The following is a 72,089-nucleotide window of genomic DNA, read 5'->3' as shown; positions in this document are numbered from 1 at the left end:
GAAATTTCTCCTTCATATCTTCTTCCTTCTCCCAAGAAGCTTCTTTAGGGGTATGGTTCTTCCAATGAATCTTTACCAAAGGGATGGTGCGATTCCGCAATTGCTTGTCCTTCTTATCCAAAATTTCAGCTGGCTCTTCATCATAGGTCAGATCAGCACTAAGTCCTTCAGGTGCTTGTTTTAGTACGTGTTCCGGATTCTCAATGTATTTCCAAAGCATCAAAACATGAAACACATTGTGCACAGCAGCAATAGACGGAGGTAATGCCAATCGATAAGCAACAGGTCCAACCTTTTCCAAAATCTCGAAAGGTCCAATGTACCGAGGGCTAAGCTTTCCTTTAACATTGAATCTCATCACACCCTTCATAGGTGAAACCTTCAAGAAAACTTTCTCCCCAACTTGAAATTCCAAATCGATTCTTCTCTTATCAGCATAAGATTTCTGTCTTGACTGGGTAGACTTAATCCTTTCTCTTATCATATCGACCATTTCGCTAGTAGCTTCAATCATCTCCGGACCTAAGACTTTCCTTTCACCAGTCTCAGTCCAATACAAGGGTGTCCTACAAGTGTTACCATACAAAGCCTTAAACGGAGCCATGCCTATCGTTGCTTGATAACTGTTGTTATAGGCAAACTCAACCAAAGCTAAGTGTTCATCCCAATTACCACCCATATCCACTACACAAGATCTAAGCATATCTTCCAAAGTTTGAATCGTCCGCTCAGATTGTCCATCAGACTGTGGATGTTGAGTTGTACTCAAGTTCAATTGGGTTCCCAAGGCTTTCTACAAACTGTTCCAAAACCTTGAGGTGAACCTAGGATCACGATCAGACACAATACTTACAGGCACACCATGCAAACGAACCACATTATCCACATATAGCCGAGCAAGCTTATCCAAAGTATGAGTGATCTTCATAGGAATGAAATGGGCTGATTTGGTCAACCTATCAACAATTACCCATATAGTGTCATTACCTTTACCTGTCCGAGGTAAGCTAGTTATGAAGTCCATAGAGATATCTTCCCACTTCCAACTAGGAATAGGAAGTGGCTGAAGTAATCCAGATGGAGGTTGATGAACGGCCTTCACGCGCTGGCAAGTCTCACACTTGGAAACAAAATCATCAACATCGGCCTTCAAACCAATCCACCAAAAATGTTCTCTTAAGTCTTTATACATCTTGGTGCTTCCAGGGTGTATCGTAAAGATCGATTGGTGTGCTTCCTTCAAAATCTCTTTCTTGATTCCTTCATCTGCAGGCACACAAAGTCTTCCTCTAAACAATAAGGCACCGTCCATAGATATACCAAAGTCAGGATCCGAATCAGGATTCAAAGAAATCTTCTCAATCTTCTCTTTAGAATCCAGATCAGAACCTTGCAGAGCAACAATTCTGTCTCTAAGGGTGGATCTCGCCGTCATCGCAGACAAAACAACTTCTAAACCTTCAGAGACAACTTCCAAACCAAAATCCAAAATCGAGGACAACAAAGGTTGACTCAAAGCATTCAAGTCCAATACTTTCTTCTGACTTTTCCTGCTAGGAGCGTCAGCAACCACATTCGCCTTACCAGGGTGATACTGAATGTCACAGTCATAATCCGAGACCAATTCCAACCATCTTCTTTGTCTCATATTTAACTCCTTTTGGGTAAAGAAGTACTTCAAACTTTTATGATCCGTGAAAATAGCGATCTTCTCACCATTGAGGTAATGTCTCCAAATCTTCAAAGCAAAGACAAATGCGGCAAGCTCTAAATCATGAGTGGGGTAATTCCGCTCATAATCCTTCAATTGCCAGAGGCATAGGCTACGACCTTACCATGTTGCATCAGAACGCAACCCAAACCAATCTTCGACGCATCAATGTAGACTGTTAAACCATCGGAACTATCAGGTATAGTTAAAACCGGAGCACTTGTCAATCTAACCTTCAATTCTTGGAAATTCTTCTCACATGCGTCAGACCAAACAAACTTCTCTTCCTTTCTAGTTAGCTTAGTCATAAGAGCAGCCAACCTAGAAAAATTCTCAATAAACCTTTTGTAATATCCTGCCAGACCAAGAAAACTTCTTATTTTCATTACAGTCTTCGGTCTTTCCCAATCAGCAATTGCTTGTACCTTTTCGGGATCAACATGAATACCTTCAGTAGAAACCACATGGCCAAGGTGTCACATCCACCCAGCCGGTATCCTATCTGGCATACCCGGGATGTGATCCACAACCCGAAGATCCAGATCGAGCGGCCATGCCTCCCACATACACAATAACATAATCATGAACAATATAATCAATGTATAAAACAAGCAATAAATAGATCAATTGAATAAGAGAAGATAGTAAATCAGAGTGCGGAAATATTAAATGTCAACTTCATATAGAGATAGTCTCAAAGAGAAGAAGTGATCAAAAGTCACTCCTCCGGAAGTAGCGGAAATGTAGTTAATAAAATTAAGTTACAATTTGTGCCGAGAACAAATCCATAATAGTTAGGGTGAAGATATCCAAATGATTACAGTTATCTAGGGAAATGGGGCCTACATATATGTTTCTTCTATCCTATTGATTTCTTCTTCAAAAGTGTGGATAAAGTAAACCCAACGTGGCCGCTCCCTCACTAATGTGGGGCTAACCCTGGTACGCACTATAATCCTCCTCGGTATAGCAATCCTGACTCTCCGCGTAGCCATCACCCGAAGTGTAGTATGCGGGATCATAGCTCGGGTCATAGGACGTGCCATCAAGGTCTTCTGTACCTGCAATATAATCTAACAAATTGCACAAAAGGAATGAGTTCAAAAGAACTCAGCAAGGCAAGTCGTTTCATAATACACAGTTCATTCAACACAAGTCAAAATATGATGCAATATGATATGAGACAATGATGAAATATGATTCTAATCTTAAGTATGCTAGTCTCTAAGGTAGACATGCTTTAAGCCATAGCACCATACTTCTTTGGGTCGTCAGTCACTCCCCCTCAATCATAAGATATCTTGGGTCTGCCGTGGTAATTGGATAAGGTCCTCATCAAGCCATGGTTGGGGATTTAGTCACCACTCTCTCACATCACCATTGGTATAAGTATTGGCGCATGTCGCGGCAAAGCCTAGCCCAATGCAAGTCATCAACTCGGTCTTATCATGTCAGATCCGGATACTTTCTCTATAGCACCGACCAACTCGGTTCCGTATCCTTCACACTAGAGTCAGCGTATCCTATGGCACCGACCAACTCGGACTAGGGACTCATCAACCCTATTGGTCATCCACAAATGGTAAACGGGAAGCTCTCACATCCTCTCACGGGTTGGTTACCGGTCTTGAGCGCCCGTGAGCCCAGGTCTATCCATTTGCAACCCTACCAACAAATGGCCCCTTTCGGGTATCCGCAGTATAGTTTAAGTCCTCTCACGGAGTGGATACCGGTCTTGAGCGCCCTTTAACCATACCTACCACGGGTCGTTCGGTCTCAATACCCTTCTGATTCGGGTCTGATATGACAAGGGAAAATATCCTAACCATACACCTAGACAATCATATATATGTCATCCAACAACCCGGGAAAGCGTCGATGGACACCTTCGGGGAATATCCCATACTACTCCCTCCGATGTCCAAGGACAGAAATGTCGGAAGGACACTTCCCAATCCCAAGTCGTACGTAGTCAATCACAAACTCAATCTCATCATATTATACTAACTCAATGATTTCTCATATAAACAAATACATATTATAACATGATTGATCATATGTAAAATCATAAAGTAAAACTGAACATGATATTCTAAATGATATATACATTCTATCACTGATAAGAAAACACATAACAGTCATGTATAGTAAAGAAATACTCATATGAACATAACCATTAAGTTCCCATAATGTAAGCATGTTGATATAATTAACATACTTGAGTTAACGACTGTCCTTACCTTAATCAAGTTGTAAATAGATTCAATGATTACCAAGTATGGTCCCAAAATCAGTGTTGATACCCTAGATAATCATACAAGTAATGTCAGAGAAGAAAGCAATTGAATCGGGGTTCAAACGGATCAATTCGGCTGAGTACAGGGCCTTAACAGCTCTTGGTTGACTGGCTTGGTCGATTGTGTTGGTCTGCTGATCATGACCACCAATCGGTATCTCGTCACTTCCGTGACCACTAGATTCACCACGCCCACTTCTTAACGTAACCATACTGCAAAAACCAAAATGTCAAAAACACCGAATTTCGAAGTTTCGACACAATCCACAAGTCCAAATGATTAAGAATCTTAAATCATGCTTAAATACATCCATTTAGTCATCAAACAATCAATCATAGGACAAAAATCACATTTTTCTAAAATCCAACAGCACTTGGAGCTACTGGGTCCTTTGGTCGAGTGCTTGGTCGAGTGCCCAGTCGACGAATGAGTGGACCAAGGCTCACAGCACGCGAAAATCAGGGTTTTAAGTGCCAAAATCCCATTCCAAACACACTTCAAACCTTGCAAACTTGAGAGGGGACTCTAGAGAAGAAGTACTAAGGCATTCCTAAGTGTTTTCCAAGTAGTTTGGTGCTTCAACAACAACACTACAACACTCAACAACTTCACACACGGTAAATCTTCATTCCCAAACTCAAGTTCATCTTCTCAAACTTGCATATCATCCAAAAATCATGTGTTGCTTGTGTCTATTGCTAGAAATCATGCTTAGGAACACTTAGAAACATGTTCCCTAGGTTTTTAGCACAATTCCATGCTTAAACAACAAGTTCTATAACAATCTTGCATTTCTCACATCGCTTTCGTACCGAAATCGTTATCTTTAGAAAAACTTTGATTTCTCTCAAATCGCTTGGAGTTTTCGCACGAAATCAAATGCTACACACTCAAAATGATATTGTGAACGTGAACATGTACTTTGATCACACCAATTCCAAAATTTCCAAAAATCCAATTTGACCTAGAATGCAAAATCCCCAAATTCCTTCTTGCTGAATTTTCAACTTTAGACCAAGATTCCGATCGATCTTCTTCAAGTAAACTTCATAGCTATGCAATTCCAAGTATTGCATACATGCTAGTATGCTCAATTTACATTTTCCCCAAATTTCCAATTTTGATGAAAATTACGAAAATGTCCTTCTAGCAGAATTTTCGAAACAATACTAACATGCAATGTCTTTTTATCTTTTCCAACAGACATCACACCATGCAGAGAGGTGGACGAGGCAGAGGCACGATAGTTGGAGCTAGGTGAGGCAGAGGTAGAGTTCCAACTCAGCCTAGAGCAGAGGTCAACCGACTCGATCTCTTCGACACACCACAGGCAGAGTTCCTATACGAGGCATACTTCGAGTACTGCCGCATGGAGTACGGGCGACTTCTTCACTTGCGAGAGCTTTGGGTCTTCCAGATCCGACAGCGATTCGACACTCGGTCATGGACTCATCTCTTCACAGCAGACTTGCCCGTCTATCCTGAGCTAGTGAGGCTGTTCTTCAGTAACCTCACGTCCATCGAGGAGGCCAGAGGACAGGGTCGTCCTTTCAGACTCATACTCGAGAGCAGGGTCAGAGAGACACAGATCCGCTTCTCCACTAGGGATCTGGCGCACATTCTCCATGTACCACACTATCCACGACAGTGCTTATGGATACCTATCGGGGTAGAGATAGACCAATTCTTGATGCCATACGAGCTTCATGAGATATGCACCACTCTCTGGGATGACACAGAGTGCTACCTTCCGAGACACAGTGGATAGATGACAGATTCAGCTAGGATCATCGGTCGCATCGTCGGCCGAAACATCATACCTAAGGCCGGACATCACAACAGGGTTTCTGTGATGGAGGCCGTAGTCATCTACTGCATATACACAGGCTTTTAGATAGACCTGTCCTACATCATCCAGCAGGTCATGATAGATCTAGTGGCACGTCCTGGTATGAAGAACCTTTACTTCGGGAGATTACTGACATTGATCTTCCGACACTTCGGGGTTAGTTTGGAGGATACAGAGGAGCTTACTGGTTCACTAGGATATGCCATTGGGACTAGGACAATCAGGCAGATGAGGCTCACTCAGACTGTGAGATCCCCGGGTCCAGATGGTGAGGAGGATACAGATGAGGATGAGGATGAGGTGGAGGCTCCAGCAGATGAGGGTGATGCTAGTCCAGATTCTGATGATCAGGCAAAGGATACAGAGATGCATGAGGCTGATCCTGAGTATCCTAAGATTCCCAGATCACCACACTTCGAGACAGGAGGCCCTTCTCATTCAGTCCCAGAGACTTATGATTTAGGTGCTCAGATGAGATTGATGACTTCCATGCTAGAGAGGATGGAGGTCAGACAGGAGCAGATGTATGAGAGGATGGAGTCACGGCAAGATAGGATAGAGTCACAGATTACTCAGATGACCGAGGATTTCAGATCATACAGAGATCAGAGGAGATCACCTAGATAGATTGTACTTAGGATTTCCCATTATGCTTTTCAGATGTAAACTTTTCTTAAAGTTAATGAAGTTCTTTTGTTTCGCTTTATTATTGTGTATTATGAACTTTTCTTTTATTGCTTATATGACATTTGTTCAAATATAATTATTGTACATTATTCAGAAGTATTCAGTTATGCTTCATTAAACAAGTTTCTAATCCAAGTGTTCTATTATTCACTTCTAAGAGTAGATGAGTCACTTCTGGATCTATGACCCAGGAATGTTCTGTAACTGTTTTTTGTGGTTAGGATTTCCTTGAACTTTGGGCTCTGATACCACTCTATCACATCCCCCCAGCCGGTACCCTAACTGGCATACCCGGGAGTGTGATCCACAGCCCCGAAGATCAAGTATCGAGGAAATCATCCTCCCACATATACAATAACATAATCATAAACAAGAAATAATCAAGGTTTAAATATTATAAACAAGAGATTAAAGACAAGAAATAAATAATCAATATAATCAGAGTGCGGAAAAATGATACCAGATATCCGAAGATATCAAAAGAAGTAGAGCGAGGCGGAAACTCACTCCACAGATACATCGGAACGTAGCATAAGTCTAAAGGAATAACAACTTAAACAAAAGAAATAAGAAAGACAACTAAACTAAGAGTCTTCTATCCTATAAATAACATCTTCAAAATAATGGACTTCGTTAGTCCAACAGAGATGCTCCAACTCCACGTTGCCTCTAATCGTAGTATGCAACTTGATCACTTGAGGGATCATTAGAGTAATTTTGATTGTCGCCAACACCTTGCGTGTAGTACACTTCATCGGCTTGCGCTTCATCGTACTGTCCGTCATAGTAATCAGTACCTGTAGAATAGTCTAACAAAAGATTGTACAAAAAGGAATAAGTTTCGAAAGAAACTCAGTAAGGCAAGTTAACTCACAACAGCATAGATAACATATATCAAAACATAACAAGATGCAATGCAGTATGAAACAAATAATGAATGTATGCATCTAAACTCTGTGTATGCTGGTCTCTATTGGCAACCATGCTTTAAGTCATAGCACCATACTTCTTTGGGTAGGTCACGCGTACGGCTCTTGTTGATAGTGGGTCCAGACAATCCATGGCTGAGGGTTAAGTCACCTCTCTCTCACATCACCATTTGGTCTAAGTACTGGCGCATGTCAGGGTAAAGCCTAGCCCAATGCAAGTCATCTACTCAGTTACATCAACTCAGGTCCGGATACCTCCATTCTTCGCCCCGGGCGATCCTTTCCACTAGAGTCCTAATAGTCTCGGACTACGGACTCATCAACCCTACTGGTTATCCACATATGATAAACGGGAAGCTCTCACGTCCCCTCACGGATCATTTCACCGGTCTTGAGCACCCATGAGCCCAAGTCTAGCCATATGCAACCCTCCAATAAATGGCCCCCACAATATGATTCCCGTCCTCTCACGGGTTGGTTACCGGTCTTGAGCGCCCGTGAATCACACTGCTACCACGGGTCGTTCAGTCTCAATACCCTTCCTATTTGGTTTTGATATAACGGGGACATCCTAGCCAAACACTGCTAGACAACCCTAAGTATGACAACCAATGATTCGGAAAAGCGTCAATGGTCATCTTCGGAGAACATCCCATACTATTCCCTCCGGTGTCCAAGGACAAAAGCGTCAAAAGGACACTTCCCAATCCCAAACCAATACTTAATCAAACACATTCTCATATCAGTCATGACATACACAACCAACAATTCATCGTACAAAAGAGAATGTAAAAGCATAATCCGATCAAGCAGTAATAAACATCACATATAAGCTTGAATAATGAAAAAGTGTACATAAACAAGTGCTACTGTACTTACAGTAGTACATCAGAAGTATAAAGTACAAGAACAGTAAGCAAACTCATAGTTTCAAAAAGTAGAAACCAGAGAGTATGCGATCTATATCATTATGAAATAATTGTTGTCACATCCTCCCAGCCGGTACCCTAACTGGCATACCCGAGAGTGTGATCCACAGCCCCGAAGATCAAGTATCGAGGAAATCATCCTCCCACATATTCAATAACATAATCATAAACAGGAAATAATCAAGGTTTAATATTATAAACAAGATTCAAAACAAGAAATGAATAAACAATATAATCAGAGTGCGGAAAATGATACCAAATATCTGTAGATATCAAAAGAAGTAAAGTGAGGCGGAAACTCACTCCACAAAATACAACAGAACGCAGTATGTAAGTCTAAAAGAAATAACAACTAAATCAAAGGAACTAATAAAGATAACTAAACATCAGAGTTTTCTATTCTATAGATGACGTTTTCAAAATAGTGGACTTCATCAATCCATTTGAGACGTTCCACATATACGTTGTCTTTAATCGTAGTACGTAGCTTGATCAACTGAGGGATCATCAGAGTAATCTTGATTGTTGCCAACACCTTGCGTGAAGTACGCTTCATCGGCTTGCGCTTCATCGTACTGTTCGCCATAGTAATCAATACCTGTAGAATAGTCTAACAAAAACAATACACAAAAGGAATGAGTTTCGAAGAAACTCAGTAAGGTAATTAATCCATAACAACATAAATAACATGGATGCAAACCATAATAACATGCAATGCAATATGAAACAAGTAATGTATGTATGCATCTAAACTCTATGTATGCTGGTCTCTATTGGCAGACATGCTTTAAGTCATAGCACCGTACTTCTTTAGGTAGGTCATGCATACGGCTCTTGTTGGTAGTGGGTTCGGCATCCCTCAGGACAAACCATGGCAGGGGTTTAAGTCAACACTCTCTCTCACAACCATTTGGTCTAAGTACCGGCACATGTCAGGGTAAAGCCTAGCCCAATGCAAGTCATCTACTCAGTTACATCAACTCAGGTCCAAATACGTCCATTCTTCGCCTCGGGCGATCCTTTCTGGTATCCTTTCCACTAGAGTCCTAATAGTCCCGGACTACGGACTCATCAACCCTATTGGTTATCCACATATGGTAAACGGGAAGCTCTCATGTCCTCTCACGGATATAACTAATCGGTCTTAAGCGCCCATGAGCCCAAGTCTAACCATATGCAACCCTCCAATACATGGCCCCCACAATGTGATTCTCGTCCTCTCACGGGTTGGTTACATGTCTTGAGCGCCCGTGAATCCCCATTGCTGCCACGGGTCGTTCGGTCTCAATACCCTTCCGAATTGGGTCTGATATAACGGGGACATCCTAGCCAAACATTGCTAGACAGCCCTAGGTATGACAATCAATAACTTGGGAAAGCGTCGATGGACAACCCCGGAAACATCCCATACTATTTCCTATAAAGTCCAAGGACAGAAGTGTCAAAAGGACACCTCTCAATCCCAAATCATACCTATTCAAATACAATCTCAGATTAGTCATGACATATACAGTCAACAGTTCATCGTATACCAAAGAGAATATAAAGTCATGATCTAATCATTAAGATAATAACCAATTCATATAAATATGAATAATGAAAAGATAACCTAAACAAGTGCTACTATTCTCACAGTAGTATATCAGAAGTAAAAGTATACAAACAGTAGTTAATCTCATAGTTTCATAAAGATAAAAACTAGAGAGTATGTGATCTATGTAGTTAAGGAGATAACTGTCCTTACCTTCTAACTTGTAAAGGAACTTAGAGAATCAAGTAAGACCTTGACTAAACCTGAGAAAAGAGTCTTAAACAAGTGTATACAATAAGTTAGGAAAGATACATAGAAGGAAAGATCACAATTCAATCAAAACAGACCAAGAAAGGGATTGCTGCACCCATTGGTCGACTGATTGGTCTACTGCCCCAGTCGACCAATGAGTCGACCAACAGAGACAGTAGCCTTAAAAAATCAGAATTTTTAGAATATGAATCCGAATTTGGTGGTTCAAAAGGGTACAAAATAAGGGGGAAACTCTAATGGAAGCATCTAAGTCTATAGAGGACATCAAACCATTAGTCAATTCAAGTTTCTAGGTTACAACTTAGGAACCAGAAAGTTAACCTAATTAGGTTAAACATAGATCATGAAGGGAAAATATAGTATGATCAAGGGTAAGGAATTAAAGATTGATAGGCTACAATTCTAGTAAAGAAAATAAAGTGAGTGTCTTCTAACATGATCAAAATAGGGGTTCTTGATTTTACTCAAGAAACTAGGGTTTCACCCTTTTTGGCTCCCATGAAAAGGTTGAGAGCACCGGATGAAGGGAGGTAAATTGTTAGGTCAAATACAACAAGAAGAATTAAAAAATATTGAATTTAGATCAACCTCCACATTACCCATGAGGTTTCCCTCACATGGGGGCTTACCAAAAGGTTCTCCTGATGACCACACAAGGTTAGGGTTTCAAGGGTTAGGGTTTCCAGGGTTCAACTGGCAAGGGTTGAGATCATGATGATGATCATAGATCTCAAGGAACATGATGAGATCATGGAATAGATGGTTGCAAGAATGCAGCATCATCTTCTTGATCTCAATCAAGAACAGATTAAAGGAAAGAAAATTAGAGATAGAGAGGAAAGAGATCATAAACATACCTTTGATGCAGGAGGATGAAGATTACTTGAGTTCTTGCGAGATATCAACCAAGGATGCAAGGGAATCGATTAGAATAGGGTTCTAACTCGTTTCAGAGGCTTAGGAGGCAGATGAGGCGGAGTATTCCCGAGACTAAACTTAAATAGAGTAGCCACGACCTAAATTTCAAAAACAGAATCAATTGGTCGATTGATTGGTCGCCTGGTCCAGTCGACCAATCAGAACAACAACTTCAAAATAGGGAATCGAAGGCTCAGATCAAGTCCAAACATCAAGGGGTTTTGCACACACCTAAAGTGACATACCTAGTAGGTAGAAATGCCTTCGAACCAATACAGAGAGCACTCCAAGTCCATCAACTAATCCAATCTTCATCAGGGTGTAGTTTCCATAGAAGGGACACTGACATCCACACTCAAGGATTCCACTCCAGCCATCAAGTCTTCTACTGAAATGGCCCAAAACTGACTTCTTGCCTTACTTCGGGTTATTGGACCTACAAACAACAGGGTTTCCGGGTCAGGGTTAGGGCTGGGTTTCACAATTGTCCTTACCTTGATTATCGCCGAAGATAATCCAAAGATCAAAGAGAGCAACTCCAAACTTAGCAAATAAACTCCTAACAATCATATATACAACATTAGGAAAGATGCCTAAAAGATCAGAGAGCAAACTAATCAAATCGGGCGAAAAACGAAGCTACTGACTCCTTTGGTCGAGTGCTTGGTCGAGTGCCTAGTCGACCAAGCAGTCGACCAAGCAAGTCAGTACAGAATTGTACAGACTGCTTTGGCCATAACTTCCTCGTTTGAAGTCGGATTGATCCGAAATTCGAAGGGGAACTTCCTAGGATATATTAGAATCATATGGGAAGGTAAAAACATCAAATCATGGTAAAAATATGGGTTCTTGATTTAACCCAAGAAATTAGGGTTTCAACCTTTATGGCTCCCCAGGAAAGGTTATGATCACAGGATGAAAGGGAATGATTGCAATCAAGAACATAATAAGAAAATCATAGAAAATCTAGTTTAGGTTAATAGAAACATTACCCATGAGGTTTCCCTCGCATGGGAGGTCACCAAAGTTTTCCAGAAATCAAGCAAGGGTTAGGGTTTCAAGAAAATATTCAGCTAGGGTTGAGATCATGACGATGATCATAGATCTCAAAGAATAGGATGAGATCATGGAATAGATGGTTGCAAGGATGCAACATTTTCTTCCTGATCTCAATCAAGAACAAGATCGAAGAAAAGAAATTCGCAATGTTGAAGCGATTACTAACCTTGAATTGTCAGAACAGCGATGAGAGGCTTCAGATCTGCAGAGGAGTCTTTGAAATTACCAGAGAGAGTTTCGAAGAGGTCTTCTCACGTTCAAAAAGTGTTTAGGAGGCTAGGCAGCCGTAACAAAGAAACACGAAGTAGGGTTTAAATAAAAGTGAAAAACCCTAAAATTACAAATTCACGAATTTCACACTCCTTTGGTCGAGTGCTTGGTCGAGTGGTCCACTCGACCAAGGAGTCGACCAAGGCAGACAATAAGGCCAAGATAGGGAATTGAAGGATCAAATGGGCTCTAAACCTTATGGGCTTTTGCACATACATCAAGTGACATGTCTAGTGTGAGGAAATACCTTTAAACCAAGTCAGATAATACTCCAAGTCCTTCAACTAATCTCATCTTCAGACAGCTGCAGCTTCCTTTCCAAATCTGCACAGACATCCAAGTATGGAACCCCATCATCAACATCCATGGGTTCAGAGTCAAACACCATGTCTTCTTCTGAGATGGCCCATAGTTGGCTTCTTCTTTTACTCTGGGTCTTCGGACCTAAAAACAATCGGGTTACCGGGTCAAGGTCAGGGTCAGGTTAGGGCTGGGTTTCACACTTTGAGACATGTTTCCCACGTTCTCTGAGGATTTTAGAAACAAAGGAGGCTAAGAAACACGTACTTCTATTATATAGAGCACCAACAGACCTAATAGAGGATCTTTGGCAGATTCTATCCCTGTTGGTCAATTGGCCCAATCGACCACCCAGTCGACCAAGCAAGACAGCAAGGCCAAAACAGGGAAATGAAGGTCTAAATCAAATCCAAATCCAATGAGCTTCTCCAACACAACATGTGATTATCAAGTATAGAAGAATGCCTTCAAATCATGTCCAACTACACATTAAGTCCATCAACTAGTCTCATCTTCATCAAGGTGTAGTTTCATTTCCAAGTCTGTCAAAGCTTCCAAGTATGGAACACCATCATCAACTTCCACGGGTTTTGGGTCAAACACCATGTCTTCCACTGAGATGGCCAATAGTTGGCTTCTTCCTTTACTTCGGGTCTTCGGACTTACAAACAACAGGGTTTTCGGGTCAAGGTTAGGGCTGGATTTCACACCTTAGTTGTTTGTTCCCCTTTTATTTTGGGAACCGGTTGTAATCTTTCTTTTTGATCTACTTTTCTGCTGCTACTGTGGTGTGATTTTCCATCTCACTCTACATTTTGATTTATTCTATTGTTATCATTTTTTTCGAGCTCTGATTGTATTCTTGAACCTTATCTTGATCTTTTGATTAATAAAGTTAACATTTGATTTAATCCTGTTCTTGATTATATTATTGTGAATGTGGGATGATGATTTCCTCGAGTATTAGATTTTCGGGACTATGGATCACACACTCGGGTATGCCAGATATGGTACAGGCTTGGTAGATGTGACACTATGTTCGGATCTTTCCTTTTTAGGTAGGAGCCCTTTCTATATTTGAATCTTGACCTCCAGTGGGATAAAACTTTCTTAAGATGTTGGATTTGTGCATGGCAAAATCTTCAGAGTTTCCTTACTCGTACTCCCTTACCTCCATCTATAGTCTAGCAGGGGCCCCACCATTGACCTGACATTATTTGATCCAAATGGTTCACCTAGTTTGCCCGGTCAGCCTGGTGGCTATTGTTGGACCTATGAATCCTAAATAAGTTATGGTATAGAAACAAAATGTTATAAAAAGAAAAAAAAATAAAAAGTATCAAAACTGAAAAACTAAAATCAATTTTATTGGGTTTAATCCTAAACGGGTAATAGTATTAAAAAAAAAAATCATAGTAAAAGAATTCAAAAAAGTTGAAAAATAATAGAATTCATTTCATTGGGTTCCGTCATGGCATACATATTTAAAACTAATAAAAAAAGAAAAAAAAAACAAATAGAAAACTAAAATCCATTTTGCTGGATTTTGTTGAATGAGTCATGGTATAAGAGTTATTTATTAAATTTTTTTTTTTGAAGAGGCAAATATATTTTACAAATGCTACTTTCTTATTTTAAAAAAATAAAAAAGAGAAAAAAATTGAAATGCTTCATCACATGACTCCATAATTTTATTGGATGGTCCATTTTCTTGTCAGAAATGGATAAGTGAAAATTCATATCACCTTGGAATTGTATGCTTTTCATTTTTGACAAGGAAATGAACCAGCAATTTTCTTATAGATGTGCGACATATTTCTGTAAGTCACATCCAAGGGTTGATGTGGAATTTTTTTCAGTATAAAGACGCTTTTATATTTAGGAAAATTGGGGATGGAGATATTATATATGCCGCTGGTAAGGGTTGAACCAACGACATGTGAAATTTTTTCAGGTCCATCATCCATTTCCCTTTGAATGAAGGATACATGTCCATCAATTTTATCCAAAAATTGAGGTAATATTTAGAAAATAATTTTATTTTATTTTAATTTAATCTGAACCTTTGGATGAGACCTCCATTAGTCAATTTACGTTTGGAACCCTTGGATTCCTTTCGTTTATTGGTTTGGGGCTGTGAGAGAATCGGGAAAAGACGAGGGGCCGTGCGGAATTTTATGCTTTGTGTTTGCTGCATAGGTGCTCTCGAATTAGAAGACCGAACCGCGACATTTCTTGGGATGCCTGATGTTTGTAATGCCTTACCGGTTTATATTTGGCTTTCCTTCCCCCACAAGAAGGTTTCGATGATTAACTTATGAGAACCCAAATGGTTATTATGTAGGTCTTCATGTAAATAGTTGATTTAGGAGCTAACAGTTTCTGCTACTTCGAGAATCCTGCCATCCGACGAAGAAATTTACAGAAATCTAGTTATTCAATGGTATATCTACTGGAAATTGGGATTTCGCAGCAAAACCTTGGAAGTGACCCTCCTCTTCTCCCCTTTCATTAGTTTGCTTCCTTACAGTTGTGCCATGGAGTAGGAAAACATTCTCTGCTTCTTGGTAACATCCGAAAAAACCACATTTCAAAGCCCCTACTTACCAGAAAAGGAGGAGGCAAAAATGGGGCTTGGTATCTCCGTATTGATTGGAATGAAGGCAACTTGTATGTTGTTGGTATTTGCTTATCTCAGAGCTATTGGCTTCTTCTTGTTGTCAATTCCTTTCTTGTATGCTTCGTTAGTAGCTATGTTGGTCTCTGTTGCATCTCATCCAGCTATCAATCTTCCCATGCTCTTGGGGAAGAGAACTGATGGAAGCTTCCCCATTTGGTCGATCATTTTGTTTGGTCCATATTTGTATTTTGCTCGATTCTTCTCGCTTGCAAGGAGAACTTGGAGTAAGGAGCCTCCTTATAATGAAATTTGCGATGGTATATACGTTGGAGGGTGGCCTTCTTCATTAGATAAGTTGCCACCTGGTGATCCTGCCATTATTGATTGCACTGCTGAATTCCCGAGAAATGCATCATTCGCAAAGAACTCGTATCTTTGTATCCCGACTTGGGATACGAGGTCTCCTCAACCCACTGAAATTGAATCTGCGGTTCGTTGGGCTTGTAGAAAGAGAGATCAGAAAAGGCCAATCTTCATTCACTGTGCTTATGGTATAGCTCTTTCTCTTAATCGATGTGGATTCCACTTGATTAATGTGTTTATTTTGCAAAAATTAATCTTGTTCACAGTTTACATTTTAAGTGCAGTAACTAGGTTCTTTTACTGTTAGTGAAGTTCTAGTGATGTTTAATATCTAATGGATATCTTCATTGCAAGGTATATGTAATTCTATAACTTTGAAAGGTGGATATTTTAAAATTAAATCACAAACAGATCACATTTAATTTGTCCTACTAGGTCTCTTCTCTTGTGTTATATTAAAGCTAGTATAACAAACAGTTGATTGCCAAATTTTCAACCTTTTCCCGTGAACCTGGATCCATCTGATTTTCCCCAAAGGTTGGCAAGCCATGCACCCTTCTCTGCTTGAAGTATGTCTTATCAATTGCAATGTACTGAAATTTTTTAATTTGTTATACATTTTTTGTTTCTACATCCTTTATTACATTTGTCCATTGTTTGAAGTAAATGTCGTTTGATTTCGTTAGTTCCTTCTGGTGCATGGTTTATATAGGGGAGTAGAAGGGATTGTCAAAGAATTATGGGACTGACTTGTCCAGATTTTATGCAACATTGTTTTGTGTTGATGGGCATCAATGAAGGTGCTAATTACCTTATACAAGGTTTTGCTACACAGAAAAACTTTAGCTGCATCTGTGTCAGAATAGCTTGAATGCTTCAGGCAATAAGCATTAGATAAATTTCCAAAGGTATTGTCCCTTCCTTAATGTTCCACCTTTTGTTTTATTGGGCTGATCAACCCCCAATACTGAAATTTTCAGATGTTTTCGATATTTCAAGAGGTTTTCTGCTGAACAATCATGTTTTTTTTTTTGGCGCCCCTGTTCTTTTGCCTGGGTAAAGGAGGAGGATTTATCTGGTTCAAATGCTTAACCAAATAATTTGTAAACTGCTGATAATTTTCAAGTTGTAATTATTAAAAGGCGGCTGAAAAAATAGTCATGCCTTATAGAGAATGCAATTGTAACCTCAAAGGGGGGAGGGGGGAGTGAATAGGTTACCTCTAGTTGATTAGTCTAATTTTAACAATTATTACAAATTTAAAACAGTTAAGACAATTGAAACAACCACAAAGAAATTTTATTGTGGTTCAACTTACCTAAATCTATGTCCACTCATCTCTTGGCCTCAAGAGAGATTCCACTAGTGTTTCTCTTTCAATACAATGGTTAGAGAACAAATCCTATATGATCTTTGTTCACCGGGCAAGGTTCCCTTACAATCATTCTTACTAGGGCAAGAGTAACCATTGCAATCCTAATCAACCTAGAACTAGAATTTAAACAAAAGAAAATGCAAGCTACAAGTTACCTATCAAAGAGTGTGACACTTTATCCCTTGAATGAATTGTGATGCAAGATGGAATGTAGTGCACAACTATAATGCCTGCACACTTAGGGATTGCTTGAGCTTCCAATTAGCCTTGAATCACTTCAGCCTCAATCAACCTTGATGGATTTAGAAAAATTCTTCTAGGTGAGCACAAAGAGTGAGAGCCTTGAATATATTGTGAAATGAGAATTTTTAGATTTTTGATCACTTAAAGAGGTACATAATGCAGGCAAAAAGTAAACTTTTAACTTACAAAATAAGGGGTTATATATAGGAGAAGTAATGGGAATGACACGTGATAAGAAATGAATAGTCTGAATGGACCATATTGGGTAAGTCGTCAGGCCCGACCCGATTCAACCAGGATGGGACCAGGCTTAAAGCAGAGGAGGTGCAATGTGCGCAGCAAGAAAACCAACTCAAGACAGAAAAGGCAAGAATCCCAGTCGTGATGAACATGAGAGACATGGAAGGAAGGGAATCTACATAAAGGAGGAAACCAGGATCCTTCGGGATTCCCGAATCATATACAAATTCGAACCTTAAGATCGAACAAACCACAAGGAAGCACCTCGAACATATCCAATGGCTCATATCCTAAGGTAAAACCTATATTACCCTGCACCTAAGTAGGGCCAAGGTAACTAAGTCATACTGAATTTCGTGTGATTTCTTGTTTATGCTCTGCAACTCAGCAGGCTTTTGAGTGGTACTTATACTGACTTGATCATCGGAGGTAGCTTCTTGACCACTGTGGTCGGCCTGTGTCTAACTCTCTTTTGCAAGCCTTTGCTGATCAGGCATATTCAAGACGCATCAACATGTGTTCCAACTTCTAACGGGTTAATAACAACCATATTTTCCTTAAACGGCTTGCCTTTTCACAATCTAACCATTAGAAAAATTGTCGTCTGTACTCGAAAGGCATTGCCATTTGGGAATTGGTGCCGTTCCATTTGGTCTCTGGAGTTTTAGAGTTTGTTAGAGAATAGACAATATATATAGCACAACTGGCCATTTGCAAGGAAACGGCTTGCGTTTAGTTCAACAATCATGGGATTTGTCGTATTTTGGGATTTTGGTCTTTCTCACCATCCCTAAGTCCATTTTAAGCCTTTCTAACATGTTCTAGGTCTATCTAGGGTTAATTTAGACATAATGTATGAGTGTGTGCTAAATTAGAAGTGTGATGTATATTCTAAGTGCACTTCTCTTTAGTCTTCGAGTCTTCATAAGATTTTCAAGTGGACTTCAAGTCTTTCACATACACACTTGTACACTCTTGGGTTTGGTTTTTGACTTATGTCTTGACCCTGTCCATATTTTGATCACCTTGCCTTGTTCTAATTCACTTGACTTGACTTGAACTAATTAGACATTTCTTAAACAAGACATTAGTACCTTGTAGTTGTTATCATCAAAATTAAGTGAAGGCTGATGTGGCAATCCCCAATCAACTCTATGTTGATCAACCTACAACAACATCATCATCATAATCATCATCAAGCCTTGTCCCAACTAAATGGGGTCGGCTATGTGGATTCTTCCCTTCCAATCAACTCTATTTGAGGCCATGCTAGATACAAGGCTTAAGATATGCATATCCTTTCTCATCTTTTCTCTTAAAGTTACCTTAGGTCTGCCCTTAGCTCTTCCAATTCCTTCAATCTAGATTATATCACTTCTCCGTACAGGGGCACTTACAGGTCTCCGTTGGATGTGGCTGTGCCACCTCAAACGATTTTCTCATAGCTTATCACTTATCGGAGCAATTCCCAAACCAACTCTAATATGATCATTCCTTATCTTATCCTTCCTAGTTTTGCCGCTCATCATCCATCTTGGCATCCTCATTTACGCTACATTAAGTTTATCTATATGATTTATTTTTAACAATCCAGCACTTAACACCATACATTATAGCAAGTCGAATGACGGTCCTATAGAATTCTCCTTTAAGCTTTGAAGGAATACGTTGATCACACAAGAACCCGAATGCACCTCTCCACTTCTTTGGGAAACATCATCCTTTATGTCACCTTTTTTTATTTATGATTGAATGAAGGTACCTAAAATAATTGCTCTGAGGAATCTACTTATCATCAAGTTTCACCACCTCATCATCCACCCAATCATGACCAAAGTTACAAGCTAGATAGTCTTCTTTCTGCTTAGTGTAAAACCTTTTGATTCCAACACATACATAAAACGAGTGTAGCTGAATTTCGACATAAGTATGGAGGAGTGAAGGATGGGAATGGATAAATCAGATACAGATTCTTTGCATGACTTGAACTTGTAGGTAGTGACAACAGGTTACCAGAAGTGGAAAAGTTGGATGAGCTGTTTTGGTAGTCTGAAATGAGAAAGCAGTATTTGCAACTGGTAGGGAGAGCTATGGTACAGGATAAAATTGATGAGGTCTGTTGACAAGCGTGGTTAATTTCTAAGAGATATACCCAGACACTTGGTGTTGATTGTTTTGGAACCTTTTCTCTAGTTGCCAGATTTAAGTTTTTCGGTTTCATTGTTTCTTTAGCTACAAATTTTGATTTGCCCTTGTACTAGTTGGACATGAATAATCTTTTCTTTATGGTGATCTTCAGAAAAGTGTACATGGAGTAACTTCCTGAGTACAGGGGTGTCAAGGGAAGTGTGCAAGCTTCACAAAGCAATGTATGGGCTTAAACAATCTCCACGAACATGGTTTGGTTTTTCATAATCTGCCTTTGTTTGAGATCAGGATTCTAAAGTGATAATGTTGGTCATCTATGTAGATGATATTATCATATCTGGCAATAATTCTATTGGTATAGTTGAAGTTAAAACCGATATTCACCAGCACTTCCAAATGAAGGAATTGGGTTTACTTTGGTATTGATGTGGTCTGAAGCAAAAAGGGTATCAATTGTCTCAAAGGATGTATGTCCTTCATTTATTGACAGATATAGCATCCCTTGCACCCAAACCTATAGATACTCCTATAGATCCACATCAGATTTTTGGCCCTACTAATAGTGAGGAATTCGATGATCCCTATTAGTACATATATGACTTGTAGGCAAGCTTATATATATATATATAGGTGTAGGAGCCGGTTTATGCATTCTCCTGAGAAGATCCATTGAAAAGTTGTATGTAGCATCTTGATATACCTTAAGGGAGCACCAGGAAAGGGGCTTGTCTGTTGTCCTCACCACCACATTGACTCGCTGATTTTTCTGATATTGATTGGGCAGGGGCAGGGGCAGATGATGATACTGGTGATGTGACCTAATTGTAGGATCTTGAGATATGTGGTTACCTCCCTAAAATTTAGGGTTACTCCAGGATTCAATCTATTGTGAAACAACAAGTAAAGAATTGATCTTTGGGAACTAAAGATTTTGACTAACCTATATGGGATGGGTTTGATGGTGAAATTTTGGGTGGTTAAGGTTTTGGATAAGTTTGGGTTAACAAAAATCTAGATGCGTTGAAAGAAGCTGAGAAGGAAATAAAGTTAGGGTTTTAACAAAGAAATATGGGATGTGTTAGGGTTTTAACAAACCCAAATTGGTGATGTAATAGATATGGGACAAAAATGGAAATGGGAACCTAGCGGTTGGGTATGGGAGGGTTTAGGATGGATGGAGGAAATTAGGCTCAGCAATAATATAGGTGGGATAAATTCCTTGAGTTGGTAAAGTTTGGTTATAGGTGTCAGAATAGGCTTAAATTTGGAAGGAATGTAAGTAATAATATAGGAAGGTGATTCCCCAAGTTTGGTTTTTTTTTTTTTTGGGGGGGGGGGGTGTTTGGATGGCTAAATTGAAAGATATTAAGTTTCTTGCTTTTAGAGTCTGGGGAAGTACAAAAATTCCACAAGATACTTATATCTTGAAATCAGTTGGTCAGAATGGAGTCAAATTAGGATCTAAGGTCACTAGGGTTAGGGGGACGAGGGTCCTAAAGTTTAGAACAGATCTAGTGGTTAGATTGGTATATATTTGACCTTAAAATTTGGGTATTTAGAAAAGTCCGAATATTCATGAAAATTCAAGAAAATAAAAAGAATGGTTTGATGGTTGAGGGAAGAGGAGGGGAAGCTAGGAATGGGGAGGGGAGGGGCTGTACTTACTGGATTAGGGTTTGGATGCTGCTCTAATGTTGAATTGCTGCTGGAAGATGATAGAACCTTGCTGAAGACTGCAGCTTGATTTCCCTCAAGACTGATTTTGTTTATTCAATCCAACTTAAGTTTACAGTGAGATGGATGGACTATATATAGCCTTACAATTGGAGGGAAAAGACTTGGACTCAAAGAAGGAAACCTAACTTGACTCAACTAGGAAATCCTTTATAAACTAGAATCCCCTTTACAATTCAATTAAATAACAACCACAAATAATAAAAAACAAGTTGCAAAATAAAAGCTAATTATCCAAAAGGAATCTTATTATAAAATAGATTCCAATTGGGAATTCCACTTTGGCTAGGACTTGTTTATAACTCACAAAATACTATTCCAAATAAATAATTAAAGATATATCCATGACCCTTGGATCGAGGAGGTTCCAATCGGACCCCTTTTGAGGCCAAAGGGGTTGGGAAAATGACCAAAAGTACCCTTTGGCATTTGGCCAGCTTTGGATTGGGCTTTTTTGGGTTTAGGGTTTAGGCCTTATTATAGGGCGCTCATCCCTGCACATCAACTGGCAATTGTACATCCGTGGGTGGCAACCTCATCACTTAGTGAAGCAAAAAGTTGACTCGCATGGCCAAGTGCCGAAGTTGAATATAGAGCTATGGCTTAAACCACTATTGAGTTGTTGTGAATCCAGTACTTTTTTCTTAAGTTGGGGTTGCCAATATGGTTCAAATTTCGGTCGAAACCATTGAAACTTCGGTTTTGTGCCTAATTGAGATGAAACCAGGGGGCAAAATTCGACTGAGATTAGTTGAAACCTTGTTTAAAATTCACAAATCTCGGTCGAGTTTTATGAAACTTCGTAGAGCTTGTAGTGCTGCCAATTGAAATTTTGGGGATTTCCATATTTTTGCCTCTTTTAACCTCTTTTTCACTAAGAAAATCATTACTCCTTTACCTTCATCTTATTTTCTGCTTGGCTTTATGGTTATAGTTCTTATGGAGTATATGATGGAGTTGTTGGACATGGGGGGTCATCTATTGATGCTAGTAGTAAACTATACCATTTGTGGTTTTGTTTGCATGTGGGTATGGGGATTGATCAAGTGTATCATTTGTGGATTTCATCCTTGCATCTTCATCACACCTAGTTGGGCCAATTCAACCATCATCCTCTTACAACCCATTCCCTAATGATACATTCCCTGGGTTGGGATATCTAGCTTATGCCAATGATGATACAGATAGATTCAAAGTATTGGACTCCTTGATAAATATTCCAAGACAATGTGGGAGTCTTTTGTACAGAATTTAGAGCAGTGGATCAGATCTTACTTGTACCAAGTGTCTTGTGGGATGGACCTCCAAGATGTTAGCAAACGTTTTCTTTCTCTTCTTCTTCTTCTTCTTTTTTTTTTTTTTGTGGCATTTATTGTATTTGTATGAAACATTTAAAGTACTTATGTAATTTGTTAAATTTTTTGAGTCTTTGTATTTTGTCGGAATCCCTCAAGTATACTACCACTTGAATGGTACTCTTTATTGATTTCTATTTAGCTAATTACCTATACCATTGTGTTCTAGGTTGTATGCAAAATCCAAATAAAAAAGCATAAAAACAGGGCCAAAACCATCCATCGAGTTTTCTTGGGAAAATTCCTTGGTTTTGACTGAGATGGTCAAAATATCAACCTCATATTGGTTTTGAGACTTGTCGAAACCTGCCTTGAAACTGAGATTTTCAATCCTTGGATGCCAGGTGACTTAACTTATGAAGATGTTTTGTGATAATTAAGCTACAATCTATATTGCCAGTAATCCTGTCTTCCATGGGCTACACTGAGGTTACATCAAGCAATGAATTCCCAATTATAGTTGGGCTACATCAAGTAATGAATTCCCAATTATAATTGGGCTACATCAAAGATCAACTTTAAAAGCCCATATCTATTTGCACTTATACTAGATGAATTAACCAAAGACATTAAGACAAGGTTCCTTGGTGTATATTTTTTGCTGATGATATAATGAATTCCCAATTGCAGTTGGGCTACATCAATGATTGATTTTAAGCCCATATCTATTTGCACTTATAATGGATGAATTAACCAAAGGCATTCAAGACGAGCTTCCTTGGTGTATGCTTTTTGCTGATGATATTGTGTTGATAGATGAGACTCAAGTAGGGGTTAATAGCAAGTTAGAATCGTGGAGAGCAACTTTGGAATCAAGAGGCTTTAAACTAAGTATAATGAAGACATAATATCTAGTATGTAACTTTATTCATGATCGGACAAACAATGAGGTGGTGAAACTTAATGATAAAGAGATTCCTCAAAGTGATTGTTTTAGGTGTCTTGGTTCAATCATAAATAAAAGAGGTGATATAAATGATGATGTTTCCCAAAGAATCAAAATAGGGTGGATGAAGTGGAAAGGTGCGTCCGTGATCTTGTGAGATCGACATATTCCATTATTCCATTAAAGCTTAAAGAAAAATTCTATAGGACCGTCGTTCGACTAGCTACGATGTATGGTGCAGAGTGTTGGGTTGTTTAAAAGAATCGTATGGACAAACCCAGTGTAGCAAAAATGGGGATATTAAGATGGATGAATGGCAAAACTAGAAAGGATAGGATAAAGAATGATCATATTAGAGTTGGTCTGGGAGTTGCTCCCATAAGTGATAAGCTATGAGAAAGTCATTTAAGGTGGCACGACCACATTCAACGGAGGCCTATAAATGCCCTTGTACGGAGAAGGGATATAATTCAAATTGAAGGAACTAGAAGAGCTAGGGGCATACCTAAGATAACCTTAGGAGAAGTGGTGAGAAAGGATATGCATAGCTTAGGCCTAGTACCTAGCATGGTCTCAAACATGATTGATTGGAGGGCAAGAATCCAAGTAGCCGACCCCATTTAGTTGGGACAAGGCTTATTGTTGCTGTTGCCTGTTTTCCATGAGCACACTGAGCACATTAAAGTTAATTGCCACCTTGTTTGAGATGCCGTTTTGAAAAGGAAGATTGTCACTTCCTTTGTTTCTACTACTAAGCAATTAGGAGACATCTTTACCATTTCACTCTTTGGACCTGCACTCAAGAATGGGTGTTGCAAGCTAGGCATGGGCGATTTATATGCTCCAGCTTGAGGGTGAGTGTTGATGATTATGGCTTAGCATGGCCAAGATATTGTGAATGCATAGTCTTGGCCATGTGCAATTCTGAACTTGCTCAGTATAGTTTACTTTCTATTTTCCTTGTTGCTTTGTTGAAAAGTTATCTCCTTGGCGGTTCGTGGCAAAACTAGAGGGGTCTGAACCAATACAGGGGTATTTTGGTCACTATTCACCTCTGGTTCAAGTCCTATTTAGTTGGAATAAGTCCAGCTATGTTTGTGGAGTCCTTTTCTACTTTCCTTTGGTTAGTTAGAGTCCTAGCTTTTGAGTATTTTAAGAGTTTTATTTTGATTGGGAAATTGTTTGCTTGAGTCCTTAGTTATCTTAATAGCATGTACTTTTTAAGAGAAAGTTTAATTAAGCATGTGTGTTTAGTAGATTCCAAATCTAGGGTTGAGGTCTTCAAGTAATTAGATTCCACTTAGAGTGTTTTGGTCAAGAGGTGGGATTCTTGTCAATTAAGGATCCCCACCCCAAGTTAAAGTCTCTTGTTATAAATAATTAGATAGTCTACGTAATTTTCAGTTTTGGATGAATAAAATTTGAGTTGAAGAAAGACTTGAGAGAAGTCATGGGTTTCCCAAGCTGGAGAGGCCTGTGGCTGGAATTGTGCAGTGTTACTGCAATTTTAGAAGTCCTTCTTCAAGTTTCAGCAGCAACATCATTCCAGCCTCCCTCCAAGTAAGTACAGCCCCTCCCCTCCATTGCAACCCATCCCAGCCCCTCCCCCTCTCTTGCCTAGGCCTAGAGTCCCATCCCAACCCTATCGCAAATACTCCCTTCCCCTTCAACTTCAGCCAGCCCCTACCCCTCCCCCAGCAACCGTAGCCCCTCCCCCTTTCCCTTCTTCCTGCAATAGTAGCAGCCGCTCATCCCCTGTTAACCCTCAATTCCCCACCCCTTTAGCCCCTCCCCTTAGGATTACATTACTCCCTAGGAGCAAGTCTTACTGTTATTTCCTTCAATTCAGCCCTGCTTCCCTAACTTTCAGAATACCCTGCACTTCATCTTCTTCTTTTAGGAATTCTGCAGAATTTGTACTTTCCATAGTACTTGGTTCAAAATTTCAAACCTGAATTACCTTTCTACAGCAGAGTTTTAGAGCTTCAAGGGTACCCTAATTGCTGTGTTTCCTGGCAACCCAAAAATCTAGGGAAATTCCCAAAGTATCCCTAACCCTAGATTTGGGTTTACCTCATGGTGATTTAAACAAACTGCACCAAACAAGGCCATAGCCCAGCTATATCAGAGCTATTCAAACAGTGTTCTGTCAATTCACTCTAAGTCTACTTGTCCTTTGTATTGTATTCGTCTCTTTTTCCTTTTCCTTCTCCACCCCTCCCCCACCCTTTTGCTTTGGAAGAGAAAATAAATAATGGATACCTTTGTATTGTAGTGTTTCACTTTAGAAAGCTGATCTCAACCCTATATTGGGGTCTCTGCTTTTCTTGTAGAACTTTCTTCCATTTAAGTTTCGTAATTTAAATCCGATTAATTTTTCATACTTCCAAAGGAACAGCACAAAATGCTAACTGTGTTGAATATATATGCTGTATATTGTGTACGAAATTACTTGGTTGCATATATATTTAACTAGCTTAAACTGCCTCGCATCACCTTGTTGCGCTGACAACTATGGTATGTAACAAGCACTTCGATGCTTGTTGAGTTAACTCTTTTATGGATTGTTGATTCTGGTGTGATAGAACACATAACAAGGGAACGTTCGAGCTTCGTGGAATATCACTGTATTTCAAAAGGAAGCATAAGAATAACAATGGGGAATAGCTCGAGTGTTGAGGTCCATGGCGTAGGCACATGCAAATTAGTTTTACGGGGTGGCCAGACGCTGTTACTCCATGATGTGTTGTATGCTCCAGAATCCAGATATTCGATGGAGTCTTGTTTCTTTATTTTGCTTATTAGGCATGGTTTTAGAGTTGTATTTGAGAATAATTTTATGGTTTTGTATCTAGGAGATATGGTTTGTTGTAGTGGTTTTTTCCATAACGGTTTTATTGTATTGGATACAATTAACAATTTATTTAATTCTAGTAGTGCTTTTGTGTGCCAAAATACTATGTATTGATTATGTTGTGTGGTATACTAGACTAGGGCATATTGGCTTTAGATAGGATGAACATGTTGGCAAGGGAAGGCTTATTGGGCCAAGGTTCCTTATCTGAATTGCCCACCTGTGAATCATGTCTAGTGGTAGAAGCAGCTAGAAAATTGCTCAAATCGGCTTTGGGAGCCTCTCTTCCTCCAAAACTTTTCCATTCAGATGTTTGTGGACCCATGAGTGTGCGTACTAGGAAAGGACAAACCTATTTCATCACATTCATAGATGACTATAGCGGTATGATCATATTTGTCTAATTTCCCACGATTTAAAAGCTTTAGAATGCTTTAAGAAGTTCATGAGCTTAAGTTAGAATCAGTTAGAAAAGAGAATTAAAACTCTTAGAATAGATAGAGGTCAAGAGTATCTCTCCAATATGCTCAAAGAGTTATGTGATGAAAAGGGGATATATAGGTAACTTACTATTCCATGTACTCCACAGCAAAATGGGGTTGTTGAGAGGAGGAGTAGAACATTGCTAGACATAGTGAAATCCGTGATGACGCAGGCAAACCTACCTATCTCTTTTTAGAGAGATGCTTTGCTGACTGCAGCCTATATCCTCAACATAGTTTCAACTAAATTGGCTCCTTCCACACCATATAAGTTGTGGATCAGAAGGAAGCAGGATTTGAGTCACATGCGCGCATGGGGTTGTGTAGCATATGTTCACTCTACCTCTCACCAATATGAGAACCTTGGACCTAGAGGGAAAAAAGTGTTTCTTTATGAGATATTCTGAACACTCGAAAGGCCATATCTTTATTGGGCTAGATGAGACTGAGAGAACGGAGGAAAATGATTTTCCATCTTTTGCAGGAGTTAACAAAGAGTCATTGGAATTCTTTGAAATATATGATAGTGATCTTATCACTTTAGGGATTCAGCTTTTGGATAGTGAACATGGGGTTCATCTAGAAGATCCTAATGGGAGTGGGAGTGTAAATGTGATAGCTCCCTTAGAGGGTGAGCAATCTAACATGCACTTGTGTTGTAGTGAGTGCAGGCTAGTTCCTCGTCGACGATTCGACATAGAGGATGAAGAGTACATGGTAGCTCCTGAAGAAACTGACTTTGAGACAATTGAGATGACTCCAGTAAATGAGCAGGAACCAAAGAGAGTGCAAGAAGCTCTTGCGGGAACGAGCTCAGAGGAATGGCTGAAAGCTATAAGGGAAGAGTTGGAGTTGATGAGTGTTAACCATGTATGGGACTTAGTTGACTTATCGTTAGGCCGAAAGGCAATTGGGAAAAGTGGATTCTCAAGATAAAAGAAAGGTGGATGGATCTATTGAGAGATTTAAGACTCGTTTGGTAGCTAAGGGCTACACCCAAAGAGAGGGTGTTGATTATGAAGAAAACTTTTTCCCTGTGGTTAGGTTTGCCTCCATCCGCCTCATATTAGCCATTGTTGCTCAAATGAACTTAGAGCTTTATCAGATGGATGTAAAGACTGCTTTTAACAATGGAGAACTTGAGGAAGAGATCTATATGGATCAACCTCAAGGCTTTGAAGCTAGAGTGCATAGTGTGCAGGCTCAAAAAGTCTATATATGACTTAAAGCAAGCATCTAGACAGTTGAATGTGTGCTTCCATCAAGTTATAATGGAAAATGGTTTTTCCATGCTTGAAGAAGAGCACTGTGTTTACACCAAGAGATTTGATGGTAATTTTGTAATTCGAACATTATATATAGATGACATACTCATGGCTAGCAATAGAAGGAACTATTAGAAACCAATAAGAAATGGTTGTCCTTTATATAACTATCCTCCATCTTTGATATAAAAGACATGGGTGAAACAAGCTATGTGCTTGGTGTCAAGATTGTCAAAAATAGGCAAAAGAGATTACTAGGTTTATCTCAAGAGACCTATATTGACAATATCTTGAAGAGACACCAAATACACAACTACAAACCAATACATAATCCAGTGGAGAAGAGTTTGCATTTAAGCATTGACATGGGTTCTAGGACTCTACAGTAGAAAACCAAAATGGAAAAAGTTCCATATTCCAGTGTTGTGGGTAGTCTAATATAGCCTATGATGTGTACTAGGCTGGATATTTGTTATGCAGTGGGTTTGGTTAGTCGGTACCAATCAGACCCTAGCATAGAGCGTTGGAAAACAATCAAGAGGGATATTGAGGTATCTTAGAGGAACAAGTAGGGAAGTAACTATATACTGAGGATCAGATTTGTGATTGGTTAGCCATAGCGATGCTAACTAGTTTGGAGACATTGATGAGCGCAAATCAACCTCTAGATATGCTTTCTTGCTGAATGGCAGGGCCATTTCTTGGTGTAGCAAGAAGCAGACTTGTATAGTGTTGTGGACCATGGAAGCAACGTATGTGGCATGCTCAGCTGTGATGCAAGAGGTTATTTGGTTGAGGAGATTCCTAGGACATACTAGGTTTCTGATGACATCCAAAGAGCCAACATTTGTCTTCTGTGATAGTACGACATCTTTTAGTTATGTCAAGGACGCCAATTATCATGGGAAGACCAAACATATACAAGTGAGATATCATTTTGTTAGAGATACTATAGCAAGGAAGGAAGTTGTACTTAAACACATATCAACAAGTCAGATGGTAGCTGACCCTCTTACCAAACCTATAGCAAGGATGTTTTTATTTCTTATATAAAATTTTTGGGCTTGCGTAGATTGTGACTTATATATGTACTAAAACTTTCTTATTATTGAGTAATATGAGTTCATACCAGTCTCTTCCTTCATACTTTCTGTGTGATTGTGTTCTTTTAGCATGAAACTTGATATGTCAATAGGCATGAGAATGGCCCAATCACACGAGCATTCGCCTCTGGCTCTTTAGTAGCAAGCGGAGATGAGACAGATTGTGATTGACCTTGTGTAGGTCGACTCATAATCATGTTGTCGCATTGATTTTGGAATCAAGATGAGATTCTCTATGGTGAAGAGAACCAACATGAATGCTCCCACCATTCATGTTGCCTATAGAAGCTAGGTGTGAGTACTTTATGTGGCATTGGGGTAGCGATAATAAAGTTACTCAAGTTAGGCGCAAGTGGTGTGACTAGACTAAGACTTGTATGGCGTTGGGAGAAACATACATTCTATTGTGTATAGAATGCTCCACCATAGCATGTATGTCATACTACATGTGCTTAGCGACCATTGGAAATGAGCGGATGGATCCTTACTCCTTTCTTGTGTTAGTCTTGGACATTATGGTCCATTAGTGTCCTTAGTGACTTTTGACGATATTATAAAAAATGAGGGGTTGATGTGGCTACTTTGGGGTATTACCTATGATCATGATTGATTTGACCTAAAGGGGCATTACTGGGAAAGGAGTAAATCCCAAGTGTAGTAATGGTCTGGGGCAAAAGAAAAGGTTTGATTTAACTACACCTTAAAAGTGTTTGTTGGTGCCAACTGTATTAGTTACAGTAGCAAACATTTTAAGGATAAAAAGGTGATCTTTTAGAGGGATCAAATACCTTTTGTCTGGTGAGTTTGAATAAACCTAAGACACTGTGGTATACTTATGTTTATTTTGATGTGTTTCTTTGAGTGATGCTGCCATCTTGGCCTTCTTAGAAGGTTTCTAGTTTGGGGCTCACGAGTGCAGGTATATCACCTGTCGCATGACCTATTTACCAGTATGATTTGTGGATGTTAGTGTCTGAGACACAAGTGGTCCATACATCTAGGATATATAGTGGAAAGATCGAAATGTACATATCTGGGATATACATGTGTGTCTGGGACACACTATGATAGAGAGATTGATACTTGCCCTTGTTCAAGTGGAAGATGTTGGGAATTTTAATTATGCCCAAGGGCAATTATGGAAATGCATAATTTGGCGGTTACAATATATGAGGATATATTGGTAACCACCGTCCCACTCTCATAACACACATTGAATTTGTTAGACTCTTTCTTTCCAAGAAACGCAAGAAAGGAAGAAAGGAAAACACAATTTTGGCTGCTCTCTTCTTCTTGATTCGATCTTGTACTTTGACCGCCAATTTACAATGGTATTTGGGTTGTGAATCGTGTTCTCTCTCCTTGTGACTGAGAATCTACCGGTGCTGAATTGTGTGGAGGAACAACTACGTGGATCCAATTTTTTTCGCTGCATTTCATTTGGGAATAACATATCTAGGTAAGATTCTATTCCTTCACATTGTGGATTGATGAATCTGAGTATCATGCTATCTCCCATGTAGAGAACCGATAGACTCAATAATAACTAACTCAATTGCTAAGTCAGATCAAGGCTCTTTAACCAAAGTGGACTCTATAATTAAAACTGGAATTAAATTCCAGCAATTAAATATGGCAGAAAATGCCCAAAATACCCCTCCAAGGGGGTTCGGCCAGCCTAGGGAGGCTTCTTAGAGCACTCTTGTGGGGCCCACTTAGGCTTTCAGGTAAAGCGACCAAAGCGATTGGGGCACCGTCTAGTCGATTAGGCGACAAGTGGCCCTTAGGCGGCAATAAAGCGACTAAAGCGGTCGGGTCAAAATTTTTAATACTACTACTTTTTAATACAAATACTTTTTATAATAAGCTAAACAAACAATCAACAATCACATTCAACAATATTATTCATATATAGTTTAGTGAAATTATTTTACAAATTATTTTTAACATGACTTTTTCTTAAATATACATGAATAATATTCGAATTGGAATCAGAACTGATGTATCTATTTTTTGCATTTTTTTAACAAGCATTGCTGACATGATAAATTAATAGATCTCAGTATTCCGATTTTCGAGTCATTATGTATTTAATGATTCATTGCTTATCAATGTTGAGTATGGCTCATGCTTCACATTCTGTTGCTAACAGACACTTTGGGTCTCGGAGTTCATTTGCAAATTGGGCCTTGATTCCGAAAGGACTCACCTATTTAAATTTATGTACAACTTTGTAGAATAAATTATGATTAAAAAAAGTAAAAAAAAAAGTAATATGTACAAATTACAAAATGTAAAAAAGTGGTTGCTTTAGTGTTTAGGCAGCAATAAGGCGCACAAGGTAGCAAAGCGGTAGCGCCTAGGTAAAAAAGCGGAAAAAATCAACTGTTAATTAATCGGTCAAAAATTAGGCGGCTTAAAAACCGCTTTGCCGCCTAGGCGGACGCTTTGACAACTATGAAACTAGGGTTTAGGGTTTCTTGAGAATGAAGATGAATTGTAGAAAAGTTCTAAACTAAAGGGTTGCAGGTCTATTGATAAAGATGGCAGTAGAGATAAGACTGGAGAGCTCTGCAATCCTAATGGAGGGGTTCAAGAGAGGTTAAGGTATGGAAGGGTTCTGAGAAGGGGGAGGGTTGCTGCTGCCACAGGGAAGAAAGGGGAATAGGGAAGGGTTGCATGCGGTTTAGGAGGATGGGAAGGGGTAGGGAGGGGCTGATGTCTACTTGAATTGGGGACTTGAAGTTGCAGGTTTACTTGAATTAGTGTTGCTGCCGCAAGCTTGAAGGAGGGAGGGAACTTAAAGAACTGCAGAAATATCACTCACACTCAGCCGTGGGGTTCCTCTTGGGAGCCCACAACTCTACTCTTATTTCAAATGTGTATTTTTTATTTGATAACCAAGTTTGATTTGTTTCAAGGTGTGAGGGGCTAGTTACAGCCTTATTATATTGAAGGAAAACAACTACGACTCAATAAAGAAAACCATCTTGAACTGAACTTAGGAGTTAGGAAAGCTACTTGGACTCAACTTAGGGAATCCCATTTGGATTAGGATTCCCTAATACAACTAGACTTAACTTCTAAACTAAAAAAGGACTCTTAAGGAAGAGTTCCTAAACAAACACAACTTGCAAACTAACTTTTCAAAAACGGAATCCTACTTGAAATTGGTTTCCAACATGGACTACTACTCAGACAGGGACTCTAACCAGCTGACCAAATGAAAAACAAAAGTGTACTTCCTTGCTCCTAAAATTATTCTGGATTCTTCTGGAGCACTTTGGAGCGCAAAGGAGGTGGGGAAATGACTAAATTACCCTTCATAGGGTCAGCCACTTCTTGGGTGCGCCAATAGGGGCCTGTTATGATAAGGTTATTTCAAAAGACTTCCCCTTGGATATCTGTGGCTGAGATTTGAATAGTGTGGTGGTAGGGAGGTCCGAGTGATGATGGTACATTTTTTTATGTCAAACAAGCTTTGTAGGAAATATAGCTTATGAGGTGGTGCTCTTGAGATAGCAGGTTTTCTTGAGATGGTTAATCTTCTAAAGATGAAGATTTAGGGTTTCTAAGTGTCATAATGGGGTGAAGCTTGGAGGCGATGATGGCAATGATATAAGGCAATATTCTCCAAGTTTGAGACAGATCTGATGGATAGATTGATATAGATCTAATTTTGAGTGTTGGGCTTCTTGGGCACTCCAAAAGTTCAAGAGAAATAAATAAAAGGGGAATGGATGGGGTGGGAAGATCTTGATCCGCAACTAACCTTGCTGCTTATTTTGTTTTTCAATGGGGAAGTGAAGGATGACAATGGCAGGCTGAATCCACAATCTAAACATGAATTTTGGACTCGAACCACCCAAGTATGTTAAGCACCTTGGACTTTAAACACCAAGTATCCCCAGTAATTGGAGTGCTAACCATAAAGAAGCCCCAACCTACACTTTAAACACTGGATCAACAATCCACAAATGGAATAAAACCCAAGCCTAAAGCTGGTAATATATTTATCTGAACTGTATCTGAACTCTTCCCTTAGGGTTGTATAAATAAAGGCCATAAGCCTTACAACTCATAATAAAAATAGAAAATTCACTCAGAAAAGAATTAGAACTTAGAACATATTATACCTAGGATTCATTGCTGAACTAAATACTTTAAAACATTAATAACACAAGGAAAAGACTAGGTATGCCCTTATAACTTGAATTAGCATAAAAGAACCAATTATGAAAGGATTGCATTGTCCCTTGCTTAAATACTGAAAGCTAAAAAACTATTAAAACAGAAACTATAAAGCTGTTAATTAGCTGGGGGGTGAATCCATCTGCTGGGAAACAACCTCATGAGGACCTGCATCATTTGGCTTCTGGAGGATATCATTGATTCTGCTACTGATCTATATATGATATTTGTAGAGAGCAAGAAAGAGGGATGAAGGGGTGGTGGGTTGCAGTCGTGAATGTGCGGAAAGTTAAGTATAGAGAAGGCATGGCAAGGAAGAGGCAGTGGGGCTAAGGTTGGCTTGCAGTGTGCCCAGGTGAGTAAGGAAAGTAGGGGCAGGGGAGCCACAGTTGGCAAAGAGGGGGGGGGAGAGTTGGGGAGGAAGAGGTGAGGGAGAGGCAAAGCCAAATGAAGAGTGAGATGCCACACAGTGGTGATGCAAGGCTGTAGCAATGAAAGGCTGACATGACTCTCACAGTATTCATTAGCAAATAAAATGTTAATAAATAGGGATAATTGTTGTTGCCTCCTTGTACTTTGGTTTTATTACTACTTTTTCCCTTGTACTTTTTAAAATTCCATCCCTTAACTTTGTCTACAATTCCTAATGCCCCCTACCGTTATCTTCTATTAGTTTACTTATGATGTGGCATCTTTATATTTTCTCAAAACCCCCAAAATAACCTTGTAATTTTCTCTTTACTTATTCATCCTTTTGACAAGTTATAGTACTACCCTTATTAACTATGGAAAAAAATTAGCCATAAATTCGTTTTCTTCTCTAAAAGGGAAGGTCGAATAAAGGAAACTCAAAACAGAAACTGAAGATGATGGAAATAAATTTGTTTTCTTAAAAAAAAAAAAGGTTGAATAAAGGAAAGAAGTGATTGAATAAAACTCAAAATAGAAACTGAAGATGAGGGAAATAAATCCGTGTTTTTATATTGCTTGTACAGATGATTGCACAATTTGATATGGGTTTCAAAATTATAGACCACAAAATTTCGGAAATTGACATTGAAGAAGTGGAAAGGCTACTTTTGAAAAGCATCGTGTGTAAAGGGGAAGAAATAACATGATCTAGTTCCTTCGATGATGATGAATAGTTAATTCTGTTAACTGATTCCTTTCTTCTACGGGGAAGTTTTACAGAGATATATGCAGAAGAAGATGATAGGGAAGAAGAATATTTTAAACATTGGAATTAGCTAAGGGCCTATTTGGTTACATGAATCCAGAGATTTCAAATCTCTGGATTCACAAATGGGAGATTTATACCCGTTTGGTTGTGTGAATCTCTAGATTCATGAAATCTAGAGATTCACCTTTTTACACTAAAAACGTGAATCTGTAGATTATGGTTATGAGGTCTCTACTATAAAAGCATTAAACATTTGAACCATGACTCCATAAATGTTTTTTTAGGATGAATCTACAAATTCCATTCCAAAGATTGAAGCCTAACCAAATAGTTAATTTTATGAACCATGACTCCATAGATTTGAAGTCTCTAGATTTTTGAAATCTCCAGACTCAAGAAACCAAATAGGCCCTAACAGAATCGAATAACAAAAGTGTTGACAAGAAAAAAAATCGAAAGAAGGCAGAAAGAAGAAGGAAAAGAACCCGTTGCTTCAAGGATTTGAGGTCTTCGTCACTGTAACAATATTTATGGTTGCGATTCATCATTGTCAAATTTACTAGTGCTAAAGTCACTGAACATCAGGAGCTGGTGTGACCATTAAGAAGAAGTAGAAGAAGGCGGTACAATTGAAGGATAGGAACTTTTTGGCAAAAGAGTTGAGGTTTAGAAGGGAGAAAGATTCGTGGCCTTGGTTTGTCGTCGTCAGTGAGCAGAGAAAGAGAGAGAATGAAGTTTGAATGGAGTTTTTTTTTTTGTGTGTGGGGGTGGGGGTCAAAATGAATGGAGCTTGAAATAAGGGTAAAACGGGTGTTGACTTTGGTTTTTATAAATGAGGGTAGTATCATCTTTTGATTTCTTAATTTTAATGAAATTACATATCCAAACTTAACAACTACTTAACACCATTTGAAGGGAGGGGGGCAACAATAATTTTGTAAAGAACGAGGGTTTGATTAGTAATAGAACCAGAGTACACCGGGGGAGGGTTGCAACAGTACTTATCCCTAATAAATATGATACAAATCATGCCGGCATAACCATCCCTCTCACATTTTTGAATTATGGTAGAAGGCGAAATTGCTGTTGGGGATGTATTAATATCTAACTTTATATCTCACATACAGTTTATATGGGTAAATATCCAAATGGTTGATAAATATTTTGTACATATCTGAACTTTTGGTCATTGATGTAGATTCCTGCTAGAAGTGACAGAGTAACTGCTGATGGGAGATTCAAGAATTCCAATTCTGAAATTCTTGTGCCAGCAGCCTGCTGGTGAGGGGCTGTGGCTATGTTTTGAGACTAATTTTTATCCTGCCTTCACCTGGAGGCCTTGTAGTGTGGAGATGACTGCATTGAGGTGGGAGTTAGGCTGGGGCAATATATCAAATTGATTCCTTCTTCAAGAGAAAAGGAAAATTGATCTATATGTATTAAATTTTAGTTGCATTTGATCACACTCGAATGTTTTATAGTTTACAACATTATGTTCCCATTGTTTTTGGCTGCCTACGTTTCTGTGCAGTTCATTAATTGCTCAAGAGTCGGAGATCTAGAATCATATCATTAGTTGTTGGTTAACTCCATTCACATCTTGTCTAGGTCATGGGAGAAGTGTTGCAGTGACTTGTGCTCTCCTCGTTGCAATTGGTGCGGCTGAAGACTGGAAAAATGCTGAGAAGATCATCCGAGAAAAACGACCTTGGATTCACATGAATGCCCAGCATCGCAAAAGCCTGGAAGAATGGTCAAAACACCGGTTTCTTCCTAAAAAGATTGATGGATCAGGTGTCAGTTCTGTAATTATGTCTGATGCTTGAGGAAGCTCAGAATTCAAGTCGTGATACTGATGCAGCTGTTATCTTTGGTAAGTTCTTTGCGAACCTACGCAACCAAATTCAGTTGGATTGCCTGATCAAATTTGTTAAATGTGTTAATTAGGATCAAAAGGCCTGCATTGCTGCTTAGAAGGCCCTAGGAGCTGTGCTTGATGATTTAATGGTATCCAACTTTATCTGCTAATACTTTCTCATTTTATGTTGTGACCAGGAATGTATGGGTTTACTGGTTAGGATCAAGAGATCCATCTGAAAACCATTGTTCAATTACCATCTACATGTATGATGCTTATTGATCCTCCCATTTCGAAGCCATGTTTGAAAGGAGAATTACGTGATTAGGTGCTTTTAGGTTTCCATTTACAAAAGTAGCCATTCAATGTTTCACTTAACAAATTAGTTAAAACTGTGTTTGTATTTACAAAATTAACCAAAATAGTGATTTTTCATCTCTTTGGACATTTTTACCCCCAAAATTTGACATACTGACGTAGGGGTGAAAATGTCCAATGGGTATGAAAAAATCGTGACTTTTCCCTTTTGGACAAAATAAGATTTTTCCCTTTGATGTGGTTTGTTTTAGGGGTAAAAAATGTCCACAAGGATGAAAAATCACTATTTTGGCTAGTTTGTTAATTGAAACATTGTGTAGCAATTTTTGTAAAGAAAAACCTACAAGTAACCAATCATGTAATTTTCCCATATTTGAACAATATGAAAATAAAATTAAGGGAAACCGGAGAAGATTGATGTGAAATCAATTTAGATTAATCTGTTGAGGTTCTAGTAGATGAAAATGATTACGAAGTTAAGAGTTGTAGCTGGAGTTGGAATTGGAGTGGAAATACCTGATAGGAGATTTGGGATTGGAAAAACACAGAGAAAGGAGTTCAACATAGCCCTGATTTTTCTAGTAACAAAGTATTTGTCTGACCCAAATAATTTTTGTTTGCTGCAGCGCTAGTATCTTCCATGTTGTGGTTCTTCGATCACTGACACGTGGTATTTTCACGATTCAACCACTATGAGGGAGATCGCAGCTACTAAGTCTAAAATATATTAGGTGTTGCGACTTGAAAGCTGCATGGGAGATACTCATGCAATAGCAAACAAAGATTTCAAATATTTCCTTAACCAACATTGTGAAATCCCCTAAAATTCTATTTTGAAACATTACTTGTGGATCCGAAAACTTGAAGATTTAGTAGAAGATAATTATAGGCCATTCAAATTGAGACTATTAGAATAGGATCGGAATCTATGGACTTGATTGGTGAGGATGTTGGTTTGGGCACTTTGTTGGATTTTAGAACTGATTCGAAACTGGATGGATTTGGAAAGTGAATTTCTGACTCATAGATGACAGAATTGGGAGGTGCCCAAGTCCAGCTAAGAGCCCTTAGAGGGTTGTTTGGCAATAACTCTTGGTGTTAAATGGGCGAGAATCAGTTTTTAGTGTGCTTGTGCCCATTTTCTCATTTCACCCAGTCGAAATCTTGTTTGGTAAAACTAGAATGGGCACATGCCAATGGCAAAATGGACACAAATCTGGTTTGGTAAGTCGTTTTTTATTTTATTTTATTTTATTTTTTTATTTTGTTTATATATAAATAAATAAAAATCATCTTAAAAACAAGTTAAAATAGAAGTATTTAAATTTAACACCTGAATTATTCTCAATACCAAAGGTATTATAAAAAAATGTTAAGAATATAATTATAGTTCCAACTAATATGGTCACAAGACATCCCTTTACAATTCACAAACCTAGTCAAATAAACATTTGCTCGAACATACTTAAACAAGCGTTCATCAAACCATACTTGAACAAACATACATTCAAACGTACTTGACAAACATTCATCTTATTAGTATCTAAGCAAACATAACCAAATTATCCAAATGTAATGCAGCAAACACACATACAAACGTAGTCAAATAAACAATAAAAACAGTACCATCCAAATATCAATATCCATACAAACACTCAACAAGTTCATCAAATCAAATCATGTTAAACTGTTCCAAATAAACCAATCTAACTGGTGGTTGGGACCCAGTGTTCAACAACACCTCAATAGCCTTTGCAATACTATATATTGTGTGTTAGGTTGATCACCAGAGCCCCTTTAATACTTTACAACCTTCTCCTTCATCATATCTGAAATTGATTAAAGTACACTTTAATTGCTCTGCTCTTCCTCCTTTTCCTCATTGCGTTGGGGACCTTGTTATAGGAGGGACAGATCCACGGTGTCAGCATCTAAGAGGTAGTAGAGGTCACATCATTACGTGGTTCAGACATTATCTCTATGCCATCTCCACCTAAGTTGGATTCACCAACCACTAAGACATCCTGATCCGTGTCTAAGTTAGTTGCATCCATATGGCGCAGTGAAATGTTAGTAGTTGCTGCCCCTTCCGGTTACATAAGTACCTCCAAATACCTCTTGAAGCTAGGGCCACTCAGGAAAGCCATGCTTCTTGAATTTGATCCAACTTTTGTTCTCTTATCAAAAAGCATTGCACTGTTAACAAATTTGATGAGCTAGAATATATTGTTTTAAGGGGAAAAAAATAAAAGAAGAAGAGTAAATTACGGATTGCACGCTTTAGTGCACTAAATTACAGATTGCACACTCTCAAAATTACAAGTTGCATACTCCTAACATTTCATTTAAGATGCTGTTAAGTCATGAATAAAATGACCATATTACCCTCATTATAGTACAATGACCAATCTACCCCCATTTAGAGCATCCATACCCAATCCTTACAACTCTCTCTCTCGCGCGGAATGCATTGGCGACGTTTTGGTCTCATCTCAGAGGGACTTCCATGATGAGATTACTTTTGAAAGGGAAGGGAAAGGGAAGGTAGAAGAGTAGAAGACCAAATGATTGTAGCAACTCATGCTCTGCCCTAATTTCAAGCTTTCGTCATTTCTATTTCTCTACGTATAACTAAGAAGAAGAAAAATTTGTAAGCACCAAATAGTCAAGAACTGGAATGATTGGGGAAGGTTCGATTAATTTATAGTGCCAAAGATTCCCGACATAAATAAAAGGGGGGAGAGAAGTGCCATAAAAGAAGAACCCAAATGATGGAATTCTACAAATTCAGTTAAAGAAGAAAAGAAACCGAAAGAAATAAACAAATCCAAGATGGTACATGATATAGGAAGAATAGTACCAAACCCGGTTGATTCGGGTTCGGGTCATTGATCCCAGTTGGACCATGGTCGAGTCAGAATACATAGTGACATTAGCCTTAACGTGATCGGGACCGGTCCTGACCAGGTCTCAGCACTTGTACACGGATGAATAGTTTGACGGTTACATGGTACAAACGTGATTCCAAAGATTGCGGGATACATGATCAAGTCACAATAGGTAACTTCCATTGATACAAAGTGGGGATTGTGCCAAGATTGGTAACTACCCACCACAACGAATAAATAGGGTAAAACCCTAAAGATCCAACGGTGGTCAAGAGAGGATGCAGATGAATCCAACGATTGGGATTGAGAGAGAGGCAAAGGCTATATAAACCAATGACCTATGCGCAAACAAGGTATCTAAATTGTTTCTTTTACAATCATATTCAATTTATGCTCTGCAATTAGGCAAAGTTTTGTGAACAGTTCATTAACTGACTTAGCCTTCGGAGGTGGCATCCCGACCCCACGGTCGAGCCACATCTAATATTGTTTTGCAGGTGTTTCTTCAAGCATATTAGGGCTAAGAAGATTTTGAACACATCATTTGGCGCCGTTTGTGGGAAACGCTTTAGAAAGTCATGGTTACCAGATCAGAGGCAGCAACAGCAATAGCTGTGACCCAAAGGCTTCAAGATTATCAACCTCCTCTAGGAGGAGGCATCCAAGAAGGAGATGTTCCTAAAGGAAGTCGTGTTCGAGAGGCTCGTGAAGATAGAGTGGTTGGAGATGAACATCTTAACAACCCAAACAATCTTCAGGAGCAGATGAATCAAATGCAGTTGCAATTTCTGGAGATGCAATAGACGCTTAGTACGATAACGAGACAGGTAGTATCTCCCCAGGCTTCTAATCTTCATGATCAGAAAGAAGATTGAAGGCGTACACGAGGAACGAGTATACATCTATCTCCTGCTCGAGGACATTCTCAATAGGGAGATAGGCAACCGCCTAAAGGTCAAAATTACAGGCAAGATCCCCGAAGAGGTAGATCTTGAGAGCTAAGAACTGGAGAATTGCCAAGAAGAGATGGTCGGCACGATCGGCCACAAGTGAATCGAACTGGAATTATTACTAGATTGGAGCGAGGAGTTCGCACTCACACAACCAACCTCCTAGCGTTCGGGTTGAGACAACGCCCGAAATATGTAGGAATTAATTTGAAGTCGAAACTCTGTGGTTTGAAAATGAGAGAAGATTTTCAAAAGAGGGATTTTGGGAAAGAAATGGGTAAAAAGAGACTATGATGTTGCTAGCAAGTGTTGTAATTGTGAAATTCGGCCCAAACCTAGCCAGGACACCCTATTTGTTTTGGGTGAAGAAAAACTTGTTTGATGCTAGACCTTGATGTTGGACCTTAATTTCAGTGTTACTATCTTTGAAAGCCTTAGGAAGTCATGTCAGACCTTTCCCTTAGGGTGGATCCATGTCCCGAAGTGAAGGAAGATGTCTCTATGGGCCCTCTCTGTAGAAGACACGGTATTTGACCCGAAACCCATGGATATGGTTGATGGTGCTCCATACTTGGATGCATTGTTAGTGATTGTTTTGAATCTGCAGCCTGAAGAAGATGACCTTAGTTGGTGGACGTAATGAACTCCTGTGCTCAATTCGAAGGTATTTCTGGAAATTGACTTGTTGATTGACTTGTAGGAGAAAACCCCACTCAATTCGGACCCGTATAGCCTTCCAAATCCCTGATTCAAGCCTGATGTACATGCTTGGTCGACTAAGTCAGTCGACCAAAGCCAGTCGACCAATGGTTGTACAAATCCGAGAATAAGATGCTTTTTGGATATTCCTCTCTCTATTAAAGTGGTTCTCGTGTTTTGAACCCTATTATACTCATTTAGGCCACTGAGAACGAGAGTGGAGCTTCCCAAGGCACTCTCTTGGTGTTTGTGAAGGATTCTTGCCCCCAATCATTGCAATCATTGTCTCTTGTCTCCATTTGCACATTCAAGGTATGACTCATCACTCTCACTCTCTATTCTACTCCTTTTCTTTTCTTTTCTTGTTGTTACAACCTTGGAGCTGATGCTGCAACCTTGCAACCATCAGTCCAAGTGTTCACTCTTAGCTAATCATTGATCTCATTCTATTTACATTGATGCCATGCCCTCATTTCAATCCTTGTATATGCGTTACTTTGATCTTCTTCTTAACTTCATGTGTTCTTATTCTAACTGAGGTATATAGTGTGCAACGTCTATGCTCTAGGCTAGCATATGTTTCTAATCCATTGCCCATCAATTCCCCTAGCTAATTCATTCAATTCCAATGCAATTTCATTTGATTTCAAGTCATGCTATGATTCTTGTCTTTAGAACATAGGGTCTCAATTTGGGGGTTTTCAATTTGGCCATTGGATTAGGCTAATTCTTGTTATGTAGTGTTCTTATACTATTACAATGAATCCCTCCAAGTTTCGGATTGATCCGAGCCCGAGAAGATTGACTTTGAGCCAAAAATCACTATTTGGTTTCAGGCACTATTCATTTGGTCGACTGATTGGTCGTTAGTCGACCAAGTCAGTCTACCAATGAGTTGGTGAATTGTGTGTTATGCTGATTTGATCCGTTCGACCTCCGATTTTTCCGATTTCTTTTATAATCTTTCATTTATGTTTGTCTAGGGTCTTAATATCATATTTGGATCATTCTTTTGTGGCCTTTGGATTATCATCATCGTAGCTTAAGGTAAGGACTGTTATATCCATATGACATAGACTATGTGATTGTTACATTGATGTTGGCAACTTAGTAGGCTCAACTTATTGGTTGTACTTAGATATATATGACTACTGTAGTTACCTTATGACAGTAGCACCATGTTTATTTACTTTATCTATCATGTCTATTTCATTCTTGTCATTTACTTATACACTTGATCATGTGATGTTATGACGTATCTTTTAATATGATGATGTATCCCTCTCGACCATGGAAGCAGAGTATGTGGCATGCTCCGCTGCAGTTCAAGAGGCTGTTTGGTTGAGGAGATTCCTACGACATACTAGATTTGTGATAACATCCAAAAAGGCTGCCATTGTCTACTATGAGAGTACGATAGCTCTTAGCTATGTCAAGGACCCCAAGTATCATGGGAAGACCAAACACATACAGTTGAGATATCATTTTGTTAGAGACATTATATCAAGGAAGAAAGTTATACTTAAGCACATATCTACTAGTTAGATGGTAGCTGACCCTCTTACCAAACCTATAGCCAAGGATGTTTTTATTTCTCATATAAAATCATTGGGCTTGCGTAGATTGTGACTTACTTTTGTACTAAAACTTTCTTATTATTGAGTAATATGAGTTCATTACAACATTTATGTTTCCACTTTCTGTGTGATTGTGTTCTTCTAGCATAAAACGAGAAATGTGAATAGGCAAGAGAATGGCTCACTCACACGGGCATTCACCTCTGGCGCTTTGGAGGCGAGCAAAGATGAGATGGATTGTGAATGACTTCGTGTAGGTCAGTTCATAATCATGATGTCACCTTGATTTGGAGTCAAGATGAGTTTCTCTATTATGAAGAGAATCGACATGAATGTTCCCACTATTCATGTTGCCTATAGGAGCCAGGTGCGAGTACTTTATGTGGCACTAGGGTGGCGACAATAAAGAAACTCAGGTTAGGTGCAAGAGGTTGCGACTAGACTAAGACCTGTATGGTGTTGAGATGGACATACGTTCTATTGTATATAGAATGCTCCACCATAGCACGTATATCATACTATGTGTACTTAGCGATCATTGGAAATGAGATGATGGATCCCTGCTCCTTTCATTGTGTGAGTCCTGGACCTTTATGGTCCATTAGTGTTCTTAGTGACTTTAGATGACATCATGAAATGAATGGATGATGTGACTACTTTGGGGGTGTTACCTATGGTCATGATTGATTCGATCTAAAGGGGCATTACCGGGAAAGGAGTCAATCCTAAGTGTAGTGATGGTCTGGGGTGAAAGGAAATGTTTGATTCAACTGCACCCTAAAAGTGTTTGCTGAAAGGTTTGATTCAACTGCAACCTAAAAGTGTTTGCTGACGCCAACTGTATGTGTTACAATAATGAACATTTTAAGGACAGAAGGTGATCTCTCAGAGGGATCGAGATATCTTTAGTCTGATGAGTTTGAATAAACCTAGGACATTGTGGTATACCAATGCTTATTTGATATGTTTCTTTGAGTGATGTGCCATTCTGATCTTCTGGGAAGGTTTCTAGTTTGGGGCTCATGCATACAGGTATATCACTGGTCGCACAACTCATTTTGCCAATATGACTTGTGGATGTGAGTGTCTGGGACACAAGTGGTCTATGTATCTGGGATACATAGTAAAGAGATCAATATATGTATATCTGGGATATACATGTGTGTCTGGGACACAAGAGGTCTATTTATCTGGGATACATAGCAGAGAGATTGAATGTGTATATCTGGGATATACATGGGTGTCTGGGACACACTATGACAGAGAGATTAACGCTTGCCCTTGTGCAAGTAGGAGATGTTGAGATTTATTAATTATATTAATAAATTAAATGCCCAAGGGCAAATCTGAAAAATCACTTTTAGGGTGGTTACAAATATAGGTTATATATTTGTAACCACTGCAACACTTGATATTACAAGATAATGAGTGATTCATTCGTGCATGAGTTTTCCAAAAATAGAGGTGGCTTCTATCTCTCTCTCTCCCTCTCTCCTAGAAACGTAGGAAAGGAGTTCCTTGCTTTAGATCTCCTGACCATCCTTTCCACACGGCATTTGGGTTGTAGAATCTATTCCTTTTCCTAGTGATTATGAAATCACACCGGTGGAGCTTTGGTGAAGGAACGAGGACGTGGAATCCAGATTATTTCCACTAATATGACATTGATTAGTTACATTTTTACATGTTAACATATTTTAACTATATAATTTTCTTTAAAAGGAACAAAAAGGACAAGAAACATCTGTGTCTCTTTCTTCTCTTTGTTTCTCTCGTATTGTATTGCTTGAAGAGTCCACTGCCAAAATCGAACAAGAAAGTAGATTTCACGTTGCTTTGCTTGCTCAAACAGGGAGATGTCTTCTTACTGGTGATTAATTACATCAGTAGTTTGAAAAATGAGCTTGGGCATGTTGAACCATTTGCAACTCTGTTGTTGTCTGGCAAGAGCTATCATCCCCTAGCATGTTCCTGCATGTTTTGTCAACAACATTAGTTAAACCCACAGAGAGAGAGAGGAGAAGAAGAAAAAGAAAGAAGCTTACTCTAGAGAGCGGGTTGCCCAGAGTGAACTAAGGGCTCGTAACCTATTGTAGTACTCTCCGATTGCCAGAAAACATTTCGCTGCTTGTCGAATGGTCAGAAGCCGACAAATCTGGTGAAGTGTTTGCTGTCTCAAATTATCAGCCTGAGAGAACAAAAACAATGCATGAGGTGACCCACCATTTCAAGTTTGGAACTTGTTTTAGTGGTGCAACCCATGTAACGCTTTGAGCGACTTAGAATTTAATGAAATTTACATGACATGCATCAACGTGGCACCACAAGAGAATCATTACGTCAGACGCACCATGAAGCAAGACCCTTCAAAACTTCACCTCTTATATATGTTAAAGAGTAATTCATGGGTTCCACTACCACCTCATGTACTACTCTCCTCATTAATTCGGAGATGATGAAAAAAATAAAAATTGAAAGATCGAAAGAGAAGGGAATAAGTTCAGAAAAGAAAGTGACATGTTTGTCCGGATTCAACCAAAGTCATGAACCACTACTTAATTGGAGTTGTTCAACTTCAAACGGGTCTTAAGGGTTGAAAGCATATTATCTTACTTACAAGACAAGAACTCTTCCAATAAGAAATCCGAAAAAAAAGAAGGGATTTTTTCTAATTTAATAAAAAATATTGATATACACATCGTGCCATGGGTTGGGTCCTTTTCTTACTAACTTTTGATTAGGATGTTTTGATGTTGTTACAATGTTAATTAAGGATTTTAAAGTCCTATATGGGTTTTTATACTTACTTTTTCCTTTTAAAAGATAATAATTCTTGACCAAATATTGGACAAGTAACAAGTGACACCGACTAATTAAGCTTATTCCAAAATATCTGATGAGATTTTTAATTTTTAATTTTTAATTTATTTTTTTCTTTTGTGAAATATAATCTGAAAAGAGATTGGCTTCTAATGAAACATTTTAAACTTGTTGTTGCTTCACAAATAAATAAATAAATATAGATATGGAAAATACTTTATAAGTTCAAGTTTATATATGAGGTACAAGATACCTTAGAAGCCAATCAATGTCTTGGAAATGAAATCGCTCTAGTGTAGGTCCCATATATAATTGATTTTATATCATTAACCCCTAGTGTGTCATGTACTTCATTGTACAAAAGCATAATCTAGGCTCTTGTTTTAGTGTACAATTGCTTCATGTGAGACGACAAGTCTCCACCTCATATAGAGTGGAATTCCTTGCCTGCCTTCTCCAACTTTATGTAAGGTGGAGATTTCTCTCCACCTCATATAGAGTGGACTCTTTATCCTAATTCTAATTATAAAATAAAAAAATAAATCTTTTTTAATCAAAAATTTATTTTTAAATTGTAAAAACACAAAATCATCCGGACCAGTGTTCACATAATTAATCAACTACCCAAATGGTGTATTTGCCTCATCTCCTTGGTAAATTTCTCAATAAATGTCCAATGAGTTACTTAGTAATATTATATTCTCCTCCAAAACTAGCTAGCATAAATCCAAAGAGTATCCTTAAATTGGAACATCATATATAGTATTATAACTCATTGAAAATTTATTAGGATATATAGCCCTTCCAATTTCCAAGTGGAGGATATCCAAACTCATCAAAATAGTTTTTTTTTTTTTTTTTTTTTTTTTTTTTTTTTTTTTGGTTAAGAACTCATCAAAATAGTGAGTAAAGACAATTAGCAAGAGAGATAGATCAAAAGGTGGAGTGCATATATGGCAGTTACCTGACGGACGAAACCTTCAAGGTTGGAGAGTTTGGAGACAGCAAGAGCCATTTGACCCATATAGTCAGCAACAGCAACATTGTTGGCGATGGTGATGGTGGTTCCATCACCCAGAGATAGAGGAGGAGGCTCTGAAGCAATGGTATCAGCTAGAGACTGGTGGAGCTGCTCCAACCCCTGAGATAATGCCTCCTCTGCTTGCTGTGAGGACTGCTTCAAACTACAAATCCCCATCAACTGCTGCTCCGTGAATGCATCCAACTGTGCCATCAATATCTTAATCAGTTCAGATGGTCGGAAGCCACCCATCCAGAGGAACCAACGCTCCGCCGGAGTTATCCACATTCCGTTTATCAGGTGGAACACGTCGGCTTTCGCGGCAATACCCTTTAGATGGAAGATCTCATCGTAGTGAGATAAGTATCTGTCCACCAACACTCTTAGCTCACCGTCCGGTAGGTGAGCCTGCAAAGCTGTCTGGAGCTCCGACATGTGCCGGTGCTCGTCTTCTAACCATCTTCCATATTCCATGTCGAATAATGCAGCAGCACCGGACCTGATGTTTCCACCACCTCCACCTCCACCTCCACCTCCACCTCCCATTCCCAACAACAAACCCTAACACCACCACCACCACCCCAGCAGAATATGGGACCCGTTAACAAACCATCTCCATAAATTTAAATTTGCATGAATTCATATATTCTTCATCAAATTTTATATATAATACATCCCTAAATTTATAAAATATTAAATCTATATCCTCTTTAATGTTTCTGTTATATTTTTTCAGAAAAACTATGAACATTCAATCAATTAGAGGATTGTGCTCCCCTTATACTTTTCTGTCACACATTTACTAGGAGGCCTACCTCTAAGCAACGAGAAAGTAGACCAAAGGTGAAACTTTTAAATATGTGATGAAGTGAGCGTAAAGAGAGCACAATCCCCTATGCACAAATGGCTGATATTCCAGACTTGTATGTTAGTGGCTGAGATTCATTCAATTCCATCAAGTGAAAAAAAATAAAATAATGTAATTTTCAACATTTTTAATTTCAAAACCTGGGATTTGGCTCGTTGTAGTTCTTGTTCTAGTTGAGTAAGCTTGATCCTACTAGATTCTAGCTGCTGAACATAAGCCTGTCCAGAAAAAAAAATAAGGGTTAGAGCAACAAGAACAAGAAGAAGAAGACAAATAAATGGGAAAACAGATGAAAACCCGCTAATTTTTATTTGCTGAAGCACCTTTTTTCTGAGTCTACTCTTCTTTGCTGCTTCTCTATTCTGTGCTAAACGTCTCAACGTCTGAAACAAGTAAACCCAAATATTCAAACAACATTTGGTAATTTCAGCTTCAAAAGTCAATAAGGAGTGATTCTTAATTAGTTATATTAATAAAATACAAGAACAATTGAAGAAAAATTATCACAAGTTATTGACCTTTGCATCAAGGATTTTTTCTGAAGTTGAACTAGGTGAGCCCTTTCTCTGCAACATTGAGAAAAGAAATAAATTTGGTTTAAAAGCTAAATTGATCTAAACTCATCAAAGGAGAAGTTCCTTACAGGCTTTCTAGGCAGTTTTTGTTGTAAGAGGAAATTGGGTATTTTGGACTGGCAAGCCCATGTGGAAAGTCCACAGTAGTTGGTGCACACCATTGGTTGACCATTTTCCATTTTCATATTTTTTTAACAAAGAAAAAAGGAAGACAAAAATCCAGATTTCTCCATGAATTTTGATTCAAACATGACTCCAGAGCCTGATATTTTGAATTTCAATGGCTAATTTGTCATTAAATGAAAATTTTCCTTCAAGAATTCAAGAATGATATGAAATTTGCTAATTTATGACCCTTACAGAGTTACAGCAACAAATGGTAGGCCCTCTTGGAACTTGGTGATTTGGGTTTTCAAGAGAATATAGCTTTCAAGACAGATATGATATGATGGGTATGAGAAACAATGAAAAAGGAGCCATTTTCTTCGGTTCTACAGATCAGACAGAAAAGGTCTTCAGTGGTAAACAAAGATATTAGATAATGAAACAGTGACTGCTTTCAAAAGAATGCATATTCTGGGACGAATCGTGAACCTTTTCATTCCTATACTTCAGACATTTTTTTTCTTCTAATCAGACAACCAACAGAAAAAGAATGTCTGCAATTTTATTTTTTGGTAAGAAAATGTCTGCAATTTTATTGATTCTCTGATGGTTCTTGGGATTTGTAGAGGCACAGTTTCCCAGTTTACAGGTCCAGAAACAGTGTAATTAACCCCAAAAGATGCCACCTTTTCCACTCTTTTTTTTTTTTTTTTTTTTTAATGAGATCATAATTCATAACAACAGTAATTTGGAACCTTTACCGATGGTTTGGATTGTTGATCAGATGCTGGTCTAGTTCTAAAGATATCACTTGCCATCTCTACTTGCTGTAGCTGAAGCGGCTGCTGATCAAGAGCTTGCTTTAATGCCTTGTTAGTGATAGTAGATTCTGGTTCAAACTGGGCATCAGTGCTGTGAGCCGATCCTGAACCACTGCTTTCTTCTTCGGACTTTGAACTTCCCTGAAACCAAAATGAAAAGAAAGAAAGACAGAAAACATTTTCTAGTAAGCATTTGATAGAGAATATTACAAAAATCATTGGATTCATATTTGAACTCACTTTACTGCTTTTTCATGAGTTACCCAGATGAGAATTTCAGACGAAGAAGCACATTTGATTATCAAGATTCAAGAACCCAATATCAGAATGATAAAAAGGGAGAGTCTTTTTAGTCGAAGGAAAAGTAAGTACTCTGGAAGTTTGCTGGAATCTCATTGGCCATGAAGGGAACATCTCCAGAGTAGCAGCTGGCCTGGTAGTGAAAAAAGCTGCAAAAATCACAACCAAAATCTTGAGAATCATCAAATAAAGACTTGTGATTTTTTTCTAATATAAAAAAAGAAGGAATTTATTCTCTTTTCTGCTCTGCAGTTAAGAGAGTCAGTAAAATCATTTTTCAGTATTCACTGGTCCAGGTTTCCATGTTTGATGCCACACAGTATTCAAGTTCCTGTACCAGAATGATTACAGTATTGGAAAAAGCAAACCACCTTGATGCCACTGTAGACAAATTCAAACCTGTTACTAATCTCTCTCTCTCTCTCTCTCTCTCTCTCTCTCTTTCCCACAACTGTGTGTTTGCTTTTGGAGTTGGTAATCCTTAGTAAACGTCATAGAAGCAGTAATGATAAAGAACTATAAGAAGTACATTTTTTTGCATCATCACCAAGCTTGACTCCTTGAAGAACGATTGCCTCTTCCAAATCTCCAAAATCAAACGAAGATCCTTGTTGATTACTGAAAGAAACCCATGTAGATAACATCAGAAAAAAAAATGATTAGCAAAGAAAAGAAGTTATAATGGGAAAGTTGATTAGAGAGAGAAGAAATCCCAGTAATGGTTTTGAGATAGAGAGGAATTATGAGGAGATTTGAGAATGGTACATGAAATTGGTTGCTGGAAGGCCGATCCCTTGTATAACTGCATATGGTATATGTTGATTTGAAGATCCTGAACCTGATAGACCAGTACTCTCTCCTACTCTATGACTCTCCATGCAAAAAAACTTCAAACCATCTTAGAAAAAGTTGCAGAAACAGTTTAGAGGAGAAGAAAGATGCTGGAAGAACGAGTCCTCTTCTATAGGAAAACCCAACTGAGAGAAATATATTCAGATGAACAAAGGATCGTATCCTTCTTTTCAAGTTTAGGTACATGAGGCATGAGGGTTCAGTTCTTTCAATTCTCTGCTGGCCATCAGGCATGCACCTTTTAATTATTGTTCAGTATTCATCTCTCTCTCTCTCTTTGGAGAGGGGAAAAAATCCTGATTATGCAGGGTTACTTTATTACCTTCTGCAGTAAAAAATTTCAGAAATGAGAATCATCCATAGGTACAGACGTACAGTACACTCAAGATCTTTGAAAGGACAAACTTACTAACAAGAGAGAGAGAAAGAGAGAGAGTGAAAAGGAGAAGAAGCAAACAAGAAAAACAAGTTAAAGGAGAAAAAGAAAGGTTCTTTTGGCAAGGAAAACACTAAAACCACTGACTCCTACTCCACTGCCATCTTAAACCGACCATGCCATTCCATTGGCCGTTGATGGGCTCTTCTTTTCTTTTTTTTCTTTTTCTTTTTGAATAGGCTATTCAGAGTTTTAAAAATTAGAACAAAAAAAATATATATAGCGGATGATATAATGAGACAAGGTTTTCTTTGAACAAAAGAAAAGAAAACGCAATGAAAGGGAAAAACAAGAAAAAAAGTTCGAGGATTTGTCTTGTTGTATAACCCTTAAGGGGTGACCTTTGAGAATAAATTTATTTATTTATTTTTGGTTAATACCTTCTCGAGTTAAAACACTTCAATAATCGTCCACAAGCAAATCCACTTGTATTTTAAATCCTACCCCTTAGATGGATTTGTTTAGTATTATCCCATTGTTAATAGGTCAACATCCATTCCTTGTCATCACCAAACAAGCTTTAATAAAAAGAATTCTTTTAGGAGGAATTTTGAATGATTTATTATATCTCAATTATAAATTATAAATTATATATCTTCCCCAAAGAAAGAGAGACGTCTTAGGACATAGATATTAATAGGTGATTAGTTTTTCTTGTTCATCATCGAATTAGTTACAAGGATTGAGAATCCGTAGGTTTAAAAGATGGCAGGAGAAGCAGAAAGTGTTGAAGAAAGAAGCTTCTAACTCAAAGCCTCTTTGAACTTGTAGCTTCTATGAGAGGCTATCACTACTTTTGCCAGAAATACATCCACAAGTCATTATAGTTCATGAACTCATACCCATTTGAAAGAGATAGGTAGAAATATTTAATGTTTATTACTTTATTCTTTATTCATCAACTAGAAAGAAAGATAATATTCTTCCCTTACCTTCCTAGAAAATATTTTTCCTCATTCCAATGATTGGCAAAAAGATAAAAGGTTGAATTAGATATAAAGCTGTTATAGATTAGATAAGCTCATTACCAATTATGTGACTAGCCTGATAAACTTTAGAGCAAGTCCTTCGTATAGAAGAAAACTGTAAGAAGCTGTTCTAGATTCCAAATACAAAAAGACCCATTAGATTCCTAAATTGAGAGTTCTATTCAACCATGGCAACACCTTTAAACCCTTTGGGTTTGGATTCCATACAATTAGAATAAAATGTACATGATCGTAGATTGGTCAAAACCCCATCTAACAACTTACCAATTATGAAACTTAAAGGCATAATATTCATGTGGGAGGACCCATCCGGTGGTATCTACCTGAGTGGCTCTAAGATAGTGACATGTAAGTCTATGATTACAAAGAGGGGAAAAATCACATCAGTTATATTTGAGGGGGAAAACAATATATCATTGATCTGAGAGACATAAGAAAGATGTCTGCACAACAACAAACAAAAATTCATGTGAGAAACGAATACAATCTTAGATTTCCGACTTGATGGATCTTAATAGGTCAGGGATTCAGTGTGGCATCTCAATCTTTGACATTTTTTGTATCTTGTGTCTTTTTCTTTTTTTTTTTTCTTTTTTCCTTTAAAATTTATGAAAGGGAAAATTATATTAATTAACTGCAGTTACATATATCATTTAGGTTCAAGTCCCTTCAACTATTATCATTGAAGGCTACATTTGCTAAGTTAGTGAAAGAGTTGAGTGTGGGTGTTGGGGTAATTGTATTACAAATTCTTCAAAACACAAAAAATGAAATTGCAATACAATTGAGAGATGAAGATCCTTAGCTAATCCGGAGAGCTTGATGTTGCAAACGAACAAACCACTAATCAATGAGGTTGAGTCACACCTTGAGTGATGTCTTTAAGGTAATTGATGCACCCTACTACCAAGGGTTCTTCGCACCACCACCTCTAAGATAAAGCAACCTCCAACTAGAAGATTAGGTAGTTCTTCTAGTCCCTTCAAGGAGCCAAAAGCTAGAGCACAACACTTAGACAAATTCAAAGAAAGAAATTAACTTTGTAACACAAATTATGCAAGTGTGAGGAGTGTCTCAATTGCACACCACATGCAAGGAAGGCTTGGGTTTATATAGGCCCAAACCTCACCTTACACCCCTTAGGATTCTTAAGGCAATGAATTGGATTTAATCCATTCAATAACCTCAACCCAACTCATGGTAATTGTCATGAAGTTGAAATGAGAATTGATGGTCAAGAGTTAGAATTGAAGTAAATTCCACCCTTCAAGTAACCCCACCACACCACCATGATCAAGACCATTAAGACCCATGACCAATATCATGAGGAGCCTCATAACCAAGGTCATGAAGGGCCTCCTTTACTCATGGTGCCTCTATACCACCCTTACCTCATGAGTCCCACACACTAACAAAATAATTAAATAAAAGAAATGTAAAAGCTAATTTTGAAACTTAATATAGATAATATAGATTTTTAATAAAAAACCTAACAATCCCCCACAAGTTTCAAAATTGCAAAAAAGGATTCGTGTTGTGACTTTATTAGACACTAAAGGACACATCGTTGTAGGTGTCTTTCGGACTTGAACCTACACTAGGTCTAATGAGTCGCGCTACAGGGTACGGGTAGAGTCAGACTCCTTGAACCTTTCCTAATTAGTGTAGCTGATCGCCCCATCATCCATGTCCTAAAGGTCGACTTTTGGAGCTACCTTTTATACTACACATTGGACTTTTGAACCGGCCATGTCCCTTATCCTGGAATCATGAATGTTTAAAAAACTCGCCTATAAGTTCTCATTGGCGGCGGCCAAACCACCTACATCCACTTAGGTTAGTCTCTGATGTGCACCACAACTAACACACCCCCACATTCCTTGGGATTAGACTAATTAAGAGCTTCGCTCAACCTTACCCTTGTGGTAGTAATATTACCTTCATCTACACCCTAGAATGGAATAATTATAAATAGTACTACTGAAATGGTCTTCCCATGACTTTGTTTGTACCCCTTGAACCTAATTCATGTATTTAGCCTCTTCACATAGGTAGGGTATCCATCATGTGACCCGAGGATTAAGCATTAACCCCATTCCTGTAGATGCAATACACAAGTTTTTGACAGCCTTTGTGAACATGTCAGCTTGATTCCTTTCTGACTTCACATAATCGATAGCTATCATTTCTTCATCTATGTACTGTCACACAAGATTGTGTCTAAGGCGTATATGCCTCCTTTTACCATTGTACACCTTATTCTTTTTTAAAGATAACAAGATGTCAACATGGCTTTCCCCGCACATCAAGTGGTACATTAGAACTCAACAACATGGAGTTCATCGTCTCTTTAAGAGAGATCTATTTTTCCTTTCCGCTACCCCATTTGATTCCGGTTGGTACAGAGCGTTATTTTCATGGATAATCCCATTTTCCTTACAAAACTTATCAAGATTAAAATACTCAGTCCCTTTATCGGTTCTAAGTCTTTTAATCTCTTGCCAAGTTGATTTTCAACTTCCATTTTGTAAGATATAAATGTCTTTCTGGCATCATCCTTTGATTTGAGCCAAAATAACATGGTATATCTAGAATAATCATTTATGAAGGTGATAACATAATTGTTTCCTCCCCTTGACTCATGTGACTTATAGTCACTTAAGTCACTATGGATCAATTCCAAGAGATCACTCTTTCTATCCATAGTCTTGTGAGGCATTTCGGTTAACTTAGCCTCCACACAAGTTTTACACTTGTCCTTGGGAGATTCCATCTTATCATTGATCATCCCTAACTTATATAGTTTAGTGATATATTTCACACTACTATGACCTAACTTACCATGCCAACGAATGTGTTGTCTCCTTGTTTGTTGATGATGTTGCCTTCAACGGTATTGTTTGAAGGCTCTCCTCCGGTGTTAACTCCATCAACAACCTCAATGGTATTGTTCTCGTCTTTGTTGAAATCGCTATCTCCAAGACTTGCCATTGGATCTTTTAGAATCAATTACCTTAAACTTGTTGGGGGTAATTGTATTACAAGTTCTTCAAAACACAAAAAAAGAAATTGCAATACAATTGAGAGATGAATATCCTTAGCTAATCCGGAGAGCTTGATGTTGCAAACGAACGAACCACCGATCAATGAGGTTGAGTCACACCTTGAGTGTTGTCTTTAAGGTAATTGATGCACCCTACTACCAAGGGTTCTTCGCACCACTACCTCCAAGATAAAGCAACCTCCAACTAGAAGATAAGGTAGTTCTTCTAGTCCCTTCAAGGAGCCAAAAGCTAGAGCACAACACTTAGACAAATTCAAAGAAAGAAATTAACTTTGTAACACAAATTATGCAAGTGTGAGGAGTGTCTCAATTGCACACCACATGCAAGGAAGGCTTGGGTTTATATAGGCCCAAACCTCACCTTACACCCCTTAGGATTCTTAAGGCAATGAATTGGATTTAATCCATTCAATAACCTCAACCCCACTCATGGTAATGGCCATGAATGGTCATGAAGTTGAAATGAGAATTGATGGTCAAGAGTTAGAATTGAAGTAAATTCCACCCTTCAAGTAATCCCACCACACCACCATGATCAAGACCATTAAGACCCATGACTAATATCATGAAGAGCCTCATAACCAAGGTCATGAAGGGCCTCCTTTACTCATGGTGTCTCATTCTGTAAATGATTGTTTTGATATATCATGGAAATTTTTTTGGCTACAAAAATCAAATAATTCTCTGTGGTACCACCCTTACCTCATGAGTCCCACACACTAACAAAATAATTAAATAAAAGAAATGCAAAAGCTAATTTTGAAACTTAATATAGATAATATAGATTTTTAATAAAAAACCTAACAGTGGGTGATTATAGAAACATAAATTTAGTATTGTTAACATTTGTAACTGTTGACATTTATTAATATGCCCAAGACCAAAAGTGGAAGTTCACTTAGTAGATGGTTACAAAATATAGGGATATATTTTGGTAACCACTGCATTACTTTATGCACAATTGACATTACGACAATTCAGTTTTGGAAACGACTCTCTCTCTCTCTCCAAGAAACACAACAACATAAGGAAAACTCCATGAAAGTTTTTCCTCTCATTGGTTTGATCTCATTTTTCCATCCATCTACAACGGCATTTGGATTGTGAATTTTCTTTCCTTTCCTTGAGATTGTGGAGGATTTGCCGATAATAATTATGTGGAGGAACGAGAACGTGGATTCGAGTTTTCTTTTGCTGCAAATCTTTCTAATTTGGGATAAGAAAATTCAAGTGAGGATCTATCTCCCATCTATTTATATAATAGAAAGATAACCGACATTGGCATCAAAGCCTGGTTTCCACGGTTCTTTGCTCCTCCCGAATTCATTTGTTTGTTTTCTTGGATTGGATCCAATGGGAGGATCAAGGGTTTAGTAGAAACCTTAAATTCTTTGATTAAATTTTTTTATTGGGATCCAAATGAGAGGATCCTTGTGATTTCCCTTATGTAAAAACATGCATGAATTGATAATCCATAAGAACAAGTTTTCTTTGATGTTTCTTGGATTTTTCGTGAGTTTTTTGGGAGAAAAAACGGATTTTTCTATCTAGGCGGAGATCGATTCGTACAAGGTGTACAGAATGTCGTTTGGTCCACAGAGGACCAGGCAGAAATTCCGTCTAGTGAGATGGAAGTCCATCTAGGTAGACGGACTCCTAGACGGTGATCCGTCTCAGAATCCGTCTGACAATTCTCTAGTTCAGAAGGTGTTTCTGACTTTCTGGACACCAATAGCCCAACACTCTGAGTGATGTTTGGGCATTAAGAATCTAATGGGGCTAAGTGGGAGCTATTGGGATAGAACTGTTCTGTGTGAACCACTTCATAGCATGAGCATGATTTGAGTATTTTTAATTTTATGAATAGTAAAATAGTTTTGATTTGAGTTATTTAATCATGTTTCTAGCGCAGAATGAAACTAGTATATAAATTCTATGTGGATTTGCATAAGGATTTGATTGGATGTTTCTTAGCATGTCTTTTGGTTCAAATGCTTATCCCATAGGTTAACCATGCTAGTGTGAATTTGTTGCTTATGTTTTATGTTAAAAAAAATAGTATTCATCCTTGCATGTATGGTCTCTAATTTAAATGACTGCTACCAAGAGCGTTGTTATTGACCTCACCAAAGGAGACAAGCTGAATGAGAGAAAGTATGACATCTGGAACGGAAAGGTGCAATATCTCTTGAAAGAGCAGGACATGTTGGAAATCATAAACCATACAATGTCCCCACCTGAAGAAGGTACTACTGCATAGCATCGCAGGGACCTTGAGATTTACAATGCCTAGAAGAGAAAGGACAGGTAGCTAGGATTACTATCCTAAGCTCTATGAGGGATGACCTGGTGCTTTGATTTAAGAAGTATAGGACTGCCAAGTCTTTGTGGGAGGCAGTGAAGTTCCAATATGGAGGGAATTCCACCACCAGAGGCCGCCAGCTCGGACTCACCTTTGATGGTTACAAGATGCGCCAGGGTCACACCATGAGGCAACACATAACCATCATGTCCAACATAATAAGTGAGTTGAGCACATGTGGGCGCCAAAAGAGTGATAAAGAACAAGTCTCTGCAGTCATCAAGTCACTGCCCAAGACTTGGGAGGATATGAAGATTTTCTTGACTCATGCTGATGATGTCAAGACTTTTGATCAAGCTACCAAGCACCTTGAGCTACAGGAGGATTGGATGTTGGCTGATGCCCCTCCCATTGAAGTACTTGCCGATGAAGTAAGCACCAGTAAGGATGTAGGCTCTAAGCGCAAGAGGGAAAAAGCTCAACCTCAATGTTCCAAGCAAAGTAACAAGAGTGGAACGAAAACAAGAATGACCCCAAGCGTTCTAGGGGGACCAAAGTTGGAAAAAAGAAATCATCTTTGATTTGCTTCAATTGTCGAAAGCCTAGCCACTTTGCTCGTGATTGCACTAAGCAAGATATATGTACTTTGTGCTACACCTCATCTTGTTACGTGACAAGCTCTTCAACACTTGTTGAATTAAGTTATTTGTGAATTGTTGATTCAGGTGCGACAGAACACATAATAAGGGAACGTTCAAGCTTTGTGGAATATCGTTGTATTCCAAGAGGAAGCAGAAGAATAACATTGGGGAATAGCTCGAGTGTAGAGGTTCATGGCGTTGGCACATGCAAATTAGTTTTGTAGGGTGGCCGGACGTTGTTACTCCATGATGTGTTGTATGCTTCAGATATTCGGTGGAATCTTGTTTCTGTTAATTTTCTTATGGGACATGGTTTTAGAGTTGTATTTGAGAACAATGCTTTTTTTTTTGTTGGTATCTAGGTGATACAGTTTATGGTTGTGGTTTTCTACAGAATGGTTTATTGTATTAGATACAATTGATTATTTATCTAATTCTAGAAGTGCTTTTGTGTGCCAAAATATTGTTTGATTGTATTGTGTGGCATGCTAGACTAGGGTATATTGGCTTAGATAGGATGAATAGATTGACAAGAGAAGACCTCTTGGGCCAAGGTTCACTATCAAATTTGCCAACCTGTGAATCATGTCTAGCAAGGAAAGTAACTAGAAAACCATTCAAAAAGGCTTTGAGAGCCTCTCTTCCTCTAGAACTTATCCATTTAGATGTTTGTGGACCCATGAATGTGAAAACTAGAAAAGGACAAGCTTATTTTATCACATTTATAGATGGCTATACACAGTATGGTCATATTTATCTAATTTCTCATAAGTCATAAGTTCTAGAATGTTTTAAGAAGTTCATGAGCTTAGTTGAAAATCAGTTAGATAAAAGAATTAAAACTCTTAGAACAGATAGAGGTCAAGAATATCTCTCCGATATGTTCAAAGGGTTGTGTTGGTGCAACCTAGAGAGGGGGTGAATCGGTTGCAACTAGTGGATTGTCCCAATTTTTTGGTTTGTTTGGAAATACAAGGTAAATTGAGTATTCAAATGAATTTAAACAATGACAAGCAACCACAACACAAGATTTATAGTGGTTCGACTTTACAAGTCTACATCCACTCCTCTCTTGGTCTCAAAAGAGATTTCCACTAGTGATTCTCTTTCAATACAATGGGTAGAGAATCAAACCCTTACAATCTTTGTTACGGGGCAAGAGTACCCTTTACAATCTTTGTTTATCCTAGGGCAAGAGCACCCTCTTCAATCTTTGTTCACGGGCAAGAGCACCCAAACAATCTTTGTTAACAGGCAAGAGCACCCAAAACCAATTCTAATCTACCTAGAGTTAGAATTGAAACAGTTAGAAGAGAAGGATGTTACCTAACAAGAGGTGTGACATTTTACCTCTTGTGTGAGTGTGATGCAATACGAGTTGTATGCTCAATTGTAAAATGAATGCACCACCAAAGCCTTCAATCACCTCAAGCTTAACTCCACAAGCTTACTTAACACCTTGGTATCTTCTTCAAGGTTGGAGAGAGGGTGAGAGGCAAAACCCAATAGATTTCTTGTAATTTGAGAGCTCGAGAGTACTTAGGGAGTAGTTGATCAATTGGCAAGGTTCAAGGTCTAAAATGGGGTAAATTGGGCTTATATAAATGGCCTTTGAGTGCCTTAGCCCAAACCCCAACGGGTAGAAAACGGATAGATTTTAGTCCAAATTTTAGTCCAGATGGACGTCCGTCTGAAAAATATACTTGTTGCAGATTTTTTACTAGAAGGATGTTCGTCTGACTAGAAGGATGTCCATCTTAGACGGACGTCTATCTAACCAGACGGATGTCCGTCTCAGAAGGATGTTCGTCTGACCAGAAGGATGTCCATCTTAGACGGACGTCTATCTAACCAAACGGATGTCCGTCTCAGAAGGATGTCCGTTTGAGCTTCTGTGACCAGACGGATGACTGTCTGGATCAGATGGACGTCCGTCTGAGGCACAGAATGCACATTTAGGTGCATACAGGGACTTGATTGGGTCTTTGGTATTTCTAACCAACCCTAAGCCTTATACACTCTCCTAACATGTCCTAGGTCAGTCTAATGACATGATATGTGTATAATTTAATGTAGTTACATATGAATGTACATGAAGTGACTTAAATCCTAAGTTGCTAAGTCTTCTTGGTTGAGCTTGAGTTGATGATCATTGATGTTATTAAGTCTTCTTGTACTCCATTCTTCATGCTCATCTTGACTTAGACTTCATGTCCATCTTGGCTTAGTCTTGGCCTTGACTTGGGCTTAGGCATTTGGCATTGAGTTGGATTTGGTCCACTTGCTCTCATATTGAACTAGACAAACACAACTCAGTATAGCCATTAGTAATTCATGTTTGTTATCATCAAAACTAATGGAGGCTGATATGACAATGCTGATATGGCATTTCCCAACAGGTTGTGTAATGAAAAGGGGATATTTAGGTAACTTACTATTCTAGGGACTCTAGAAAAATGAGGTTGTTAAAAGGAGGAATAGAACATTGCTAGACTTGGTGAGATCCATGATGGTGCAAGAAAACCTACCCATCTCTTTCTGGGGAGATACTTTAAGAACTATAGCCTATATCCTCAATAGAGTTCCAACTAAATCAGTTCCTTCCACACCATATGAGTTGTGGACCCGAAGGAAGCTATATTTGAGTCACATGTGTGCATAGGATTGTGCAACATATGTTCACTCTAGCTCTAACCAATATGGGAAGCTTGGACCCAGAGGAAAAAAGTGTATTTTCGTGAGATATTCTGAACACTCGAAGGACCATGTCTTTATTGGGCTAGATGAGAGTGAGAGGACAACAAAACTCGAGTCTAGGGATGCGACATTCTTAAAAAATGATTTTCCATCTCTTGCAGGAGTTAACAAAGAGTCACTAGAATTCTTTGAAATCCAAGATAGTGATATTGTCATCTAAGGACTCAAATTTTGGACAATAAACCTGGAATTCATCCAAAAGATCCTAGTGGGAGTGGGAGTGCAAATGTGATAGCTCCCTCAGAGGGTGAGCAATCTAACATGCACTTGCAACTTAGTGAGCGCAAGCTAGGTCATCGTTGACGTTTCGACATAGAGAATGAAGCCTACATGGTAGCTCTTGAAGAAACTGACTGTGAGATAATTGAGATGACTCCAGTCAATAAGTAAGAACCAAAGAGCAAGAAGCTCTTGTGGGAACGAGCTTAAATGAATGGATGAAAGCTATAGAGGAAGAGTTGGGGTCGATGAGAATTAACCATGTCTAGGACTTGGTTGACTTACCGTCGGGCCGAAAGGCAATTGGGAACAAGTGGGTTCTCAAGATCAAGAGAAAGGCGGATGGATCTATTGAGTGATTCAAGGTTTGTTTGGTGGCTAAGGGCCACACCCAAAGAAAGGGTGTTGATTATAAGGAAATTTTCCCCCCTATGGTTAGGTTTGACTCTATCTGCCTTGTTGGGAAATGCCATGTCAGGATTGCGACATCAACCTCCATTAGTTTTGATGATAAAAAACACAAATTACTAATGTTTACATTAAGTTGTGCTTGTCCTGCTCATTACTAAAGTGGACCGATTCCAACTCATTGGACCAAAACTCACCGTATGCTCATGCCCAAGTCAAGATCAAGCAATCTTGGACAAAGAATCAAAGTCAAGATGAGTATCAAGTTCAAAGCACAAGAAGATGCAAAGATCAAGTCAAGATCAAGACTTAGATAAATTTAGGACTTAGGACACATTCACATACATTCATATGTAATCACATTTAATTATATGCATATCATGTCACTAGACTGACCTAGGACATATTAGAAAAGTGTATGAGGCTTAGGGTTGACCAAAAAGACCCAAAAACCCAACTAAAGTCCAAATCCTCTAGCTTGTCTAAGCCATATGAATGACTGTTTGACCAGACGGATGACCGTCTGGTCTTGACTTAAGCCTAACGGCTATATTTTAACGGATAAAAATTGAGAAGAAGCTCCGTCGTCACGAGTAAAATTTCATTGAAAAGTTCTATCCGTTGGGAGGTCGAGCCAAGCAATTGAATGACTTCTTTATAAGCCCAACCACCCCCATTTGAGACTCTCTACCTTACCTACTGAGCTATTACTGCCTCACAACTCTCAAAGCTATCATTTTGTAAACTAGCATTGATTACTTGCCTTCCAACTCCATCCAACTTTTAAGGACATCCCAAAGTTGTCAAGCAAGCTCATTGGAGTCAAGCTTGGAGTTATTGAAGGCCATTGGGACTTCTTAGTAGTGCATCTCATAGCTTGGGTATTCATTCTTCATTGCATCACACTCACATAAGGGGTAAAATATCACTCCCCTTGTTAGGTAATATCCTTCACTCTTCAAATTGTATTGATTGTTCAATTCTAGTATATTTTGATTAGAATTGGTAGAGGGTGCTCTTGCCCTACTTAGAACAAAGATTAACAAGGGAATATCCTTTGCTCTTCAAATTGTATTGATTGTTCAATTCTAGTATATTTTGATTAGAATTGGTAGAGCGTGCTATTTCCCTACTTAGAACAAATATTGTAAAGGGTGCTCTTGCCTTATTAAACATAGATTGTAAAGGGTTTGATCTTTACCCATTGTATTGAAAGAGAATCATTACTAGAATACTCTCTTGAAGCCAAGAGGAGTGCAGGTAGACTTGTAAAGTCAAACCACTATAAATACTTGTCTTGTGGATTGATTGCATTATTTAAATATCTTTAAAATACACAATTTACTTTGTATTTGCAATTAAACTCAAAAATTAGGCAAGTCCACTAGTTACAATCTATTCACCCCCCCCTCTAGGTTGTATCAACACGCCTCATATTACCCTTTGTTGCTCAGATGGACTTAGAGCTTTACCAAATAGATGTAAGATTGCTTTTCTCTATTAAGAACTTAAGGAAGAGATCTATATGGGTCAACCTCAAGGATTTGATGTGAAATCCCCCAGATTTCTACCCCTTTAACCCGTGGTTTTAAGACCGAGAACCTGGGCCTTAATTCGGCGACAATTGTGGACCATTCAATTCGAGCCCAAAGGATTGGAAATTGAACCAATGTTGGTAGATGACCCTTATAATGACTCAAAAACTCTCCTAGAGTTTAAGTGAAGAGAGAAGATTAGTCACGATAGTGTAGAAAGGGTGATCTTGAAATGTCCATAGGTCAGCGATGGAGAATATGATTGACTCAAATAAAGTATCAAATCGAAGATTGTCGAAAGACCTTTCCAACGAGCCAAAAATCATCAAAATCGGAGTTTTTTTGGAGGTCCAACCAAGGAATAGAAGTTTGGGCCGTTTGGGTGAACCAACCCCCACCCCATTTTCTATTTAGGGGCAAAATTGGAATTTCGGATTTTTAAACCCTATTTATGTTTTATCTCATCTGTAAACGTATTTTTGGAGGCTAGAAAGAGGCGGAAGCTTTGGAGAAAAGGAGAAACGAAAGAGAGGAGCGACTTCCATCCTTCCGAAGGTTTTTATGATCCGAATCTTCGCAAAATCACTACGAAATGTTAGTTTTCTTTAACCCTTCTCTTTAATCATAGTTGACAAGAGTTTATCTTCTCTTCTTTCGTGGAGATCTTGAAAGGGAAGGTTGTTAGGTATCTTGGATGCTTTCCCTTCTTGTATTAATGTCACATCCTAATTTATGGGAGTAATTTCTCTTCTCTTCTTTTGAGGGATCTATGAAAGGAATAATGATAGGTACCCTAGATGCTTGTCTTTTCTTATATTAATGTTTCCTTGAGTATGGGAGTAATGGTAAGATCTCATGCTAAGGTTTACGCATTTTGACTCTCTAGGTCACCAGGTTAACCACGGGTGATTTATGAGAGCCAAATTTAGGGCTTTTTGAGATGGGTCAAATTTAATCAAATTGAAAGTACCCGTATGATTCTTTTGTTGCCAATTAGACTTTCCCAAAGTTTTGCTTCATTATAGACTTCAAATTGGTGGCGAATTAGAGACCATTCACTAGTGAGGTTGAGAACTACCCTTTTTAACCTAGTTTTCAGATTTGGGTTTTCGTGGGAAGATTTTAGGATATCCTTTGAAAAACCCAAATTGGCTCTAATTTGTGATAATTATTTATTTTGCATGAATAGGTTAATATATCTTTAGTCACTAATTTGTGAGAAGGAATTACTGATCATTGGAGAAAAGAACAAAGTAAAAGGTGAGGAATATACTTAACTTTATATTACATGTGTAATGATGTTAGTTACTTTTCATTATTGATATCTTGTATTGCTTTAGTATTATCTTGTGGTTATTTTATGTCTTTTGTTAAATATGAATTGCTATGATTTATGTTTATTATTACTTCTGATGTTGCTCCTTGCTTTGAAATCTATTATTGTTGTTATGAAATGGAATGTGATTGTATGAGAGGAGAAATATTATTATTTCCTCTACCTTGTATTTTCTACTAGGGTTGTGGGTTCACCCATTGCCCTAGCGACATTATATGATTGCTTATATTGTGGTTGGGAATGGGGAATGCTCTTTTGGCATTTCTGCCATAGGATACCAGAGGAGGCGGTATGGGATGCATTCCTATGGTGTCCTTGGCTCTTTCCCGATTATTGATTTACATATTTAGGGCATATCTAGAAGTGTTTGGTTAGGTGATCTCATGAGTACTACTACCCTTTCGAGAGGGGTATTGAAGCCGGTTAACCCGTGATGTTAGTGGTTGGGTCCCGTGTATCAAGCAGGCCCACTATCATCATGAGATGGTAGGGTTGCATATAATAGACAAGGGCTCATGGGCGCTCAAGACCGGTGAAATGACCCGTGAGAGGATATGGAGAGCATCCTGTCCATTATATGTGGATGACCATAGGGTTAGGGGTCAACGTAGTCCGAGTTGGTTGGTGCCATAGGATACGTTGACTCTAGGTGGGAAAAGATACTGAACCAAGTTGGTTGGTGCCATAGGGGAAGTATCCGGACCATACGTAGTACGAGACCATACGACTTTACATTGGGCTTAGAGTAATGCTTGACACGCGCCAGATCTTATACCAATGGTGATGTGAGAGAGTGGTGACCTAATCCTCGACCATGGCTTGACAGGACTTTACACAACAACCGCAGAGAACCCAACAGACGTGCTTGAGTGCCGTGAGGGAAGAGTGATGAGACCGGCCAAAAAAGACTGGTGTATGACTTAATGCGTGTCTACCATAGAGACTTCATGATAGAGTTAGGACCATAATCATTCATATATCATATCATTGTCATTAATTACATTATCGATATTCATATTGTATGTGTGGTGTGGAATCTTGTGAATGAATGCATGATATGATGTTGAGTTGACCTCACTAAGTTCTGTTGAACTCATTCCTTTTATATGTCTTTTTCTATTAGATTATACTGCAGGTTATGAGGACTTCTTTCGAATGGAGGATTCGTTGCTAATATATCTTCTTGATGGAGTGACCGAAGAAGAAGTGGACGCACATGGAGCTTCATGCTAGTATCAAGACTGTTCTTTTGGACTGGATTCCATTAGAGAACTAGTTTAGTTTATTTTTCCGCTGCGAATAAAACTACTCTCTTTTCTTTTCAAAACTTTGATGTTATACTTTTATTTTTGAAGTAATGGATGATTGTAACCATTATTTCAGTTTTGATAATTTATTACTTGAACTTGATTTATTCTTGTCCATTTAATTATACTATATCATGTTTTGTATGGATTTGTCACTGAACCTAGATCTTGCGGTGTATCACCCCCACGGGCATTCGGGTATGACCGGATCCGGCTGGGTGGGGTGTGACATTTGAAGCTAAGGGACTAGAGCACAGAGTGTGTGTAACAACCCCCATAATTCTAACCAAGAATCCGTATCGCAAGTCCGATAACCCGTTGTGGAGTGTTCGGATAGAAGTCCATGATCCATACCCTAAACCCATGGATCTAGATTCTCCTGATGAAGAACCTGCCTTGCTGAGAAGTTGGATCTCTGGTAGAAGGCAAGAGGTGTTTGGAGTTGTCTGGAATGAGGTAAGACCTCCCCTATGTGTCATTTAGGGTTAGGTTTAGGTTGGGAGTCAACCCCTTGAGCAAAGCACCCAAGTACAGCAATGTACTAGGGGGCGGTTGCTTAAGGCGGTTGATTGGGCCAATCAACCGCCCCAAGGGACCGCCATGGTCTGCTTGTGGGAATTTGACCTAATTTGCCCCTTGTCCTCTATATATAGCCAACCCCGTATTTTTAACTCATTATTATATTTGGGATTGCTGTTGTGGACGTCTAGGAGGCAGTGAACACATGCTAGAAGGTGAGGAAAGCTTGATTTGCAATCTGGATCTATTCCCTCGTCTGTTTTCTGATCTGGTTGAGGTAGGTGAAACCCTTTCACTCCTTTCTCTTCTTTCAACTTTGAATTGGTGTTGGATCCATCTCCATCATGTTGGGGTGACCTAATTATGATTGGCTGGTTACCCTAATCAATCTGTTTAAGAAGATCCTGTCAGAAAACTAATCCCTGCATTCGAATAAAGGATGGATCTAATCAAGGGAGAGGATTTGGGTGATAGATCTGTGGTAATTTTAGGTTTCTGATTTGCTCCTTGGTTATAGACTTGTTAAGTTTGGAATTCGGATTGAGATCATCCCAAATCAGATTGAAATCAGGTGATCAAAAGTCTGAGTTTCGGAATTAGAAACAGTTTGTATTTGGGGCGGTTGCTCAAGGTGGTCGCTTGAGCCAACCGACCTGCCCAAGCGACCGGCTGGGTCATAGTAGTAATGTGACTTTTGACTTTTACTCTGTTTGACTCATGTCTCTTATATAATCTTGTAACCCTGTGTTTAGGTATTCTTTCACTTTGCTGAAAGTCTTATAATTGTGATTGGATTGCACTCTAGGAAGCTCTTACTTAATTACAGGTAAGGACACACTATCTTGTTTATATGCAATGACATGTATATGATGAACCAGATGTTTCCTATATTATTCATTAATCATGTACATTGCTATAGTTGTTTATTTCACTTTAATGTTGTTATTTACTTACTGTTAGTGTTATATTTATATACTTTGTTACTTCATGATATTGGATGATGGTTATGATATGATCTTGATTGATGTAGTATAGTTGTGGTATAAAGGATATCCAATTGGGTATCTTTGCTTGAGATATCAAAGGGTTGTGGTATGGGACACATGCTCATTGATGCCTCTAGCACTATCATGATTATTGGACGACATACCTAGGGAGTCTAGAATTGCATGGCTAGGTACTCTACATGCTATTACCCTTTCGATAGGGGAATTGAAGCCGAATGACCTGTGATGATGGTGACGTGACTCTGTTTCATCCTACAGTGGTAACCAGTCTCTGCGGAGACTCAATGGTCCACTGTTCTTCATGCAATGGTAGGGTTGCATATGTTAGGGTTGGGCTCATGGATGTCCAAGGAGTGGCTCGGGTGTTGTGAGGAGTCATGAGAGCTCTCCACCCCAATAATATATGGATGACCATAGGGTTAGGGAGTGGAGTCCAACAGCGGTAGCCAGCCTGTGAGGGTTCTCATTCCTAGGTTGTGAAGGATATGGTGTAAAATCCGACCTTATCCTAACCCTGACCCGGCCTGGATTTTATACTGTTGCAGGTCCGAAGACCCAAAGTGGTGGTAGAAGAGACCTGTGGGCCCTCTTAGTGGATGATTTGATGTTTGATACAGAGCCTATGGACATTGACAATGATGCCCCTTACTTGAGCACATTGTCAGTGTTGAGTGAGAATCTGCGCATCGATGAAGATTGAATTAGTTGAAGCACTTTTTGGAACCCCGTGATCAATCCAAAAGTATTTTCTAAAACTAGACTTGTTGATTGACTTGTAGGAGAAAACCCCGCTCTATTTGACCCTGTATAGCCTCCCGAATCCACTCCTGAAGTTGCTGTCATGGCTTGGTCGACTGACAGTCGACCAGCCAGTCGACCAAGAGTAATGGAATTCGAAAATGCACTAAATCACTTCCCATTTTGCCCCTACCTTTTTGGAACTCGTGAATGAGGACCTAAACTAATCATTGGCACTCCAGAGCTCAAGGTTGGACACTCTCTTGGGCTATTCCTTGATGTTTGGGAAGATCTTTGACTCCAATCATTAGTGTATACATTAATCATCAACTCAAGGTATGATTTCTTCTATTCTTCTTTTAATCTATTCATCTTTCTATCAATTGATGATCTTGAAACCATGGCTGAAGTGCTGCAACCTTGCAAACACTTAACCATGAGTTTCCCCCTTTCAATTCCTTAATCCTTCCCCACTCATGCTATGTTATGATTCAAATGAGATTAATTGCACTCCATCACTTTGATTCTATTCAATTTAACCTATTTTGATTCAAATATGATATGTAGATGCATGTTAAGCTTAGACTATAATGAAATTAAGATTCTAACTTAATTCTTAACACTCATTTGATTGATTCCTATCATCCTTTACAATTTCTATCAATTCCAATTTAATTCTTGTTAAGTATCATATAGAACCTAAGATTTCGATTTGGGAATTTTTGATTGAACCGTTGGATCATCATGAAAATTAGTGTGTAGTATCCTCTTACTGTTATAAACATGCCCTCCAAATTTCGTGACGATCGGAGCACCAAAAGGGCAGGTTCAGATCAAGTTTCCATTGCTGCCCTGTGGTTAACAAGTCTTAGTCGACTGACAGTCAACCAAGACAGTCAACCAAGAGCTGTTAAGACCCCTGTACTCAGCCAAATTGATCCATTTGAACCCCGATTCGATTGCTTTCTCCTCTGACATTACTTGTATGTTATCTAGGGTATCAACACTGATTTTGGGACCATACTTGGTGATCATTAAATCTATTTACAACTTGATTAAGGTAAGGACAGTCGTTAACTCAAGTGTGTTAATTATACCAACATGTTTACATTATGGGAACTTAATGGTTATATTCATATGAGTATTCCTTTACTATACATGACTGTTATATGTTTTCTTATCAGTAATAGAATGTTATACATCATTTAGAATGTCATGTTCAATTGTACTTTATGATTTTATATATGATCAATCATGTTATGATATGTCTTGCTTATATGATGAATCGTTGATTTAGTATGATATGATGAGATTGAGCTTGTGATTGACTACGTACGACTTGGGATTGGGAAGTGTCCTTTCGACACTTCTCCGAAGGTGTCCATCGACGCTTTCCCGGGTTGTTGGATGACATGTATAGGATTGTCTAGGTGTATGGTTAGGATATTTTTCCTTGTCGTATCAGACCCAAATCGGAAGGGTATTGAGACCGAACGACCCATGGTAAAATATGGTTGAAGGGCGCTCAAGACCGGTATCCACTCTGTGAGAGGACTTGAACTATACTGCGGATACCCGAAAGGGGCCATTTATTGGTAGTGTTGCAAATGGATAGACCTGGGCTCACGGGCACTCAAGACCGGTAACCAACCCGTGAGAGGACGTGAGAGCTTCCCGTTTACCATTTGTGGATGACCAATAGGGTTGATGAGTCCGTAGTCCGAGTTGGTCGGTGCCATAGGATACGCTGACTCTAGTGTGAAGGATACGGAACCGAGTTGGTCAGTGCCATAGGGAAAGTATCCAGATCTGACATGATACGACTGAGTAGATGACTTGCATTGGGCTAGGCTTCGCCGTGACATGCGCCAATACTTATACCAATGGTGATGTGAGAGAGTGGTGACTAAATCCCCAACCATGGCTTGATGAGGACCTTACCCAATTACCACGGCAGACCCAAGATATCTTATGATTGAGGGGGAGTGACTGACGACCCAAAGAAGTATGGTGCTATGGCTTAAAGCATGTCTACCTTAGAGACTAGCATACTTAAGATTAGAATCATATTTCATCATTGTCTCATATCATATTGCATCATATTGTGACTTGTATCGAATGAACTGTGTATTATGAAACGACTTGCCTTGCTGAGTTCTTTTGAACTCCTTCCTTTTTGTGCAATTTGCTAGATTTTACTACAGGTACAGAAGACCTTGATGGCACGTCCTATAACCCAAGCTATGATCCCGCATACTACCCTTCGGGTGATGGCTACGCAGAGAGTCAGGATTGCTATACCGAGGAAGATTATAGTTCGTACCAGGGTTAGCCCCACCTTAGTGAGGGGGCGGCCACGTTGGGTTTACTTCATCCACACTTTTGAAGAAGAAATCATTAGGATAGAAGAAACCTATGCGTAGGCCCCATTTCCCTGGATGACTGTAATCGTTTGGATATTCTCTCTCTAGTTCTTATGGATTTACTCGTTACACTGTTTGTATTCAGGATGTATTAACTACTTTTCCGCTACTGTGAAGGAGTGACTTCTGATCACTCTTTCTCTTTGTGACATTGTCATTTAGAAGTTGATACTTAATATTTCTGCACTATGATTTATTATCTTTTCTTATTCAATTGATCTATTTGTTGTTTACTTTATACATTGATTATATTGTTCATGATTATGTTATCGCGTATGTGGGAGGCATGGCCGCTCGATCTGGATCTTCGGGCTGTGGATCACATCCCGGGTATGCTAGATAGGATACCGGCTGGGTGGATGTGACATATGGAACCGAGTTGGTTGGTGCCATAGGGGAAGTATTTGGACTCCATATAGTGTGTTACCGGTATGACCTTGCATTGGATTAGAAACCCCGACATGGGCTAGTACTCATTGCCAATGGTTGTGGTAAGAGAGTGTTTACTTAATCCCTAGCCATGGATGCCTGATGAGGACTTTACCCCTTTACCCAGGATCCCAATAGAGGTAATCAGTCTGTGAGGGATCAGAGTGACTAGACCTACCTAGAGGAGGGCTGGTGTTATATCTTAAAAGCATATCAACTGTCTAGAGACTTGCATAGTTTGATCTTGGTAGCATTCATACTTTTGCATATCATTCATATCATATATGCATTGCTGATTGTGTTAACATATGGATGAGAAATGTGTTATCCTTACTGAGTTCCTTAGAACTCATTCCTTTCTTTGTATGTTATACTAACTGTACAGATGGTTACATGTCCTTGGAAATTGGAGAGAATTCATATGATTGAACACTCTCGTATGAAGAAGATGTGGCACCGTCAATGGGAGATGGAGATAGTGTGCACAAAGCCTCCTGCGGATGCTTGGAGTGCACTTATAGCACCCATTGACGGCCGAAGGAGGTAGATTGCTAGACATTTTGAAGATTCTGGAGAAGAATTGGAGAACCCCTTAGCTTGCTAATTTAGAAAAACAGTTCTTGGCTTTAGAAAAAGAATCTGAAATGAAGTTAATTTAGTTTATTTTGATTGCTTCCGCTGAACTCGTCATTCCTTTTGGACATTGATTCTTTTATTGGAGTATTTGGACTAATAAAATCCTTTGATTAATTATTTGAACTTGCTTGTGCTCTTGATTCATCTATACTTGCATTTATTATTATTGATGGGTAAGACTGGATTTTGTGACAGATCGCACTCATAGGTTGTCGGGCGGGTAACCGAGACCGGCGGGTGGGGTGTGACAGTGTCACATCCACCCAGCCGGTACCCTATCTGGCATACCCGAGTGTGTGATCCACAGTCCACAAGATCTAGTATTTAGTAAATCAACCTCCCACATTCACAATAATATAATCAAGAACAAGACTAAATCAAGGTTAACAATATTATTCAAATGAATCAAAGTAAAGTAACGAGATAATCATCAGAGTGCGGAAATGATACCAATAGATATATAAAATCAAAATGTAGAGTGAGGCGGAATCTCACTCCACGAGTACAGCGGAATGTAGTTCGAAAGTCAGAGGAGATTACAACTGATTCTAAAGACAAGAAAGAAAGATATAATCTAACTAAGCTAAAGTCTATTCTAATTTATAAAGAACGTCTTCATAAATATAGACTTCATCAATCACGCTTAGATGCTCCCACTCCACAGTAGGGCTAATCTTGGTAACAAGTGAGACCACTTGAGGAATCCTCAATGTAATCTTCATAGTTACCAACATCTTGCGTATTGTACGCTTCTTCATCTTGTGCTTCTTCATATTGCGCTCCATAGTCATCAAGGCCTGCAGAATAGTCTAACAAAAGATGTTGTACAAAAGGAGTGAGTTTTAAAAGAAACCCAGTAAGGCAAGTAATTCCATAATAGCATAAATAACATGATCGCA

General features: G+C 38.8%; 2 protein-coding genes across 4 annotated transcripts; one reads left to right on the top strand and one right to left on the bottom strand.

The window, feature by feature from the left end:
- Positions 1–14,862: 14,862 nt before the first annotated feature.
- Positions 14,863–37,147, top strand: LOC149024210 (uncharacterized). Of its 3 annotated transcripts, none has more exons than XM_089144522.1 (3): positions 14,863–15,924; positions 36,401–36,665; positions 36,740–37,147. In XM_089144522.1, the coding sequence occupies exons 1-2, from the start codon at positions 15,381–15,383 to the stop codon at positions 36,616–36,618; spliced, it is 762 nt and encodes a 253-aa protein (XP_089000648.1). In that variant the 5' UTR covers positions 14,863–15,380; the 3' UTR covers positions 36,619–36,665; positions 36,740–37,147. The 3 variants fall into 3 exon arrangements, with proteins under 3 accessions (XP_089000648.1, XP_089000649.1, XP_089000647.1); XM_089144523.1 differs by having other exon boundaries at positions 36,848–37,146; XM_089144521.1 differs by having other exon boundaries at positions 36,401–37,145.
- A 7,459-nt stretch (positions 37,148–44,606) lies between these two features.
- On the bottom strand, positions 44,607–50,476 carry LOC149024209 (transcription factor TGA9-like). The gene is made up of 10 exons (XM_089144520.1): positions 50,358–50,476; positions 50,122–50,210; positions 49,665–49,741; positions 49,233–49,433; positions 48,310–48,357; positions 48,115–48,174; positions 47,932–48,009; positions 46,867–47,484; positions 45,128–45,270; positions 44,607–45,053 (listed from the first exon to the last, which is right to left on the bottom strand). Exons 1-10 carry the CDS (start codon positions 50,468–50,470, stop codon positions 44,966–44,968), a joined length of 1,515 nt encoding a protein of 504 aa, XP_089000646.1. The 5' UTR covers positions 50,471–50,476; the 3' UTR covers positions 44,607–44,965.
- Positions 50,477–72,089: the final 21,613 nt, after the last annotated feature.

Source organism: Hakea prostrata, chromosome 2 (genome assembly GCF_041222555.1).
Source record: "Hakea prostrata isolate BN-2017 chromosome 2, UWA_Hpros_2, whole genome shotgun sequence".
Lineage (NCBI taxonomy): Eukaryota > Viridiplantae > Streptophyta > Magnoliopsida > Proteales > Proteaceae > Hakea > Hakea prostrata.
Note: the sequence above shows the minus strand (reverse complement) of the source record. Positions and strands in the feature narration are given on the sequence as shown.

Coding starts and splice junctions, on each gene's coding strand:
- LOC149024210 (XM_089144522.1), top strand. CDS start 15,381: ATGGGGCTTGGTATCTCCGTATTGATTGGAATGAAGGCAACTTGTATG. Junction 15,925..36,400: donor CTTCATTCACTGTGCTTATG/GTATAGCTCTTT, acceptor CATCTTGTCTAG/GTCATGGGAGAAGTGTTGCA.
- LOC149024209 (XM_089144520.1), bottom strand. CDS start 50,470: ATGGAGAGTCATAGAGTAGGAGAGAGTACTGGTCTATCAGGTTCAGGA. Junction 49,742..50,121: donor TGGTGATGATGCAAAAAAAT/GTACTTCTTATA, acceptor TGATTTTTGCAG/CTTTTTTCACTACCAGGCCA. Junction 48,175..48,309: donor AAAAAATCCTTGATGCAAAG/GTCAATAACTTG, acceptor TACTTGTTTCAG/ACGTTGAGACGTTTAGCACA.